Here is a 72,089-nt window from a genome sequence, read left to right as displayed (position 1 = left end):
GGTGAAAATTGAAAAAAAATATATTTATTTTTTAAATATCTCAAGCTAATAATATACAATATAATATTTACTTGGGAAGTACACTCCTGTTAAAAAGTCGGAAATTTGAAGCTCGGTCCAGCTGGATTCCGGAAACCTTCTTTTTTTGAATGTTATTAAACTCCATTCCCAAAAATTGATTCCTCTAACCTTCAAATTGTCGTCGCTCATCCAGTTAGTCGGTATGGAAAAAAGACGGTCATGGGAACCACGAGCACTTGCTGTATGAATAGGACTGTTGACTATCAAAAAGAGTAGAGGGTCTTTGACATTCCCAGTGCCGTCTACGTTATAATATTTTCCTTCCCAGCGCACCATTTTTGAATTCTGCAACTACTTGTAAAAGGCTTTTTAGGTTCGTTTACAGTACACAAATCATATTTATCATATCATCTATTATATAAATAAAATTAAGTGGAGATCATTATAAAATTCAATGCAGTACTCAAATCGTTTGTTTGGTGCAGTATTAAATCGTTTACGCAAATAATACTACAACGATGCATGTGTCACTCAGCGGGAGGGAAAACAACTAATACTTCCCTGCTGTGTGTACACTCATGAGTGACTGCATGAGTGCATTAGTCGTGTAGTCTGCTGCTGTCAATTGATTTTGGTAATTTGGAATATTGTGGACGAAAAAAGTAATTAATCGGACATCTGATAGACCTAACTGGGATAGCATGGATACCATTGTACGTCATTTGGCCACATTGTAAACCAGAAAAACGTGTTTGAAATAGGCTATCCTTTTAATAACCTGTGACATCATTCAATACAAAGACATTTGCATTTCAATAGCAATCTTTTTTTCTTATTAGTTTTACAAAGAATTAATTCAGAAAATTAAAATATAATCGCAAAATTAGTCCTGACAACTGATTTAAAAAAACGGCCTGAAACCTTAATTTGCCCCACGACTACCATAAAGTTTCCATCTCGTTAACTAGTTATGATTATGACTAGAATATGCTTGGTATCAAATATTGGCAATTTTCAATAATTCAGAAGATATCAAAGGGGAATTGCTTACCTTATAAATAGGATGATGGTTGATACGCGGCCAGTTTACTGTAATTAATTTGTTCTTTAGATAGATTCTGAGAAAGTACTGAAGCCTAGCTGACATAGGCTAATAGCCCAGCTAGGCTTAATCACAACAAAATTTAGCAGGTGCATAAAAAAATTTAAAATTACCTCATAGAGGGTAGCACATTGTCACCATAATCAATTTGAGCAATCAATAGGAGCGGATAGAAGCATTATTCTTTATGTTTACAATTAATTACAAATATATTTATCGGACCTTATTTGACTTTTGACTATCAAGTAAATTCCGAACAGTTCAATTTGTAACCTAATATTACGGTGAATATTTGACAGATCTAAAAACATTCCGTATTGTTTCTACGTTATTCTCAGTTTATTTGGTATTAATTGTAAATAAAATTGTGTCTTACGAAATATATCTTTATTTTAACTTTTTCTACGGTTACAGGTTATTTAGAAGTAAATTATAGCTAAACAAACAAGCTTCCACTGTGACAGGAACTTACTAACCGTTATAATTTAACTTAAGTTATAAATATGCCTCTTCTCTCTTTTCAAGCTTCTTGATGAAGAGGTCAACGCAATTTTGATTGCTAGTGGAAATAATAAGCGTCATCGAAAACGGAAACTCAGTAGCTTGATGCCTAATTATGAAACGAAAAAAGTTTACTAGGCCAATGGCGTGAAAATGGCGTTTCTCAACTCCAATGGGAGGTACTTATGGTTGAATGCCCATCACTACTCAGTAGTTACAACATCTCTATTCGTGTCAACAACAATGAAGCCTGTACATCACCATTAATTGAAACAGAAAATACCGAAGACATTTTCCAGCTAGAGCCAATTTCGGACGATGAACTAATGGATTTTGATATGCCGCTTGGAGACGATGACGAAGAGCTGATTGCAATGCAAGAGAACACAGAACAGAAATTGTCTTTGCTTACAATTCTTCGTCATTTTGCCACATACACCAATCAAAAACACAGTCATTTGACATATTTATTCAAATTACTGAAATATTACAAACCACCAGCAAATTATGATTGTCTGCCACGTACTGGACAAGAACTGTTGAAAATTGATGGTCGGGACTGGTTGAATGGCAGTAATAATACTAGAAGTTTGCCTAAACCTACGGAGTCGGAAGAAGGAGGAAAGTACATCCATTTTGGATTAGAAAGTGCATTAAACTGTGATTCTCCGGGTGTTTTGCACATATTTGGGACGAAAATCTCTTTCAGTTTGTCAGCATTTTCAGAGAAAATCCATCATTGTTACCGATTCCAGTCCGAGAAAAGGTATAAGCTAATATAAAAATCCATAAATACTGTATACGTCTGATGAAATAGTCTACACATTCTTATATTTTAGATTGAATCATATGACGACGATCTGAAGCTACAAACATGACTAAATATTCTTTCAGGTAGCAACCCAAAAGAACCGATTAGTTCTGCAATTCCGCATTTTCAGATTGATGTGTTCATTGATCCCGTGAAGGTATTTAAATCGTCTGAAGTTCCGTCTGTAACCCCCATCTTGGGTAGACTGTATTCTGTCCAACCATGTTCAAAATCTAAAGAAGGCATGTTTTGTTTTGAGAGACCAACACCATTTATTATTGGGTTCTATCATGGGCGGGACAAACCACCAAATGTACATTCTTTTTTGCAACCAATAATGAATGAATTTGACAGACTCTGCCCTGACATTGACGATGTTATTCCTCTACGTTCTTTCACTGCCAGCCTAAGATGCGTTATAGCCGACAGCCCAATGAGAAGCTATTTAAAAGGTACCAAAGGCCATAGTGGTTATTGGACTTGTGACAGGTGCATCCAAAGGGGAGAAATGGTTAAAAAAATTATTATAATGGCATATATAGATGCTCCTCTTCGTACTGATGATGATTTCCTAAGTTATCACACCAATGAATTTTCTATTGATGAACACGTCAAAGATGTAGAGAATCCAAGCCCTTTTGTCAAAATGGGATTTAATATGGTAACGGGCTTTGTAATTGATAGTATGCACACTATGATATCTGGGGCATTTTTCAGAAAACTTGATGGTTTCGCATCGAATCCTCTTGAGGGGAAATTGAGTTCAACTCAATTAGCACAAGTAGAAAAGCGATTGAAATTCTATCGCCATTGCCACCCGTACGAGTTTGATCGTTACGTTGGTTCATTTTCTCAATGCGGAAAGTATAAAGACATGTCCTACGTCAATTTCTTTATTACTTATTGTACCCTGTTTTTGATGGGATTGTTGAAGAAGACGAACTAGAGCATATAATGCTTCTTCAATATGCAATGATGTTACTTGGTGCTTACAAAACTTCCACAAAAATAAACCCTTCTGATATAAAAAAGGCAGAACTTATTTTGAAGAGATATTCTTCGGAATTGACTGACCTGGGTATTCCTTGCAGATTTGTAAGTCACCAAATTATTCATTTACATGAAGATGTGACACATTTTCAGAACCCAGTAGAAGACAATAGTGCATTTGAGTTTGAATCATTTTTGAGTTTCTTTCGTAGAATAATTCGAAATGGATTTTTACTACCCGAACAAATTAGAAATAGACTAGTTGAGAAATCCAAATATCAGTTGGCAACTACTTCTTGTGGTCTTATTATCGACAACAAAATAAAACTTGATCTTGAAGCCTCAAAAAGGTTTTCCAGCAGTGATGATGACAGTCCAAAGTAATGGAATCATGGTGACAAATGGCCCAAAAGATTAATTTTCAAAAACTATTCTCTTTCTAATATATTTCCGAACAATGTTTGTTTGATCAAAAATAGATCAGCGGTTGTTTGTACCGACTTCGAGTTTCAAAACAATACGCTATTAGTAGTTGGACGGAAATGTATGAATCTGGATTGTGCTTTTCGCAAACCGTATGTTAGCACAGATTATTTCATTTATCGTGCTTCTGAGTTAAGTAAACAAAAAAAAGTTTGGCTGGTAAGTGATATTTCGGCAAAGTACTATGCTCTTCCATTAAATCCCATAGAATTCCCTAATATTTTTAATCCCAAACAACACTGGTATCTCAGTTCCCTTCTTCACACAATGAAAGTTTGATATTGGTTTTTGGTTTACAATAATACACAACATATAAAGTTAAATTTTGAGAGCGTTTTTCTTTAGTGACGCATTGCATTGGTAGAGGTTAATAATTTAGATAGCGCAATTAAGCTTCAAAATAAAATTAATAATCGGAATCACTATTCTAGATTATAGGACAGCACCGGTTTATTCCTGAAATAATATAAAAAATTAATGTTTCTTGATGGCAGTATGGTTAAGAAGCTTGAGTATAAAATAATTTTCTTGGGCTCGATACTCGGTTCGGTTTCTAGTGGCAGGACACCATCACACCAGACCACCATAGCAAAATAGCGTGGACCCTATTGACACGATAATTTTTCTTGTCAATAACACCATTTTCCAATGTCCACTTGGCGGTGCTACTTGTTGCGACTCATACAATTCAAACCGATTTTCATTATACTGTCTTGGCTTTTTATTATTATTTGACAGGTTCACAGATGGCGTTGATAACATAAACAATAGCGTGAAAAGCAAGCAAGCAAGCTAGAGTCTGGCAATAATTTAAGCAAACAAGGCGTTACATGCCATTTCATCATACTATTAGATACAGTGATTCAATTCGCTGTTCAACTTACTTTCATTCTCATCCATCTTCTACCCTTAACAGAACGAAGGGAATTCTTCTAATGCTCTTCATCAAAGCCCACTATTTAATTGTCAAGTAAACGTGATGTTGAAACGACTTACTAATCGAAATTTGATTCTTTTAAATGAGGCATGCATATGTATTTATTATATGTGGATACCTGCGTCCGTGTGCGCCAATATGACGTTACCTTGATCTGCTTGTGTTGTCGAGTCTCCCTACTTCCCCGGTGACTGCGGGAAAATATAGGCTAGAGATATTGAAAAGTCACTGTAAGAGAATCCAGTTGGAATTCAACGTATGGCTGGCAGGCGAATTACAACGCTGTGAAGGTATGTAACGTGGATATTCATTTGTCTTCCTAGAGTCTCCATGAAGTTGTTTATTTTATCTTCTCTGAACTTACATTTATTCCTACTAATGGCACATTGCTAGATTTCCGTGATGGCCGGTGGTTCCTGAAGCTATAACCCGCTAGTGTTGCCGAATCGGTCAGCAATTTTTTTATTTTTGGTGAATGCGATTTTGTTTTCAGGTTAAAGACGTCAACTGGCGCCCTTCATGCTGCAGTATAAACTGACTGGAGTCTGGCAAAAGTTTCTTCATCAAATGTCATTTCTCTTGGTTCTCAGGTTTACGACGGAGTAAAATTTCCACTGAAATCCAATCCGAAATGGGCACCACGGAAACCAAACTGAATAATCCTAATAATTCTATACAATTTTGCGCTATTCTAGATCAACAACCACAAATGAATGGAGTCCAGCCACAAGCAACAAGACGCCACTCATCCCTAACATCCCCCCCCCCAAAAAAAAAAAAAAAAAAAAAATTAGGATTCCCTGATAACAAGAGGATTAGTTTGCATTTGAAATGGTCACTGACATCATGGGACTTTCGACCTCTGCTAAGAAAAGCGGGTCACTACTAGATCTTTGAACCCAACAGTACAAAATGACATCACACAACAGAATAATGAAATAATGTTATCCACTTATAAAAAGGAAAAATGGATGTACAGTACGCAATATGGTAATTTCACGTCACAGCTAATTTATTCGAGGCAAATATGGCAGGCTGCCTCGTTCAATTGATTTGAGAAGTTCGAGCTACGAAATTCGTTTGGAAATCTCAAATTTAAAATGTGTAGAAAGAGTTGATGATGTAACTTCATGGCTCGTTTATGTACCCCTTCATTTATCAACTTCAATATTTGAAGATGCGCTGATCGTTCCTGCCACAAAATACTCAAGAAATATCTTTCGTTCTAGCCAAAACCGTTAGAGAGAAAAATCAAGTCTAAGAGTATTCTCAGTGTTTTTTTCTTAATGGCCTACAGTAATTATTCATTCGAAAAAATTTGATGCACCGATGGACAAGTTTAATAAAGTTACATTTTTAAGTTCGAACGCATGTATAAGTTTTTATTTTCATTCTGCCACATTGGTCATATTGCAGCTGTATGGCTATCGGCTTGAAGCCCGGAATCTCTAGAGACTAGGATTCGCCCCAAGAGACTAGGGAGCGGTTATTAACAGGGAAATTGAGAGCATGGGTATATTCCATGTCCCTACTTTTTCAACAGAAAAATTACCAGTCCTCGTAATTTAGTTCATGGTGCTGCATGGTCTTGGGATGCTTTAGGACAATAAAGTTATTTTTTTTATTCTTCCTCGTGGAACGAGTTGCATCATTTTGATTATGGCAGAAGCAAACATGGATCGTGGTGGAGTTCGAGTATTGAGGGTACCCTGAACTCGTAAGAATTCTTTCCGATACAACACAGAGTGTGGTCATATCTTCTATGAAAAAGACTTGAGGTTAGTTTTACATAGTTTAGTAGTTTACAGTTTGTTCAATCAACTTACATATTATGTCCACCAGAGGTGAAACACTTCAATTGGAGTGTGTCAACAGGACACGCGAAAATGATGGGTGTCCCTACAAGATTTACTTCGTATATGATGTGTACACACAGACAGGCTTGCACAACCACGAACCGATGTTTGACGAAAAAAATTGGGCAGCAGTTGTTCACGAATGTGTCACGATTGCAGAGACACCGGGACAAGGCTGACAAGGGCAAAAGCGAATTTCGGAGCAGTCTCGTCGTGAAAAAAGATCCACCCAGCCACCAACGCCTAATTCGGTTGAAGACATCGTGCAGTCAATTGAAACGCCCCCTGAATTCAAATACGGGAAAAATTCTTGTTTAGTTAGTACTTCTTTTTAACTTTAAATCAAAATTATTTACAGGGAAAGTGTAAGACGAGACCAATTTTTCTTTGGAACTGCACAATCGGATGAGGACGATTGCTTCTGCTTGGTCAGCTGGGAGTAGCAATGTCAATGTATTTTGATGCATCCTTTAGGACAGTTCCCCTTCTCTTCCAGTAGTTGATAACGATCCACGTAGTCATACACAACAGGATAACTAACTAAATATATAATAAGCTTTTTGCTTTGCGAATCGTTCTATTTTTTAATAAGTTCGTTTCATCTAGGTCTTCCCTGTGGCGTTTGCGTTGATGACGCGAAAAACGAGGAATTAATACCATGCGGTAATGCAGATAATTTCTAAAACATTTCGGGAACGCTTTCCGGACACACCAATGACAATCCGAGATATTTTATCAGATTTCAAACTTTTGATGATGGCCATGCCAGACGTGATACTAGAAGCGGAAGCAAGAGGTTGGTGGTTTACTATGGACAGGCTATTTTAAAACGGCAGGACAACTCCATCTTACCCTACGTTTCCGTAATGGCAGTGTGGTTAACAGCATAGCAGAGTTAATTGCCCTTACTCTCCTTCCACCTGATCAAATCCACGAAGGATTTGAAGTATGTGAACTAATGTTATTATAATGGATGCAAAATACTAATAAACTATTTAATTACCTATTCCAGAACATACGGCAAGCTCATGCACGCCTTTTGCTACGCCAATCAAGAGTTACGCCACCGATGATTGGCAAACTTCACCGGTGTTGGACTGGCTATTAATTGGGCGTGGTAACGCCTCTGCGATTTAGCTGCAACGGGCAACAAAATCGAACCAACAATTTTGTGAAATCGTGGCACAGATGGTTCAATAAGCGTTATTTGCATTCCCACCTAAATGTTTGGAATTTTATAGGTATAATAAGATCTTTTTATTGTGTTTAATTAAAATAAGTTACCTGGTAAACTATTGATTTAACAGATCACATAAAGGACGCCAAAGACTCGAAAACCCGCGACTTTGAGGCAACTGAAGCCGGATTGTCAATTGGCCCTCGGAAAAAATTCAATGTCGCACCACGTCAAGAGCTAAAAAAGAAGACGAAAACAATGAAGAATCGGACGTAAGAGTTGAGGTAGAAGGCTACCAAGCCGAAATTGGAGCTCTAATGGTCTTTTATTATGTTGGGCTGGCGAGGACCATGGCCTTAGGCCTGGTGTCTCGTGGTTCAATAACCGCATTCCCAGCCCAACAAGCAGAGTGTCCAGCCCAGCAAGAGGAGAGTCCAGACCTGCAAACGGAGAGTCCAGGCAACCAAGCCGAAATGCTGGAAGCCTTACTTAGGCAAGAAACGCAACGAGAAGGAAATTACGATGAAACACGCAATCGATCTACACCGTCATTACCTACAATCCAATTACATTTCAACAGACCCTTTTTAACTCAGTTCTGTTGGAGTGTCCCATCTTTACAAAGAAATAATTTGTCGGAAGACATATTTATTACCGCCACAGAAAAATATCCAGACGTTCGATACTCACAAACGTCACCTAACGAAATTGAAACTTGTTAACTAATAATGTAACGTCTTTATAACACGTGTAACTTCATGTATACTCATCCATCGGTGCGATATAGATATTAGAATAAAACAAGATTGATACGAATCCATAAGATTAATTACGATTATGTTGCCAAAAGAGCTTTTGATAAAAAGCTCGAGGTTTCTTGAGTATTTACTGACAAGAACGAATCAACATCGTTTTTTATTCAACGAATTCAGCGCATGTTCTTGATGTAGCAAACTTTCACCACCAAACTTGACAACATTGTGGCTAGCTTTTTCCTGAACTCGAAAAAAGGGGACTCGTCCGCTGATTCCCTGATACTCGGAGTCGCTTACTGAATAAAAATACAAACTTCATTTATTCAAGTCATTGGCTTAATTGTTGACAATCAGAAAGATATACAGACTAATATGATGAAGTGTCGATTGCAGTTTTCCCAAATTGCTATCATCACTGACCACAGGTTTCTTGTCCTTGTCCTTGTCCTTGTGCTAGTGGACCATTTTGAAACTGACCTTAGCCCCCAAAATGGCCTCATCGGTTTCATCAGTAAGATAGTCAGGGAAACATTTGGAGAGGTAGTAACCACAGGAAGTTGCATTTGCGTGTTTTAATAAATAAATTAGTGGTTGCAACAAAAAAATAAATTGAGAACTTAAACTGACCTGAGCCAACACAAATTTCCTAAACGATGTCAGGAGAGGAAGCCAGTGAAGCATTAACAGAGTAGACTGTCCATTTTAAACGCCTTTGATGTAGGGTCTATCTTTTAGAATGCATTACACCAATTAATCAGTGAAGCTATTAGTTCAAAAGAGAAATAGGCATGCCGAGAAATATTATAAGAATGTAAAAACTGACCTGAGCTGCAAAAAATTTCTTCATCGAATAGACGGCGAAGTTTTCACTTGTGTTTTGAACGATGGGGGCTACTGTCACGTCAAAGCGACTCAACACTCCCAGACACTTTTACTAAATAACAAAAGTTAAGGGCAAACAGTAAACTTGTTTTATAATTGATGTTTTCTTTGATTGAAAAATAAGAATTAGGTGTAACAATTTATTTTTTCTTTTATTTAAAAACCAGAAAAAGTATTTAGCAGACATAATTCTTAATTGTTTAGATTGTTGTGAGATATACGCATGTCAACACTCATTGATTTATTGGAGTAGTCAAGCATTTCATCATGAAATCGTATTCCCCTTTCGCTGGCTGAGATGATATTTTTGAATTGATTTATCAACATTGTTGATATGCATATTGTATTCCAAAACCCTTCGACCATCTTTTCCATTTGTTCGATAGCGTTATTGCGATCGTACATTATTCGTTGTAAAAGTTGCTTTGCTTTAGTTGTGCGCAAATCAATTAGCTGATGATGCATTTTTGCTACAAGAAATCTTGGCTTTTCTCCTTGCACAACTAGAACGGCTGCCTTCGGCGATTCTTGGATTTTTTGCATCAATTTCCACATATTGTACGTCACGATTCTTGCAGATTTTTGGCAAGCCACGTACTCTGAAATCATATTCATCTAGTTTATAGGTTTTTCATTAATGCGTAAACTGTTGTACAAGTATAAACAAATAAATATTTGTTTACCTCTTCTTCGCTTCGCGGTGTTGGATCTTCCAGTCGGGAGTCGTTGCTTGAATCCATGCTGATGCTGTTATTTTCGCTTGCGGTATCTTCATCACTTTCATTGTATTTGTTGATGACCAATTCTGCTTGTGGAATAAGATTGAAATCTTGCTCAGGCATTACGTTTTGAACGGGACCAGCTATTTCAGAACATTTTTCCTCAATATTCAAGTGATCTCTTTCGATGTGAAGTGCTATAACAATTTGATCGAGATTATCAGAATGGTTCAGTACATTTTGGCCAGTTAAAACTCCATTGAGTTGCTCTACAATTATATTCATTCTGTTTAAATGAGAATCTTGCTCTTCGTAAATATTCAACGGAGACATTTTCAAATCAGTTTCCAAATATATGCGTACGCTTGATTGATAATCATGAATTATAGAGACGCACGCTGCTTATTCATTGGCTGGAAGATCAAAATGTACAGTCATACATAAACTTTGACAATCCAAAGGTGAAGTTTTTGTTCCAAACATTCCAATTTCATTATCGTTTTCTTCGTAAACGTTCTCTGGGGACTATCGTTGGCCAATGCTTTTTTTTGTAGAATCATTATAGAAATTTTTTTTCGAGAGTACGGCTTGAGTAGGTTCATTATCTTTTTCAAAGTTGGCGTATTTTTAATTAGTCTAAGTTCTCTAGTCGGGTTAGGGTAAGAATTTTTTGGGGGTGGATTTCATTTTTAAACACGCAAAAAAAGCATTTAAGGAATGGGTTGGAAATAAAGTTTGTTGTTTGTAGCCAAATGTATTTTTTATGAAAATGTTGGCTACAGAAAAATGTTTCGTTACTTGCCAAAAGTCTCTTGTGACGTAAACGTCCAGATGCCTTCTTGTGTTGATCAGTTCGTAGAAGCAGGACTTTGGGGAAGGGAAGTCATTTTTTTAAGAAGACTACAAACCAACAGTTAATTCGAAAATATTGAGGTAAAATGTTTTATTTCAAATTTCTAAAACAAAATATAGCTAAATGTGTTATAATTTAGTGTGTTCTCAGAAATTGTGGTGGGGTTTAAAATGATGAAATCAAACCAAAACGGAAAAACCCTCCATTTAATAGGAACTGGCCCATTGGTAGATGGGAGACAGTTGAAAGCGTTGCGTGCTCAGAATATTTATTTATCGCCGTTGCAAAAAAATATTTCAATAGTGGAGAAAGATCTCGAAAGCGAAGAATGGGATGGACAAGAAATGGATGAGTTGTATTTGGAATCCTGTGCTAAGTGTGTCACCTCAATATCATTAATATTGAGGTGATTGAAGAGCATACAAGGAAATTACAAATAAATTAAATATAAATAAAATAAATTTAGTTAAATTACAAATACAAGGGAAACATTCTAGTTTCGAGACAGAAAAGGTTGATCATCAAGAACAATTGCCTGCTTTGTTGAACGCAAATGATGGTCTCAAGAAAATGCATACAAATAGATCCAAATTTTTTACTGCCATCGATGAAATGACTTTTGTAAATAGGGAGGAATTTCGTGAGACATTGACGATGCGATCCGTTTGTCAAAACGTCTCTTCTTCGTGTAAGTTTTTTTTGCTAATCTTCTCTACGTGTGTTTTAGCAATTTGAAAATAATATTTTCAGATCCAAAGTGAAAAGACCTCTCATCGTTTCTTTCAGTGGAGAAGTTGGGGTGGACGGTTGTGGTCTTAGAAGGAACATCCTTTCGACTATTGTGGGTTATGGTGTTCGTGTCTTTGAAAGAGTCGTTACGGAAGTTGGATTGTATACAGCAGATGTAGACGACATAAATTTAATGCTTGGGGTTTTTCTAGGCAAGTTCTTAAAATGTTTATGCGTTAATATTTTAATATATCTTTATCTTATGATAGGGCTAGCCATAATTCAAGAGTGTATTTGCTCGAAGTACATCATTAAAGCCTAGAACGCCTGTTGAGGCAATTAAAATCGTCATCATCCGTTTATTCGTGGCTTACAGATGCCCGAATTAGATAATGTAATATGATAAATAATTTCAGTAAAAATTTCATGGTAATTTACTTAAGCAATCTTATAGCTATTTCTTGATCCTGATGTTTTGGCAGTTTTCATCTGTATTCCCGTAACCGTTGCAGTGTTCGTTGAATCGTTGGATGTGTCCAATATTTTATCTGCACAAAGCCCAGAAGCTACCATGTGCCAGTCTATATTTTAAAATTTCTTTATTCAGTTTTTGAATTCTGTTGCTAATGGCGATGTGTTAATGCCAACTGGCATTAAAGTTAATCTTTCTTATGTCTATCTCTTCTACACGGGATCGAAACATGTGTCAATAAGCTATGATTTCTCTAAGTATGTACTTGAATTCAAATTAAATGACTCTCGGAACCGATTTAGCCCATCCTGCAAAACTCGTGGTGGTTGCGGAAAGCTCGGAATCCCAATAGTAGAACGGTATGAGGACATGGTGAAGAGATTGATGCCATTTGTAATCTCGTTTCAGGTTTTGCTGTATGGATCTTGGATAACGGAACACGTAAAAAAACTTAATTTAAAGGGGGAATACGCATTTTAATGTTTTCAGCGGGTTGGTGGTGTTGACTGGTTGGTTGTATGCAGCTAAGTAACATCAACAGTTGCTGTGCACTGCAAACGTGTTTTTCATGTTTTCTCCCAAACTCAGAATATTTGTAAACCATCGTTTTCATTTTGAACTCTTAAATTAAGCTAAATAACAGGTTCGTTACAGTTCAAAATACAAAGAAGGAATCAATTTTAATGGCTACTAAATTTTTTTTGCTTTTATTATGCTTTTGAAGTAGAGAAACGTTTTTTTGGGGTTCATTTTTCTGGCCTTTGATCATTTCCGCATTATGTTTAATAATAAATATATGATCGAACTTCAGCATTTCCTTCTTTTGTCTATTTTCAGTCTTATTTTGATTGACGCTTAACTGCTGCTGGCGTAGCCGGAGTTGGGTTGTCAAGGAAGAGTGGCCGGTTTCCATACTTCCATTTCACCGTCTGTAGAAGAAATTAAAAGAAAATCTTATAAAAACAAACATCGTTATGAGCTTATGAGTCATGACTTAAGGGAATCAAATAAATGGATCATATGATTATATACCGGTGCTAGCCCGGGACACTCGTAAACAACAATGTAGACGCCTTCTTCGTTATCCTTGTCGCTTTCTCCGTCCTAATTGGAGACGCGTCTTTCGAATTCGGAATGACCTCTGAGACGTTAAAAAATTTCAAACAAATATGTGGGTTTTTTTTTATCATGCCCATCTGATTTATGCCACAAGATACGTGAGTCGTATAACTATATAAGTAAGTAAAAGATAACGAACCTTTCGAGTGCTAGGACTTGTTGTTTTTTGTGTTGGAAGTGAAAATGTGCGCAGTGAGAGCCAGATTCTTGTCACGACTGATGTTTTTTTTTTCCAAAGTCCATCTTCCGATCCCTCTACCGGGAGTCTTAGAAGACGGCGATGATTTGAATGACGACTTACCACTCGGCGATGGACCCGAACCAGTGATACCGTATGCTGGTTATCTTGTGCCGCCTTGGCTCTTCTCTGCTGCTGTAAAAAATAAAGAAGCCAATCAAAGATTAAAAAGGACTACGTGGGCTGTTGTACTCGACCAGGTTTTGCATTTTGCAAAAGGGCTTCTTTTCTCCAAATGAAAAACCAAAAAGAAAGAGAGAAAAGATTCCTACCAGTTGGCTAGGTTAGAGGATAAATGGCATTAATTTGTCGAACCGGTTCGACTGGTGCTGTTATTACGAAATCGGTCGTCGTGAGGTAGATTTGCATAATTCTTTTGCTCTTGATGCTGCTGAAATGGTTGCTCAATCCTTGGCTGGAACAAGACCTTGTCATCTTGTACAGAAAAATGGTCTTCTTCCAATAATCAAATGTCCGTCAATTGTGGGTGCTGGAGTGGACGAAAATACGTACCTGGCTGATGTTGCTTCTGAACGTCTTTCCATTTCAAACTATGCACCAGTTTGTCCAAAAAAAGATCCTCTGGTCCGCTTATCTAATATTGTTTTTACTTCCAAAGTTATCCCACTACGCTGTAATCAGAGCGATTAAGGATTCGAGGGAGATAAAGACTGAATCCTCGCTTTTCGTTTCATCACCTGCAGGCTGATTATCCCCTTTTTACGTTTTCCTGCAGCGGCTTCTTTTAAGCCGTTCATTGTGATACCAAACCTTCGTTCATTGTCGATTGAAGAGCTTTACAATCTATTAAGATGGGATATAGATTAGATAGATATAGATAGATATAGATTGTTTCGGAAAAAATTAGATATGTGAAAAGAGAAGATACAAAGCATATCATATTTCACATTATATCATTTTCAAGTTGGTTGGTTTGCTGTTGAAGTTCATCGACCGACAAGTGTAAGGGACCTTTCAAGCCTTTTTTGCTGTAATTTCTTCTCTTGCGATTGAGTTTAGAAAGTTTGACTTCCCATGAACTTGATACCGTCTCTTGCTTTTAGATGTGTTAAATTACAATCATGTTTAATAAAATGCTATGAATTTGCATATCTTGAAAAACATTACCTCTTTCAATTACCATTATTTTCGCAATCAAAATTCAATTGAAGCTTATCATTTTAATCTTAAATTGTTAGTAACAATTTAAGATGAACGTAACGTAACAATTTGTTACGACAATAAGTGCTACAGCGGTTAGTTGTAGGATAACTGTAACACTTGTATTAGGATCCATGCATATAATACATCAGAGATAATACAGGTATAACAGATATGCATTAAATTACCATAGGGAATCCAAAGGAGATGTGAGCCAGTTGGTAGATATGGGTATTACAAATGATATAATCCTAGGGTCGTCTGCTAAAACAAAGTGTAGGGTAGGGAATCATAGTAGGGTTATGCAACCACCAACTGTAGGAGTTGTTTATGCTCCAAAATAAATAATATATAAAATGTAAAATAGATTCAACATTTTTTTAATTTAAACAACATAATTCTACCGCAGTCAGCACTGTGACATTAGATTTGGGCACAGATTTATTACAAATTTACCAGCCCTGTTAAAAATAGTTTAGTTTTAAATTTGGTGTCTGAAACTTACCAGTTTGTAACGTGTTTTTTGAGGATAGAAAGTTCTATAGATGCCCCACACGTGAGGCATTTTTCAAATTTAACTGACATTTTAACTATGAACTCGCTGACAGGAAGAACTGTTCCACGCACGGCTTGTTAAAATTCACGCAGCATGTGGCGCTTCTGGTGTCAAACTCAAGGGGAAAAAAAGAGATGCCCGTCTCTAATGTTTGTAGGAATATCCATTATATTGGCCGCTAGATGGCACTAAAAATAGACAGGTCAAGGTGAAGGATTGAGGTGAAGGGTTGAGGTGACGGGTGGAGGTGATGGGTTGAGGTGACGGGTTGAGGTAAAAAAGGTGGCACTTCAAACTTGCCATACTCAACAACTAGGACAAACGTCCCAAAGCCAACTTTCCTTCCAAGGTAGAAAGAAAACCGCAATGAGAGTTGAGGTATGAAGTGGGCAGTCCTCTGCAAGACAGACTGAGTGACAAAGAAATAGACGGAAAAACTAGGACAGTATAGGCTTCACCCAACATTGCTTATGTGGATTAGTCACACAATTTCCCCGTAAACAAACGCTTCAACCGACACAGAACACGGGGAAAATTGAGCCGGAAACGAAAAGGGAGTATTACGAACTCTGCAACAATTCCTCCATAGGAATGAAGAGCGGATTCTGACGGACATTCACTGTAGCGGTTAAGCAGGTAAACTATAGCAAGAGATACAAAAAAGCAAAGTAACAATACAAAAAAATGTCCTGATTAAGTAGAATTGGGAAAACCATTTAACAGAGAGGAAAGAATATGAAGACCACTCGACAAATCAAAGCTCATCCCAAGGTGACGTGAGTCATACTTGCGATCCGTTTTTCTGCATAACTTTCACGACCTCCAGCCCCAAGACGGTAAATGCAGAGTCTGGTGCCGATTTGTAGAGTGAATGGACCTTGACGAAGTCAATATGTTGTTCAAGGCTAAAGGGATTCAGGTTAGTGCTAAAGGAAACGTAAAAATACTGAAGACGAAAACGTTTTACCCAATTTCTTGTGCTTCCTCTTCTTGGATGATCTCCACGGCTTGTACGCTGCTAGTCAATGGTTCATCCTAGCCGTGTATCTGTTTCTGGTTACAACCACGACGTCAGCCTTGTAGTCGTCGTCCACCATCGCCAGTGTGTTAACCTTCGCCTTCGCCACGACCCAGGTCTCCGAATTCGTTCCAAAGCTGTCTCCGAATACGAATCCACAACGGCCACAAACGCCGAGTTCATGTCCGCGGCATTGTCCAAGTTCAAAGCTAAGGCGGGCTCAGTCTTCAAGTCAACAGCCAGGAGGGGCTCAGTCTTCAAGTCAACATGCAGGACGGGCTCAGTCTTCGAGTCAACATCCAGGACGGACTCAGTCTCCGCCTGAAAATCTGAATCAAGAAAAGCTTCGCTGCGTTTCAGAATCCACTGTGGTCACTTTTCCTCAAATTCGGTGGTCCAACTCCTAAGCTCCGTTAAGAATAGCGTCCCTAACATATCTGCGTTATTCTTCTCGGAGAAAATCGACCCCAATCGTCGACGAAACGCCTACTCAACTTTATTTGTAAATTAGTGAAGACACGCGGAAGACGTAGAAATTTTTCCTGCAGCAGATCCTAAATCTGTCTTACCAGATTGCAGCCTAATTAACGACTTCAACAGCCTCCTCACCAAAGGGTCGTAGTTGAAACGGAAAATTTTTCCTTTTGCTAGTCTTTCAGTGGCGTCGGGTAGTCCACACTAAAGAGTTGGGTATGTTCCCCAAAACAGGGAGTAAAAGAAATGAGGAAAAAAGGCACAATGAATGCAAAGAACACAACGAAAACATCGAACATTTATCACCATCAAAATTTTGATCGCGTTGTAGATGACGAAAGCACCGCAATCTTGAGTTCCCGAATTCTGCTTCGGTGCAGTGGCATCGATAAACTTAACGGTTCCTCCACGGTATTCGCCTGTTGTGCCATCAGCTTTACAAAATGCCTTCTGTATGTAACTCATCACAGTGACAATAACATTCCTCCGTGTCTCTGTTTTCGAATAATTGCAAAAATCCGTGTTTTGGAAGTGGGGCCTGCCATAAATGACGTCACGCGTTTTTTCCAGTTTTTTAGACCCCCCTCCCCTTCTGTCACGGACTGTCACGAAAACGTGTCTCCCCCCTCAAAATGACGTTACAAATCGCTTTACTCCCTAAAAATTTATAGGCTAAAATTAATTAAAGAAAAAAGCATTATATTTTAAATCTTCTTGGTTTTATTGAATTCGAACTCGAAATCCAATAGCAAATTCTTTATAGTTGACAAAAAAATAAGAAATAGACAAAAACATTTGTTTCGGTCCGGATCCTTCTTCGTTTTCCCAAGGCGACGATAAATTCTTTGGCACTTGAATTCCAGCCAAATCTAATTCATCTTCGTCCATCCAGTTAACTTGCTCTCCGTTTTCTTCTCTCGCAAATCGCAATGATTGCCATCATCTCGCGTTGACGGACACCGGCAATTCGAACAGGCCTAGTTCTTGCAATAGTCAAAGCTTCTCGTACCGCATCGTTTTTGTGAACTTTTTGATGTTTCTTCAACATGACTTTGGACGCAAAGTAAAGTTACACTTCTTGCAAATCCTTTCCAGTAGTACAGACTGAATTGATAGACAGTAAAGATCGTATGGGAGTTGTTTTAAGGCTTTCGTTGACCACGGCAGTATTTCTTCAATCTGTAACATTTTTGAAACAAATAAACTGGGAAAAACGTGATTTTCTTGATATGTCCTCTCTGGAGCCTTAAGACCATCGGACATTTGAATAAGAGGAATAGGAGGAGGAATAAATCTGCTTGGATTTAAAACGAAAAATGAACTTCTTGGTGACGAACAGCAGGTGCTGTCCAAACACTTGACAATTTGACTCATATACTTACTTGTTCGGACATTTTTTATCCTTAGTTAGCATATCATCAATTTTCAGCTGTGATGCGTCAGGTTTAATATATTCAGCCACTGTAGGGAACTCATCAACCACAACTTTTGACCGGATCTCGGCGAGAGTTGACCCAGAAAATGCAAAAATTCATTTTTCTAGATCAAGGTCCATGGTTCGACGTTGGTTATCGAGATGCGTTCCATAATGATCGTAAGGTAATATAAGACCAGATAGTTCACGACTAAGAGGGGCCATTTTTCTTTCCACACGGTTGAATGCGCTTCGACTGGGAGCATTGGTGGCTACAAAAAATCCATTCAAATCGTGAATAAAAAAAAGATGAACTGCAACATCAATCACATTTTGATAACGAGGATTCTAGTCAGGGCCTCCATCTACAGCGAGGAAAATTACTGGTTTGACGGACTTCTCAGGGCCAGATTTCACGATTTTCTCAAATTCTGGAACGCTCAATAACCGCTCAAAGTCGAGCCCATGCGCAAATGCCGTAGACGAGCAATGTTTTCCGGAACGGCGAGCTATGTATGTGCGCCCGGATTACCCGACAGCTTCTGGTTTTCCTAATCCATTCGGTTGAATCTCAATACAAGCATGTACGGATTGGATTAGTTTATGCTGCTCGGCCACAACCCAATCATGGTCAGGCAGGCTAACTCGGTACTCAACATGCATTATCATGGGCGATTGTTTGTTAGTGGCGGTGATTCCTATCAGACGCACGCTTTGTCGTTTTGACTTAAAAAACATGCTTCTTGTTGGCCCAAAAGAGAAGCCAGTGACTCCATGGATCGAATAGATGCCGTACAAAATGGTCCGTCTACGTGCTTTGAATGCAAATCGTTTTGAGCGCGAATTACCTTGACAGGGATGGTGACGACCTGTCGCTTCCCTTCAAGAGAGGAACTACGCCAAGGTAGAAATCGGAGATAAACTCCACTTTGACTGATTTGAAAGCCATCCTTCTTTAATTGTTCGGTCAGTTCATCCAAAGTAGCAATACTTCTATAGACTTCGCTTCTTCTTTTCTCGTAGGCAGCTGAGCCGTGCATGGCAAGATTGATGATGGCTTGAAGAAGCAAAGGTTGTTTGACTTCTAATCAGGGTCTTCCTACCTTTATTTGGCCACCCAAGGAGTCCTTCAGTGCAGGGTTTTCTTCCAAAACTTTTACCAATTTCTTCTTTTTATTTTCTCTAGACTTTTTTGTCTTATCTGATCATCGACTATTTTTTTCAACTCCTTTTCAGGATCCACTTTTTGTTTCTTTTTTTTCTTAAATTCGCTTTCTTGTTCTTCACTCAACCTATCATAATCTTTTCGTTTCTGTAAGGCTAGCAAGTCAGAATTGACAAGGATTAATTTGTCTTTTAATTCGTCTTGAGCCTTCGTTTTCGATGTAGTTGTTACCTGTGCTTCTTTTGAAGTAGAAAGATGCTCGTCTGATTGGGATTCTTCCTGGGGCTCATCAAATTGAGACCAATCTGGTAAAAATTAAATCGGAATTTTGGACGAGGAACCGTTTGATGACGTCAGTGATTTGTCTTGAGACTTTTTTTTCGGATTTTTGGGACAAATTTCCCCAAAATGAAAACATATTTCCTTTTCTCTTCATGGCAATAGATTTTAATTTTTTCATCATATCATCCAGTTTTTCGTCTTTGTCTTTTTCATCCTTCAGGCTTCTCCAAATCTGAGTGACCTCAGCTTGACAAACTTGTTTTGTCTTAGAAGGATATGCCTCATTATAAGCAAAACATATAAAAAATCTGCGATTTTTTTTATTTCGTTTAAAATTTTTTTTTTGTTACATCAAATTTTAGGAATCTCCCCCCTCCCCTTCCGTCACAGACCATCACAAAATCATGAACCCCTCCCTTCTCTGGCGCGTGCCGTCATTTATGGACGGCCTCAGTGGCGTCCCACGAAAGCCAAAAAGTAATCGACGAGACTTTCACACTCAAACTAATAGAAATAAAAACAAAAACAAAATTTAAGTTGGTTCAGAGGTGAAACCGTATAGATTCTAATATGAAACTAATTACTACCCTCCTCCCAGCAGAACATGGGGCCCAACATCCCTTTTTGACGTGCATATCGAGAAATCATGAGTGCATTCCTGGAATATTCTTATGTCTACATCTATTAAGCTACATTTATTATCCGTTTTTAGATTATATTTTTATTGGTGTTGTGTCTATGCAAATCTAATATTCTGAGAATTTGAAATTTAAGTAGAAATGAAATATACATATACCAAAGGATCGTGGAGATTCCAGTCAGTATTCCACAGTTAGTAAATTTTCCACTTAAGAGCTGTTTATCAATATGTTTTTTTATATAGTAAGGTTAGAATAGAATACACTCTTCGGGTGCTTACAACTTCAATTTAATTAGTAACGCTTAAAATATTATTCCTTTCTTAAAGTTGACCGAAATTCTGGGGTTTTTTTATGTAAAAAAAAAAAAAAAAAAAACATTTTTATGTAAATTTATGTATTATTTTTATATGTAAAAAAAAAAAAAAAAAAAAACATAAAAAAATCAGAAATTTAATTCTGATTACTTTTTGTTTGAAGTGTTTTTCAAAAATATTGCAAATAACCCCTGCTATTTAACAAAATCATCGGCGGGTAGTCAGCTGTTCCACGCAAGCTTATGGGGAAACGGCTGAAAACTTACCCACTACCTCATTGTGCTGCCAACTGGTGGCGGTTTCCACTCCCCGGACTCCTATGTCTAAGACTCCCCTCTCAGAGGGATAGCAAAGTGCTTTCTCCTCTATACTCCTCCCTGATCTCTTCGATCATTTGGTAATATAAGAGGTCGGATAGGGATTTTATGGTTTTACCTAAACGTTTGAAACTATCCACTACTAACACAGCTGAAACAGTAGATTGATATAATAAAAAACCGAACGGAGAAATAATAATCAATAAACAGACAATTCATGACGACTTGATGTAACTTTGAAGAAGTGGAATGTGTGGCAGTCCCTTAAGACCTCCCTTATTGCGGATCAGAAATATTGTAAATATACAGTAACTTTGATCAAGATACAAGAAATAATTCTCGCAATACCAAGTTAATCTTATTTCAGACGAGTAATTGCCAAACCTTTTCATTTCTCTAAAATCTTTCGTTTCCTAAACGTGATAATAAGACAAATAGATTTAAATATTTTATACTTTAAACAATTTGAATTGTGGATGGTTTGCATTGCAGTATTGGAAGCAATGACATAATTCTATCCGACATAATTCTAACCTATTTTTTTTATTAAAAAAAAATTTACTAGGTTTACTTACGAGTTAGACATAAGGGCATATGTGCAACTCGTCTTTTAAGTAGTCAGAAGACATTGAAACTGATGAAGGGCTTATGAGTATAGAGCTATCTGTTTTTGTGAAGCCTCATTCCTATCCCTTTTGTAATTTTATAATTTTCTGAAAGGGGATTGAATTCGATAATTCACCAAAAAATCTTTTTTTATAGTTTCCGTTTCCGTTGCCGTCAAGCGAGATTCAAAAAATTCAACAAGTAATGGATAGTTTGATTGAACAAATACCAACAATTAGTCGATTGAAATTGCATTGCGAAATGATTTCGGAATGCAGAATCGCCACACCAGTGCGCCGGCCAATGAAACGCGCGCGAATGATGCCAACGGCAATAGTCACCGGATAAAACGGAACAGCAATATGATAACGAAAACGGAAGGCGAGGTACATCGGTGGGATCAATCTGTTGAACATGTAGTCGATTGAAATGGCATTGCGAAATGATGCCGGAAGGCGGAATCGCCACACCAGTGTACCGACCAATGAAACGCGCGCGAATGATGTCAACGGCAACAGCCACCGGATAAAACGGAACGGCGAAATGATGAAATGAGACTCACCCGAACGGTGAAAGAGACAATGGCGTTAAATGTTCGCTAGGAAACATTTGCACGAAATATTTACACCATACCGTGCTGCAGCGGGGTTGGAATCCCGCATAGTACACGTGAATAGCCATCTGATCCGGGCAAGTTGAGTGCAATGGGAAAATAGGCCGCATGGTGATGTGTTGATGATAGTTTATGCGGGAAGACGAAGGTGGGTGGAGAGAGCAGCACTGCAACACACACGAAAAATTTATGAGCACATCATAATTTTAAGTCATTTACATAAAATCAACAACAACAAGATTCCGCCCCCGTAATCAATTGCGTATCACTAGAGTTGCCAAGCATGTTTAACTGCGGGCATCACAGCCTCATCTGTATTATCTACCACCGATATCGATACGGAAGTTTAAGAATTACCAGACAATTGCGAATGCAGGATGTAGGGCCATGTGCGTGTGATCCAGGATGGGATAAATTTGTTTAGCTGTAAGTGACGACGGTTAAGTGTCACCGACCATCAGCAGAGATTTGATGTTTTTCAGTAAACTCTGCGGAATCGTTTGAGAATGGAAGACGAACGTGACGGACGTCAATTCCGCGTAATAGCACCTAGGTGTGATTGAAGTCCCGCAAAATCCCCTGCTCCATCTGGTGGCGCCACTTCTGGTTGCACCTTTTCACAGTCTCTGCTTTTAGTCACAGTTTTTAAAGTTTTTCTTCATCTTTCGTTTTTGTGTTTGTGTGGACTTGAACGAACTTGTTGTCGTGCATTCGCTGAACCAAGTTTCATTTTTTTGTGTGCTGTGTGAGTTGTTCTATGGGTGAAAATCTTTCTCCCTGTAGCTGCCATGTCCACTGTTTACAGTCGGTCTGAGATACTTGCTTGTCGCCCGAGGCAATGCCCTAAGTTATCTCTATCTCTTCACAGCTATCGACTTCTTAGGCTTCGTTGTCTCCTGACTCGACTTCGTACGTCTCGTTCAAGGAAACGTAAGCGTCGAGTTGGCACTCGGTTCTGTCTAATCAATACTGGCTCTGTGGTCAACAAACTCGAGTCGTTCACCACCGTTTTCAGTGATCATTCTCCTGATGTCGTTGCACTTACGGAAACCTTGCTCACTCATGTCAATGGGGACCAGATTCTTTCAACGATGGTTCCTAGTGGATTTTCGTTCATCCAAGTGCCTCGACCTAGCTCACGGCGCGGTGGTGGCGTCGCTGTCGTCTTCAAGTCAACTATTGCTGCCACTCTTGTTGCCGACTCGCAAGCTTACGATTCGTTTGAGTACATGGACGTTCGTCTCAAGTTTGGCACTCGAACCCTACGCCTTTTAGTTGTCTACCGTCCGCCTAAGTGCTCGGAAAGTGATTTCCTCCGCGATTTCTCCTGTGTTCTAGAGATACTTTTAGTTACCCGTGATGACGTGCTGATTGTTGGCGATTTCAATCTTCACGTCGATGACGAACACGACCAGTATGGTCGTTCGTTCATGTCTCTCATTGACTCATGTGGTCTGCAACAGCACGTTGTTGGCCCCACCCATGAGCGTAGTGCCACGCACAAGCGCCACACTCTTGATCTCGTCCTGTCTCGTCAGCGCAATCATCTCGTCTTCAAAGTGTGTGTCGGTCCCCGCGTTATCAGCGATCACCATCCAGTGTTGTGTGTTCTCGACCTTCATCCTCCTCGGTGGCTCACCAAGAAGCTCCTGACTCGCTCGCTGAAATCTATCGATTGGGATAAATTTGCTACTGCGATCGCCAACCTGCCTCTTCTCTCTGCGCCTTCCGACAACCTCGACGGACTTGTTGAGCAATACAACAATGGTTTACGTGCAGTGCTTGATCTTCATGCTCCTGTCCGGACCCGAACTGTAACTCTTCGGCCTGTCAACCGCTGGATGACGACTGAGATTCTCGACACTAAGACGAAGCTTCGTCATTTCGAGCGCTGTTGGCGTTCTCGGCAACTAGCGATTGATTTTGAAATTTTCCAGACTCATCTGCTCGCCTACTCGGAGATGCTCAAGGCTGCTCGAACTCTTTTTTTCTCCACCGAAGTCCGTCAGTGTCGAGGTGACATGCGCGCATTATATCGTCTCGTCGGCGACCTCATGGGTTCAACGACCAAGCCATCACTTCCCACTCGCTCGAGTGACCAAGAAGTTGCAGACGACCTGAACCAGTTTTTCTGCTCCAAGGTCTCCGCTCTCACATCGCGCTTTCACTCCGACACTGATTCTCCTCGCTACTCACCGCGACCAGCTACCAGCTCCTTCGTCTCCACTCATGGATACGACATGCAGTTGCTCCGCTTTGTCCCGGTTTCGAGCGACGATGTTACCAAACTCATCAACTCTTCCAAATCGACGTCCTGCAGCCTTGATCCTCTTCCCACACAACTGGTGAAAAAATTTGTCCACCTTCTCGCCGGTCCGATTTCTCTCATCATCAACTTATCCATCACTACTGGCTGCTTTCCTTCCACCTTAAAGCATGCTGTCATCACACCCCTCATCAAGAAGCCTGGACTTGACCCTGAGGATCTCGCCAACCATCGACCGATTGCTGGACTCTCCTTTCTTTCGAAGTTGATTGAACGTGTAGTCCACCGCCAGCTCTCTACTCATCTTGGGGCTTTCAACCTTCTTCCTGATCGTCAGTCGGCCTATCGCACAAATTACTCCACTGAGACTGCGCTTCTTGGACTCTACAATGACCTTCTCTGCACTGTCGATGCCGGTCAGGCCACTACCGTCTGCTTCCTTGATCTGACAGCTGCCTTTGATACTATCGATCACACCATTCTACTCGACTCTCTTTCAACTCGTTGTGGCGTTGCTGCTGATGCCCTACTCTGGTTTGCATCTTACCTTTCCGGTCGCACCCAGTGTGTTCGTGTGGGTGACTGCTTCTCCTCGAGTGTTCCAGTTCCTTATGGTGTTCCTCAAGGCTCCGTCAATGGTGCAATCCTTTTTATTCTACTGGTTTCTGCCCTTCCCGAACAAACCGCAACCGATGGCATCATTATTGATCAGTATTCTGATGACACAAATGGCCGAATCACCTTCCAACTACACTCTAAAACCAACCACTCTGACCAACGGGCTGCTATCGCAAACCTTAGTCACTGGACTCGTCGCACTGATCGATGGCTTTTTGATCAACTTGTCATCCTCAACCTTTCTAAGTGTCTTTTCTTCTACGCCGTCTCACCTCATCAAGACCACAAACTTGCCCCTCTACCGCTGGAAATGGGCTCCGGCATTCTTCAACCGTCTGCTGAAGTCAAACACCTTGGCGTCACTTTTGATTCTCATCTTTCGATGTCCTCCCACATTCGCAATATTTGTCGGTCCTCTTTCTTTCACTTGTGGCGTATTGGCAAAGTTCGGCGCTTTCTTGATCCTCTTACTACTAAATGCCTTGTTCAGTCTCTTGTCCTCTCTCGAATTGACTATGCCTGTTCTCTCTTCGCTGGTCTTCCTGGCACTTTGCTCTCTAAGCTGCAGCGCGTGATAAATGCTTCCGCTCGTCTCATTCTTCGTGTGAGGAAGAGAGACAGCATCGTTCCCATCTGCGCTCCCTTAATTGGCTCTGTGTCAACGACAGAATCACCTTTCGTATTGCCACCCTGACCTATCGCTGTTTAAATGGCTCCGCACCTACTTACCTGACTCGTCTAATCATTCCTCTTGAAAACTCACGCAGCCTACGCTCATCTTCATCTGCTCTACTTCGCGTTCCTCGCACTCGCCATGTCAATCTTGGTGATCGATCTTTTGCAAAGGTCGCTCCTTCCATCTGGAACCGACTCCCTCTTGTTGTTCGTAATGCCACCACACTCCCCAAGTTTCGTTCTCTTTTATTCAAGCACCTTTTCGATTGATGTGTCTTATGCTTTTTCTGTGACTTTTTTTAGCCTGACTGTACTTTCCGCGTCATTAGAACTTTATTTGGATAATGCGCGTTATAAATAAATCAAATCAAAATTAAAAAAAATCAAATCAAAATGAGCCCGGCACTATTTGCTTATTGGTTTCAGTGTCGCTGTATGTTATTCAACTACAATTTGGTGGTGTGGCACGTGCTGGTGGCAAATAATTCCATTGAGCAAACAGCAAAGGCGAGAAGGATGTAACAACAACAAGCCACTGACGGTTATTTCCTCCTAAACGTCTACTTCACATCAACAGCAACAACACCGAACAAAATAATTTTAATGCCTAAGGGTTGTGTAGTCATCGCTACAGCAGGTGACAGTAATGTTTCTTGAAAGGAGTTGTAGCCTACACAACCCACCACCCGCGATTAAAAATCACATCTTCACTCCTTATTCATCTTTTTCATCCAATCCTAATCGGTGGAAAATCCTAAAATCAAACTCTGACCCATGCGCGATTCTCTCCTCCTGTACAGTAGAGGAGGAGGAGGGGCAAACAAAAATGTCTTCTAAAAAATTTCCTTTCCTCTCCTCTTCTGTACTATTCTAGAATAGCGGGAAAAAAGAAGAAAGGGCAGGGACAGGGACTCTTTCCCCCCCTCCCCTTACAACCCCCACCATCAGTTTTACAGACGAATTTAAAATACTTTGCACATGAGCAGTAGGTTGTTAAATGTTGTCTTTAGATATTTAAATAGCGTCGTGTGCGTTCGTTTATCGTTTCCTTTATCCCCCCCCCTTCTTGTTTGCCTAAAAATAGGAGAATATTATCGACATGTGATCTACCCTCTTCACGCGAACCGTACCACGTTGAAACCGCTGTTCTAATCAGTCGCGTTTCGGCGGTTCTTGAGGCAGGAGCTTCTGCCGGTGTTACATGGAATTTTTATTTTGGCATTCTTTTAACAATGAAACTTAAGTTATCCAAATCAACGAAACCAGCCCTAGGTAGATATTTAGCATCTGTCCCATAACATACACTTATTTAATTATTTTTTTTACAGTTCCCAAACCATGGAGACAAATTCTTGGTTTGCCAGATGGTTACATGGAAGCCCTTAAAGTAGGGATAATCGATACAGGATCGTTTATAAAATGTAAGTCAAGCCCATTTTCCTTCACTGTCTTTTCCTTTCCTTGACTCTAAGCAAAAGTTTCCATCGAATAAAATCAGTTATTCCGCCCGGATTAAATGCTTTACTTTCGCCTTCCACTATAGTCACTGCAGCTCTCACTCTCTCTCGCTCTCTTTGTATTACAGTGTCAATTCCTTTGATTAGTTGTACGTTCTGAGACATAAATATTCTTTTGCTCATCTATTTACTGGCTTATCCCCTCCCAACTTTATCCAATTTGCGCATTCTAAAAAAATGTACGGGGTTCCGATGCCAGACTAACTGTTTTAGGTACTATTTACACACGTCACACTGTGTAAAAGAAATATCCCAGAAACTGGGATATTTCTCTCTCAATATTGCTGCGTGTATGTATGTGTTTCTGTGTTTTGTCTTTACTTTCCAGTCCAAATGCTCACTAGTTTGTGCTTCTCATGTCCCTTTTATTTCCAATGCATGATGAGCAGCGTTCGCCGACGACATCCGTTTCCTCGCAACTGGTGGGCGAAACTTGATCCTCAGTCACGACAACTTTTGATTGCGCTCCAGGCAATTTTTAGCGTCTATGTGGTGGCCGGAATGATCCCACCGATGTACTCTTCCTTTCCGTTTCATTTCAATTTTTTTCATTCCGTTAAATATGGTGACTATTGCCGTTGGCATCACTTGCGCGTGTGTCGCCGGCTGGAACACTGGTGTGGGGTTCCTGCTAGTTCAATAATAACACCTTCATCAATATAATTATTTTTATTTTTTATCCTTTATAGGATAAGTGGAAACGTAAAAGTACTGCGGTCGCTAACGGATGTGCAGGCTCACTTGCGGCAACACCCGGATCCTCGCGTTGACTTTTCAAAATTCAATTTTCTGGAAAAGTATTTCCAAGCAACACCACTGCATGAGGCTCTCGCTCTTGAAGGGAAAGCGGCGGATACAGCAGAGCCTCTTGTTCATGATTCGTTGGCGAAAGATGTTGTTCAAGAGTCCATTCCTGACCTACTCTGCGGCTGGGGCTCCATATTCACGGAAGGTGAAAGGATTTCGGAAAACCACTATCTCAACCTGGGACGCAAAATGGAGATTGACGTTTCAAACAGTGACGTAGGAAAGGTAAGAAAAAACTTTTGTTGCATGAATGTCTCGCATCTGCTTTCATCGTTACCCTTTCAGAATGCAGCAAGTGAAGCGGCTTCGACAAATACAATCACCGCTACTCACGAAACAATCGCGGCTACTCAAGCAAAGTTCGAGAACTGGTTCAATGGTCGTGACTCTTACTCACAGTCCCTAATCGGTAAAACCTATATATAGTTACTGGTTTTTCGTTGAGTCACACGTAACTAAACTGGTTTATTTTTTGTTGGTTTGCTTTGCGTTTACCGTGTCTTGCATAACTGTTTTTCTTTCACCAGAAAACTGGTAGAATGCGATCGGCACAATCTTCAACTTCTGTAAATGAAATAAAAGTCTACAAATTTAATTTGTCTAACACTTAAAAACGAATTAAATTACCACCAAAATGCAACTTCCTCTTATTGGTAGCGCGAAAGACATCCACGAGGGATGAGATGGTGAAATTTGTCGAAGAATGAGACAAAATTGATTTTCTAATATCACAAACATGTTCTATAACATCAACTTCGTCATATCTGAACTAAATTAAAATTCAACAAATTAGAATTTTAATTTAACAACACAATAATTATACATACATCCGAGCCGCAAATATCGCAACAGGCTGGCAAATTACGAACACAGGTGATGGGTGTTTCGTCAGGGAAACTTGCAATTTGGACATTCCGGCAAACAGTGCAGTTTTCACAAAATAAAACCATGTCTTCAATTAAGTGCTGATTTCTCCATTGCCTGAACGTAATCGAGATTTTTTCCATCGGAATCTGATGTGTAAATTTCCATGATTACTACAATTACTTCATCCAATTGCAGTAATTTTTAGTTTCCATAATAAATGAGCTTCTGATGGGCATGTGAATCTGCATATTTGTAAAACAGGATGCAGTGGGCCAACTGTCCATCCAGGCCATCTCTGCCGCATTCCTGATAGTAAGATTCTATCGATTTCGGCATCGAAAGGTGAAAAACAAATCGAACATCTAAAAAATAAAGGAATTAATATTGGATATGACATTGAATTTAACAGCATGTATACCTGGCTACTTATTAATACCCAAACCAAAGGCAACCGTTGCGCACATAATCTAAAAAAAATAAAAAATGGGAACGGTAAACGATGCAATTTTCCGAGAGCACAGCCAGAGAAACATGGTCGATATCCGAACCAGGGACGATTATTAAATCATAACCCATACCCTTCTGCTCCATTTTTTTTATGGTGGAACCAGATAAATGTCCAAGGCGTTGATGCCATACACTCATTGAATGAATCTCTGATTTGGCCAACTGGGCTACCGATGAAACAGCACCTGGTTCAGGTCTCCTAGTAGATTGAATGTCAAGACGATATAGGTTGGAGGACTGGCAGACACCAACAGCTAAAACCTTTTCTTCTTTGGCAAAAGTAAGCATCTCTCCGGAAAACGTGCACACCGCTCCAAGTTTAGTGGCGCATCGAATGGAAAAAAGATTTGCCCCCAATCCTGGGACATAGAAGACATTCTGAATTACAGCGTTGAACCAGTTGCCATCGACTTGACATCGAATTGGAATATCGCTAACGCCATGGACCTGTAGTGGATCGTTATCCAAACCGATGCTCTTCACCGGCCAGCTGCCAGGCTTGACTAAATTGTAGTTCTGGAACTGCCATAACTGATCACTCATGTGCTGCGAAGCTCCAGAATCCGCATACCAATCAGTTTGGTTACATTTCTTGACGTTGGAAAGGCAAAGAGAGGTAAAGGCGAAGCCGGGTGGCCAATCATGATTGCTGGAGGCGATGTTGGATCTGGTGTCTTCTTGTTGTCTAATATCTTTCTTCTTCTTCCAGCATCTCGACTCTTCGTGATTGCTTCTTCTTCCAATTATTTCCAATAGTTACAGACAGGCATCGGTTTGCTGGGTTCTTGCTTACCGGAAAGAGATGCCTCTCCAGTTGATCGATCAAATCTCTTAGCAAAGAAAGCAGCATCAGCAGTGTCTACTTCACCGTATTGTTGATTCATGGCTTCCTGCTTCATGAGTCTGGCTCGCAAGAGATTGATTGTCTTTTTGCTGTCGTCCAGATTCTCCCAGGCTGCAATGACGTGGCGGTAAGAGGGAGGAAGAGTTGAAACAACTTTAGTGATAACCTGAACGTCCGAGACTGGAGATCCCACATCCTGTAGCTGGCTTGCCATTAATTCAATGGCCGTGACGTGACTGGAGATGTCGTGCCCCTCCTTATACTGGTAATTCAGGAATTGTTGAAATAGGAACATTTTGTTTTCTGAAGCAGATTGTTCGAACTGACTGATGAATCGTTTCCACATTTGTGTGGCAGACGTACAGATAATGAGTGAGCGCTGTTGGTCAGAGCAGATGGTGACCAAAATGAGCAGCTGTGCTGTGTTGTGTTTGTGATCCCAACTGTTGATAGCCGCTTGATTGGTGGTGACACCTGAGGCCACAATTGGATCTGGTTTAGCTTCTGTTCCAAGCACCAGGTCCATCTAGCTGTGATTACAAAGCATCAGGCAGGTCTGAAATTTCCAAACTTGGAAGTTGGCTTCATTGAGCTTGTCAATGTGGGCAACATCCTTCGCAGTGAAAACTGACACGTTGGCCATGGAAAGCAACAGGGTTGTTCTAGAAATAATAGATATGCGGTAAATAATATAGCACTGTGCCCATAACCTGTTGATCTATATTCAATATGAACAAATAGCAGAGGTTGCTGTGTCCATCCTAGAAGAAAAAAAATCGCGTCAAACCAGCGAAACAAATTAAACTGAAATAAGAATCAACAGAAAATATTACCTGGCACCACAGATCTTTAGAGCTGAGACATTAGAACATTATATTTGCATTCAACGCTTTCAGACAAAGAGGCCACGAGACCCGTTTATGTCACATTTCAGCCTCTCCGTCGTCCGTCTCATCTGGAGAAAACAACAGGTGTAATGGCCGAGGGCTCGCTTGGGCTTGGGCGGAAAGTGACGTTTGAACTGTGGCAGTTATAAACAGTTGCGGAGTCGCCCATGGTTGAAACAGTTTGATAAAGTTAGTTATTGAAAAGGAAGTGTCCGTTTTACTAGGGGGTGTGGGGAACACAGTTACGCGACGTCGGGATTGAATTTCCTCAGGCGAAGAAGTGGTGGGCGTCTCTTTAACGCTCTCTCTCACCGTCTTCTTCAACCTGCTGAACTGGGCTGATTTCGACGGATAATCAAGATTTCAGTTAGAAAGATTTACACAAACAGATCTTTAAACTGCAGTGTGGAAATGAATTTGCGTTGAGTCCTGGAACTGGCTGTTCCAATCAGCGCAATTATTGGCAAAGAAAGAAACACATATCGTAGCATAGAAAGATTGCCATACTCCTTTCTAATTGAAATCAAAATTAATAAATGATCAAAATTTTATTTTGGAAAACAAAAATCTAAAGTCTAATCCCCAAGTGGTAATGAAATGAGCCTCATCTATGGCTACCCGTGACAGTTCACCCTTTTTATAGAGAGTTGTCAAAAACTTTTTTAGCATGTTGTGTTGGTTATAATCTTTAAGTGCATTGCACAATTTTTCAGGAGTAAAATACAAAAATTTAAAACCTATAAAAAGGTATTGCAATACGAATTCCATATTAAAATTCACGTAACAATAACTAGTCTGGAAAATTACCACAATCGTGAAGGAAGTTGTTCATAAACGATTCAATCGCAATTCCATCAGTTTCGAAAGGATCGCATGTTGTTTTAACCTTGAAAATAAAATGATGAATTAGAAACTGCATAAATTGAAAATAAAACACTACTTCAATTACTCCACGTGAGACCAGATAAGTTATTTTATTGGCTATTAAAGTATTCAAGGGTGAAAAAAACTATAGTAACTCAAGTTTCCAGTGGCCAAAGAATGATATAGCTCGCTTATTACGCCCTCCGGTAGGCATGACTGCCAGACGATCTTTTCCAGCCAAAACAGTGTCAATTATTTCGGCCTGTTGTTGCTTCAAATCACAACATCAATAATAAGACATGTTAATCAAATTTCCTAATTAAATTACCGATATTCAAAAACCTCAAGTAATGTGGGTATAGGATGTTGTGGTGCTTGTACCTTGGTTGAATTTGCTTTATAGTACGACAAGCATTCCTCTATTGACATCAACATAAATACTCTAATTAAATCAATGAAATATTTCAATTTGAGTTATTTTAAAGTTTATGTCATGTAATAGCAATAGTACTAGGAATAAACTCACCCACTGTCATCGTTTTGAATTTTCAAGGTAACATTACTTACATTCATACGCTTTTGAATTAACTCGTTCAGTAAAATTGAGGCTGGTTCACGTTTATCCAATTTTGAAGGACAAATTGGATAAACTGAATGGAAAACTGCAGCAATGCTTCTGTAAATTTCCACAACAATTTCTACAACAATTTCAACAACTTTCTGTCCTGTAATTGCAACAAAACGACAAATTATGTCGTGTATACTGTAAATATTTTACATTATCCATTTGAAGAAATAACTATTTTTGAATTATATGCTCTGTAGAAAGGTTGTCACTATTGACATTGTTCAACCAGGAATATAACACATCGTACAACTCCAACTTCTTCATTAAACTTCTTAGTGACTGCAATAGATAAGAAAATTGACATTATACCACACATCAAACACACAATTATCTCACAAAACTCATAAATTTCGAAAAACGATTCCAAAACCAACACAATTTTGATTTCCAACTACACAATCAGCATTTCCCACACAGATTTCGACAAACAACATGAGAAGACACTGGAGAAAATTCAAAATCATCTGCTTCCATGTTTATGTTAGCGAACACCAAGAAATAACACACTCTTTCACCAAAATTTCCTGTCTCATAAACAGAACTAGTCAAACTTTTAACTCCTGGTTCAACGAAAGCATTCGAACTTGAAAAACACTTCAAAACAACAGAAGACTCAGTGATAGTGCAACGATTCCAAATTGAAGAAATTATTTCATGATAAACCAAACATTTATTTCGAGGCCATTTCCATTGCACAAGTCACTCGTTACATCAATTAGACTTGAGGACATTCTCATTTGAGAAAATTCTTTTATTTTCCAAAATGTAAGTTTATTGTTCAAAAGTAAAAGACTCGTTGTGTTTACGAAATTAAAGAAAGGATAGATAAAAAAAATGAATAGTACTTGTTTGCAAGTTGGAAAGGATATTAATTGCCACTCATTTTTGCAGTTCAATACAAGCAATCATTTTCGACTGTACATGTAAATATAATTGATTTTACTTTTCAACCGATTAATTAAAATAATTTTACCTTTGCCTCGGGAGTTTTCTTTTGTATGGTAATAAAATGTGACATCTGCATAACGCAATTGGTGTTATTAATTTGACATATACTGGCCAACACCTTAACAAATGCCTCAGCAGCAGAACGTTTCACGGCGAGCTCAACAAACACTGTTTTTTCTTCTCTTTGGACACTTCAGTTTGTATATGATTCACTGGTCCACATTGAGAACAAAAGTAAGCTAAATGAACAAAGTTTACCTTCTCACTGACACTATAAAATCTGAAGACAGAAGTCGGCGTCTATAAAAAAAATTACAATTAATTACTACGATAATTTCAATTTCAATATTTCACAATATTACAGGTGTTTTTGCAACAGTCCCATTTTGCCAGAAGGAAACAACTGCAGACTGCATTATGGTAGAGGAGAGATTTCCGTTTGTAACATTCTTCGATGACGTGGATGGCAAGGAACTTGCTGATTTCAAATTATTAGCTTGGAAATTTTAAATCACCTACGAATTAAAGAAATATTTCAATTATTAATTGAGTTAATTGAGATATTTCTAGAAAAAATTACTAGTGCAGAGGTAGATGGATAGGGCATTGTTACACATACATCAACTTTTTCAGGACATTTCTTTGGAGTTCTTTCCATTGCGATTGTGAGGTTATGGAGTTTCTCCAACGACCCGACAAAGACTCGATTGACCAACAAGATGTCTTATTCTTTAAACTGATGTTCACTTTGCGCATTCATGTAACTGAAAAGCTTCTTCAGATCAATATGAAGAGCAATTAAGCAACGTTCATGTCCGGATATGTTAAGCTCAATAAACTTGACTTCCCTACCATCAATAAAGGCAGCCAATCTAATTGGAAAAATTATTTGTTAAATGAGAATAGTAAGAGAAATTGAAAAATGTATCGTTCTTTGTTTGTCAATTTGACAACACAGTTGCTGACATCGCCGAGCATGCCGAGCAACATTTGGAATTCGTAATTCAATGCCAATTTATCTTCTAGTGATACATCTAGTAAAGTAAAACATATATATCATTTCCACGAAATACTAAATAATAAAGTCAACTACGGTTCTTCAACGGCGTTAATGGAAGACCGGTTGTGTACTGTAGATTGATCAAGAGTTCCCAATTTTTCCAAGATAGATATTTCAACAGATCATAAATCGGGTTCCCAATCGTCCTAAACATTTGATCTGTTGGGAGAAATTTATTGTTTTGGAATAAATAATAAATTTGATGTTTACACTACTCTTCATAACTGGTGACGTTCGATGCACTGGATTCCTCAATTGCTTTGTCCATTGACAAGACTACATTTTGTACCAATAACGGAATTTCTTTGGTTCTGAAAATAAAATATTTATTATTTATAAATAACAAATAGCAAATGTTGTAATTAGTTTACGGTCCGGCCAAAGTGCAAGAATAGAATAAGGATCTACAATCTCCATATCCAGAACCAGTGGTTACAATAACAATTGAGTTATGCAGCATGTTGGAAAACACTAATTGGTGAAACCTCCAACGATCTCGTAACTGTTGATTTAATTGATGTAACTTTTTATATTTCCTTTTCAAATTTTCGAAAGCATCAGCTACACCACTAGCCGTGAAATTCTAATTGCAATTCATGACAAATAGTTACAATTATTAAAAATCAACATTTCTAAAAAAATTTACACATACCTCATTGCTATTTGGACGTAATTTATCCATTTTAATAGTGTTTAAACTCAAATGTTACATATTGCATGTACATATTACATGTGACATTACGATGTATATTGTAGTTTTTTGCCACTAATGGTTTAGAAGATTTCGTACAGATATCCGTTTTAAAATATCCTCAACTTTCTAGAAACCGCAAACAGTTTAAAGGGACTTGCCGCCGATTACGTCGGTTTTTACCTCCAATCAACACTCGTGCATGATTTCATTCACATGATTGATTAACTAAGTGCTGCCTTTAGCATTTTTTTAATTTCTATGCTAATTGGGGGGTTAACCATAGCAACGCAATACATTTAGTTTTCATATTGCTTTTATTTTAGAGCATCAATGGAAGTGACATTTTTTTTACAAAGTTGAAATTCCTTTTTAAATTTAAGCTAGCAGTTAACAAAGACAACAGTGGTGAGCCGATGTGGAGAAGCAATATCGGGAAGCTTCCAATTTTCCGTGTGTTACCACTGCGCTTTTGCGCCGGTTTTGTACCCATTTCTATGGTAACCACTAATGCGTACCTAGACGTAGAGAAAATGACAAAAAGATAATGACTTGTGACTATTGGTTTCCTGATAAATGAACTATCGCGATCGAGAGACAATTCATAAATGCCAAATCTATTCTTTAGAGGATTTTCGTGCTCAAAATCGGTTTCTTCCTAGTGTTTGGACGCCACTGACGTTCATAATGACTGAAATCTATACGATTATTTGGTCATTGCCATTCAGGGGGAACTTATTTCCCTTTCTTACTTTAGCTTACTCGCGCCTTCCATGAACTGTTTTGACAAAAAAAATAAATAGGGTCAATCGTCCTTCTGCTGTCCTCCTTTTGATGTGTGTTTTGTGCTGCAGACCTTTTCCATTTTATATAGTGGTAAATATTGTTCTGAATAAGGGTTGGAATAACCTATTCTACAAATATGCAATTACCACTATTTTTTCATAGTTTGCCTTAGTTTGAGAAATAAAAAAAAACACCACAAGTATCAAAAGTAAGAAAAAGTATACTTATAATTTAGACAAAGTTAAAATGAGAAATACGACTCAAATTAAAAGTTTGGAATAATTTTTTACTGCACCTTTTATAAGCTTTTTTCAATTCCGGAATTCACATTTTCTTGGGGACGTACTTCAGCACTCACATGGAAGGCCACGCTGCACCAATGAGGAAACCCAGAGGATGAGGGAGTGAGTTCGTGAGTTGGAGGAAAAATTTCTATTGGGAGGATTGAAAATGATGATATTTTTAATGCAAACTCATTTTTTATGAATTAGAGGGAAAGAAATATAAAACGGCATTATTTCATGTCCATGTAGCATTGCAAGACGATCAATGTTGTATTCTGAATCCTATGAGCAAAAAGGCATGACTTCTTAGGAACCCTTCAACCTAAATTTTTGGTCAAAGTAAAACTAAATACTTTTCATCTGGTATCATTATTTTGATTTGTTCTTAGTTGCTTCATTGAAAATTCATTCAATTGTGACTTATCCATATTTCATTGGTAAAATGTATGCGTTGTCAAAGCCAAAAAGTAATCGACGAGACTGTCACACCAAAACCAATAGAAATGAAAACAAAACAAAAATAAAGTTTGTTCAGATGTGAAACCGTATAGCTTCTAATATGAAACTAATTACTATCATCCTCCCAACAGAACATCTGGCCCAAAATCCCACTTTTACGTGCACATCACAACTGGAGTTCTACTAAAGGCTTCTTTCTTCATTTGGTTTTGGTTGACCACTTTCCTCACAATTCTTTCATACCTTTCCATATCTCTTACTGACAAATCTTCAGAGTTCTGGATTCTGTTTCTTATGGTTTGAATGCTTTCCTCACTTTCATTATCTTCATCTGCACATTTTTGCCGATATTGTTGGCTAAGTACAGAATATAAAGTTGGTTTTTTTGGGAGTTTGGTTTCGAAAGTATGTATTTCAATCAATGCTTGATAGAACCTGAATTTTTTTACCAGGGGGTCACAAGAATCTTCATTTTATGTTCTGCAATTAGATAGATTAGAACAAGATGTTTCAGTGTCTGTAGTGGATTCCACAACAGAAATGTGTTGCTTTTTTCCATTTTTCCTATCCCTTACAGTTTGAAATTTACAGAGTAATTCAGACCAGGTAGGATTATCTCCAGATGAAGAATATCTAAAGGGTAAAGGGCTAGGATTTTCACACTGTTTTCCTTCGATCGGAGAAGACGTAACTATCAACATAGCGCCATCTTGGAGTTACCTTCATACTTAGTTTCGTTTTCAGTCGCAGCCAGGTCTAGCCAACGTTTGTCTAAAGTTGTTGTGATTTTTTATTTCTTTTCATAAGATAAATTTACATAAAGTACATAAAGTAAACTATTAAAAGAAGGGAAAAGAAAAGAACAATTGTAAGTTTGGAAAATGTCGCCATTTCCCAAAGATAACTTTAAGAGAGTTTTTATTTTTGAACAACCATGTAAATTGTCTCCCGTCGTTTGATTTCAAAAGGCAATTGAAAGGAGCCGCCAAGACTTCTTGTCTCTAGAGCGAAGAAATCGATAATTTGTGTTGTCGTCCGCTCCGTCATCTTGTGCATCCTCCTGCTTCCTGGTGTGTTATATATTTGCCTTTTTTTCTTTCGCCGCGTGAACCATGGATAAACGAAAAAGATATCCTGTTAAGAAAATTATTGGCGTTGGGTAAGTTTGTTTTAATTTTTGTAATTATTTAGATAATGTAATTCTTTATTTTTATGTTTTAGAATAAGTCCAGTTGGGGATACTTGGTACAAAGTAAAATGGGAGGGTTATAAACAAGCAACCTGGGTATACGATGGTGATTGTGATGGGTGTCCCGATCGTATCAAAGAATTTTTTGATGGGTAAGTTGCTTTGGAAAAATGTAGAAATTCGTTATTTTAATTTATAGTTTAATTTTACAGGTATAATGGGGAACCCGTGCCACTTTTAGTGACAAAGCCATTTAAAAATCCCCTCTCCCTCAAACACAGGAATCAGTGGAGCGAGTCGTTATTATACAGTAGATCTATATGAATATTATCAAGATCCTGCAGGCATTGTACCTGCATGAGATCTGCCCAAATAGGTAAAAAAAAAAAAAGAAAATTGAGATTTCTTTGTGGTCGAATCAATATCTCAGCTCCAATGATCCTTACGACAAAACCCCTCATCAATCCAAACTATTTTTCAGATCCCCTCAAAGAGGATATCAATACCAGATTAATAATTTTTTTTTAAAACAGAAGTTCAATTTCCACATGAACCAGCTGGCCTCAGCGGAGCTGATGGACGGATTTGCGTCATTGATTTTCATAATCTTGGCGTTCAATAATCATCTGACCAGCATGGGGATGGCAATAAACACGAGCCTCCTGGTGGCCACGATCTTCAAAATTTTGAATGCCTGCTGGGTCCTCAAAGTTAACTCAGACAAGAAAGAGACAAGAAAGGACCATGCTCAAATGGCAGTGCCTCTTCTCACCAATCATCGCTGGCCTAGTAAGTTGCTTTGCTATTGGGGTGGCAAAAATGACCAAAGACGGAGATTTATTCCAAAATGCCACTCGAGTGGAGAGCGGGCAAGATGATGCAAGCTGCCAACGAATTCGACGGGATGGCTAATTACTTGTATGAGAAGAGCAGCGGAGCTCATCCGGGAAGCATTCCAGCATCCCGCAGTTCCATTACGACCAATTGCGGGATTGCAACCGCCGGCTCCACCTCAACAGGAGAATCTTGTGGCCTTATCTGCGATGACTATGTCATTGGGAACTAACTGTTGAGAAATAACGGATCTGTTTCAGTCTTTGTATTAATTTTTGTAATTATTTAGATAATGTAATTCTTTATTTTTATGTTTTAGAATAAGTCCAGTCGGGGATACTTGTTACAAAGTAAAATGGGAGGGTTATAAACAAGCAACTTGGGTATACGATGGTGATTGTGATGGGTGTCCCGATCGTATCAAAGAATTTTTGGATGGGTAAGTTGCTTTGGAAAAATGTAGAAATTCGTTATTTTAATTTATAGTTTAATTTTACAGGTATAATGGGGAACCCGTGCCACTTTTAGTGACAAAGCCATTTAAAAATCCCCTCTCCCTCAAACACAGGAATCAGTGGAGCGAGTCGTTATTATACAGTAGATCTATATGAATATTTTCAAGATCCTGCAGGCATTGTACCTGCATGAGATCTGCCCAAATAGGTAAAAAAAAAACAAGAAAGTTGAGATTTCTTTGTGGTCGAATCAATATCTCAGCTCCAATGATCCTTACGACAAAACCCCTCATCAATCCAAACTATTTTTCAGATCCCCTCAAAGAGGATATCAATACCAGATTAATAATTTTTTTTTTAAACAGAAGTTCAATTTCCACATGAACCAGCTGGCCTCAGCGGAGCTGATGGACGGATTTGCGTCATTGATTTTCATAATCTTGGCGTTCAATAATCATCTGACCAGCATGGGGATGGCAATAAACACGAGCCTCCTGGTGGCCACGATCTTCAAAATTTTGAATGCCTGCTGGGTCCTCAAAGTTAACTCAGACAAGAAAGAGACAAGAAAGGACCATGCTCAAATGGCAGTGCCTCTTCTCACCAATCATCGCTGGCCTAGTAAGTTGCTTTGCTATTGGGGTGGCAAAAATGACCAAAGACGGAGATTTATTCCAAAATGCCACTCGAGTGGAGAGCGGGCAAGATGATGCAAGCTGCCAACGAATTCGACGGGATGGCTAATTACTTGTATGAGAAGAGCAGCGGAGCTCATCCGGGAAGCATTCCAGCATCCCGCAGTTCCATTACGACCAATTGCGGGATTGCAACCGCCGGCTCCACCTCAACAGGAGAATCTTGTGGCCTTATCTGCGATGACTATGTCATTGGGAACTAACTGTTGAGAAATAACGGATCTGTTTCAGTCTTTGTATTATAAAGACGGAATACAGATTGAATTACGTTTGGGAGAATTAAATGGGAAATAAAGAGAGAGAAAGACAGCGTCCTGACGATGGGAGAGCGGGACGTTTTCTGCCGTTTCAAGAACAAAGAAAAGGGTTCGTTGAAATTGTGGGGGTGAGAAAGGGTTGCAAAAAATGAGGGGGGGGTGCAACATTGCAACATAAATTTGGGAGGGAAATAATATTTCTGACACTAACCAATGACGACTTCAGCAGCGTGAACAACAGTAAGCCACATCTTCAAGTTAATTGTTTTCAACCTTATAATTTTATGTATTTTATTATAAGTGATAGTTGCCATATTTTAAAAAAATTCCAGATTAAGGAGGAGGAAAATGAGGACACTATCATTCATCAAGAAGGAATGCAGCTGATTCAATAAAAAAATTTATGTTTCGTATAAGTGATGTTTTTGTCCTTAATTCTGTATTATTTAAAAATACAATATAGAGTTGTTGGACATCCTGCGTTGCCACTTCTCAAAATCCCATTTGTGTCCAAAATGGTTAAGCAGCGTACATCGTTCTAGAGAGGTTGTGCGCCGATTGGCCATTTCTGTCGATTCAATATTCATTTATATTCATCCATATATTATATTCGTCCTTACGATTAACGGGTTTATTATTTTTTTTTATGATTAAAGATGAAAGTGCTATCTTTTTTTTGTGCAAAAAGAATTATAAAGTGACATGTAATAAAGTGTAGGGCAGTTAGTTTATAAAATTTCATGTGAGAATGAATACATTTGATGAAATTAAACTATTTGGAATTCATTTCGAAAGATTGAATTGGAATTTTGGAGAGCTCTAGAAAAACACATCTGCTAGCTGACAAGACCAGATGGCTGCAATATATGATATAGTATAATATATGACCACTTAACTAGGTATATGCAAAATGTAATACTTCTTTGCCATTTACCAGGAATTTCTTTAAAATTTAAATCTGTAATTATAAGCAGAACTTGCAGGATTTTGAAAGACATATTAACTCAGCCCCCCGTTTCTACTTTAATTCAAGGTTAATTGGATATTTTTACTATATTATCCTTATTAATTTTTTTTAAATCCTTAGATTCGTGCTAACTAAAAAGACGAAATTTTTTAAGTTTAAATCGTCACTATTCCTCCGTTAATTTACGATTCACCTCTATCCTCTGAAACTTCCGAAATGGAACAATCAAAATTTTCTTGGAAAACATCCATTGTAGATGGGAATCAAGATTTGATGTAAGTTGAAAATTCTTGGATATCAGAAACAGAAAACGACCAGGTTTTGGTTGCAATAAGACTCTCTGTCACCCCTACTTGGTACGTGGTATTGTAATGCTGTGATGCTTATAATCGAAATGTTTGTTTAAGTATGTGGCACTGGGTGAAACGGTCTCTCCCATGTACCAACAGGAACAAAGAAATGTTTTTGGGATACCTGTCAACCTTTATGCTTTAAGAGAAAGTGGAAGCGATGTGACGGTTTCGTTTTGTTTATGAGATATGCAGCCAAAGTGAGCCTAACGCTGCCTTAATCCTGTTTTTTAGGCAAACGTTTCTTAACCTCAAAAAGGATTTTGAAATAAATACAGACTTAACAAATGTGACCAATTGTTCTTGTATTGAAAGGCCACAATAACGTAATGCATCAAAATACATGGGGTCATGGCTGTTTAAAAAGATAATATTTGAAAGCTAATTTGCCACGTTGCCAACACGCTTGTTGGAAAGGAATGTTGCAAGCGTGCTGCGGATACAGCGATGGAACTCCCACTGGCAATCCTTTTTTGTGGCAAATAGAAGCGGGAGCCACTTCCACGCCAAATATACGATAAATCTAACCAGGAACAAAGGGCAAAAGTCGCATTTCAAGTATCATCGAAAGTTATATCAAATTTAATCACATATGACTTTATGAACGTCGTCGGGCTCCAAAGCCGTTTTCAAATTTCGCCCTTGCTTGGCCACTTGGTTTGTCAATTTCTTCCCATTCAAGTAAGGGGCATCAAATCCATTCGCCATGACTTCAGAGATTAAGGCGCTGATTGTGTACACCTGGTTTTGTTTCACCCATTCACGAGGGATGCGGCTACGTTGATTTTTCTTTATCCAAGCTTTTTTGTTAGCAATGATCTTCGGTACCTCCTCCTCAGCCTTCTCCTCCCATTCTTTGATGAAATCCCAATCTGGTTTGAAATGACTATTAGCCTAAAGAATACAAATGTTAAAAATGTCAATGGGCAGTCACCAAGGCAATAATATTGTAATAATAATCACCTTGTCTCTTATGGGCACATATTCATCCTCACACAGAGAGGACTCTTCGCTGTCTGAAGCAATAAAGCTGGCAGAAGACTGGTTAGCAGATCTACCACTACCAAGTTGTTGTCTTCCGTGCCAACTGGCTCACTTCAATCACACTCACTTCATCAATGACTGATGTTGTTGCTAAAAATGTACACAAATCTAGATTTTTATATGAGTGTTAGTTTTGATTGCTAAAGTAGAAATCTTATTACGAAATTTGATTCTTAAGAAAATGTGAGTTGTAATGTTATTGTAGAAGCTAAATTTTAATTTAAATTCGGTGGTCACTTCAGGATGTATAACCTATCTGTTCAGCGTTCAAGGCTTCATCTTTCATTACCTAGAGTTTAATTTACAAAAAATGATTCATCTGAATGTCTTTTGACTCAAATGATCTATGTGGTTAAAGCTCGTTTGTCATTTTGGCACATGGATGGAAATAACAGCTTAAAATAGTAGTTCATTTAAGGCCTGACATTTTTTAATTGTTGCCACTGTCTAGAAATTGTTTAGTACATATGTAACAAAAGGGCCTATTTTTGTATTGGTTTACTACACCACACATTTTATTTGGTGTAAAAAAAAAACGAAAATTTTTAATATTTTTAGGTATAGATTTGTGATTCACGGATGTTGTGATAGGTATTTGGGTTTTGTAACGTATCTTACAAATTCTATTAACAATCGTGGCACTACACGAATAAAGAAATGGAAAATGTAGAAGTTGGTGTTACATGTGTAATGATTCACAATAGTTAAGAATGAATAAGAATGAGAGGAAGGCAGAGTTTTTTTGCAGTGTTTGTATTACAGTGTTGTCGGGATACAATTCCTGGTACGACTCTGCTGGATGAACAGATTGTCGGGCTTTATGTAAGCGATAATCAAGGTTGGGAGGATTGCACCATCACTGCAGAGTGGGGCGCAATCCCGGATGTAGTTGCAGCATTTACAGGTGAGGTGGTGCAATGGAAAAATGCTTAAAGGTACTGCATAGTACAGTGACCTTCAGGTACTGCGTAGTAGATTGCCCTATACTGCAAGCAGTAGGCAAAATGCTACACAGAATCTTTACACATGCTAGATGGGCAGATTTCTTACTGGACGATCAATGCATAATCAAAGAATTGAGGACGCTTTTGAAAAATGCATTCCATCTCACAGATTTATATTTTTAGAAAATAGGAAGAGGTTAGCATTCTTGAACCAGGAGATGAATTTGATGCCTACTACTTGCATTTCGTGTGCATGGAAGTTATAACTACTGCTCTTGAGGACTTTACGCTTTAGTGGAACAATCACAAAATGACGACTCATAATTACAAGACCTCTAGACAAATCTTTATCGGTGATTGGTTTGGTTGGGACAGGAACAAGGTTACCACCCCGAGCTTATTCAGGTAAATCACTAAATTTACGTAGAAAAATGTAATTGTATTTGAAGTATTCCAACTTGATTTTCTTCTTGCTTTGAATAGGCTGATGAATTTGAAAGTCAGTTTGCAGAATGTGAGGCTACAATTTTAGGAAAAATTCGAAATGATCGCAACGAAAGAAGAGGGATCCTTTTATGGACAATCTAACACAAGAAGAATCTGTGTACCTTAGACAACAGCAGGTTATTCAGATTTGCAACATAAATTTAGACAACATGGGGATGTCTTATCGTTTTGTTAAAGAACAAATAATTTCAATAAATTAGGACCCTTGCACTTCATTAATTGCTTGAAAACAGAAATCAAAGAAATCTGAACTGTAATGACTGGGGTTTTCCATCTTCTTAAATGACAGTTACATATAGTTTAAACGCTATATTTTCTTTTTATAAAAGATTATTTATAAAAGCTGATAAAAATAGCCAGAAAAATTCAACTTCGAAATTGTTTTCCCAATTACAAGGTTCCAGCTTACAACTTCTAAATCCAATTATGTGGTTGTTCCAGAGAAAAAGAATGCTTAATTTAGATGTATATTTAATTCATGTCCCCATTCTAGTTTAATTCTGAAGTATCGATTAATTTAAGTAGTCCGCCAGGTGGGCCACTTGTCGATGCAGAAGAGAACAGCTGATGTTTCAATTAAGTGTCTTGGCCGAAACAGAAAGTCGCCATTGTTCATTTAGGGCGTGTATAGCCATTGACAACTCGTTTCTTACTGTGCTTTATTGGTGTGAATTCTCACCTTGTGATTCCCTGTTTCTCATTTGAACCTCTAAGGTAATTTTGTATATATATTTTATGTGTTTATTGGCTAACAATATTTCGTGTACATAGATTAGGCCGGATTAGGCCCTAGATTTGATTTCGTGTCATTTGTGTCTACGATTGCCTTATTGACCGGCTCCTAATTGTGGATGCTAGGTGAGAGCTAGGTTTTATTTCAATCAAAGTCTGTGTTTGCTAATTCTGTCTTAATTTAGGCAATTTGTGCTCTGTGCATTTATATTGACGAATAAACCCGTGCATCGATTAGAAGCAATTGATAGGCCTACGCCCCCTCCTCTACTGTCTCATTCTCTCGCGGAAACATTGGTGATCGTAGCAGGACTTTCTTGGCCTGCAAGTTTGGAGAATTGAAATGGCAAGAGGCAGGAAGTCAAAGGTAGCCACGGCTTCTCAAAACGACAACACGGTTGCGTCCAGACTTCGTTCTCGAACAGTACCAGCAAATGGTGAAGATGAATCGACACCCCCTGCTGATCCCACTCAACAAGTCAAGAACATTTCACGAGTTTCTCAACCTGAGGCGATTGAACGTGATGCCACACGTAAGCAGATCCAGATGACCTGTAGCTATATTGAAAAGCTCATCAAGGAAAGAGGATCAAGAAGAGCCTGTCTAGGCCTACTCAACAAACTCGACGACATGTTGGCCACTGTCGAAAGACTCAATTTATTGGTGGTAGACCCGTCCGACGCTGATGAATTCGCGAAGCAAGCTCAAATTCAAATCGATCTGTTCACACTTATCGAGTCGAAGAAAGAAGACGTTGACGCTTATGTCACTCTAAGAGCTGATGACGAATCTTCAGTCGGGTCCTGCATGCAGTCAATCAAAGGCGTACCACTGGCGACTCACCCCTCTGCCTCGACAGTTGGAGAGTGGATGTGCAAGAGAGCTGCAGCATATCAAAATGCTTATAGTCTGGCAGCGGAGAAAATTTTGCCGTCTGGTGAGAACAAGTTTCCTCGTGGCCCCTCTGCACCCGACAATGAGAAGTCGAAGAAATTGCTTGCTGAAGCGCAGAAAAGAGCAGCGGAGGCCCAACAGGAAGCTGCCCAGCTGCAAAAACGACTTGAAGAAGTAAACAAGAAAGCTGATTTGGCAAATAAGGAAGCAAGCAAACTATCCGATGCTGCCATGCGACGCGGTTCAGCACCAACCATCATCAGCAACCCATTCCACGGTTGGGGAGACGGAGCGTTCGACGATTGGCACCGCCGTTCTACTCACGAACCAACCAAAGAGGATGGAGATGAAGAAGCACCAGACGACTGGATCGACCGGTACTGCAACGGCCTAGAAGAAGCCAATTGGTCATATTCTAGCAAATCGGCAGCACGCGGGGAGCTTCCCATCTACTCCGGAAGGGCAACCGATTGGTTTTGGTGGTCGGATTTGCTACGTTCAATGGTTCATGATCAACGAATCGCACCTGGAGAAAAGCTTGCTGTCTTGAAGAGCCGACTACGGGGAGATCAATTCGAAATCGTGCAGGGCCTTGGCGGAGGAGAATCTGCTTATAAGGCCGCTTTATTCCGACTGAAGCAGTCGGCTGGACGTCGCGACGTAATGCGTATAGCACTACTCGGTGAACTCGACCGTATGGAGCTGGGCAGAGAAAATTCATCATTCCGTCGCTTTGCCGAAAGAGCTCGAACCATCTTCTTTGATTTAACCCGAATTTGGGAGAAATTTAATGCCGACCTCATCGAACGACTGAGCCGTAAATTGCATCCGGCGGATCGACTCGAATGGAATTCCGGACGACGTACTGGATTAGAACGGCGCCCTCTGAAGGAATTTGGAGAGTGGATGTGCGAGAGAGCTGCAGCATACCAAAATGCTTACAGTCTGGCAGCGGAGCAAATTTTGCCGTCTGGTGAAAACAAGTTTTCCTCGCCGCCAACAATTGCCAACAACAGGACGCGCCAATCACGTTAGCTGGGAGCCCGGCACTACCGACAAACCGAAGAGCCGCTGCTTTTGCTGTGAGGGGGAGCACCGGTTGATGGCTTGCCCAACATTCAAAGAAATGCCTACGAAAGAGAAGGTACGATTTTGCGTCAAGCGCCGCTTATGCATGAAATGTTTCGGGACGAGACACTCCGCAGCTGATTGCAAATTCGGAAAAGGTTGGGGATTCAGCGGATGCCCTTTTATTCATCACCCATTGCTTCATGACGCCGAAGAGAAGCACGACAAAGGTAGCAGCCATCACACATCACTCTCAGCCCAGGTGGATCGCGTCAAGGTGGCGCTAGGCGTTATCCGGATGGAAGCTTACACAGCCGAAGGCCAGCTCATCCCAGTTTCGGTGCTGATAGACGAGGGCAGCGACACGACGTTGTTTCGAGAGGACTTTCTTCAACGGCTTAAGATCATCGGGAAAGGTACTACTCTAGACCTCGTAGGAGTTACTGGCGCAGAAAGCTACAAGTCGCAGAAGGCCCCGGTTCGATTTCTTTTACCGGACGGAGAGGAAGCCCTCATCAAAGGAACTACGATCCCGCAGATATCTAGGCCGACTCCGGTAATCGACTGGAGAAAATTGAAAAATCGATGGCCACGTTTAGCTGACGTCCCAGTGCAAGAGAGTGGCGGAAAAATCGACGTCTTGGTGGGACTCGATCACTCAAATCTACTTGCAGTATTGGAATCGCGCGTTGGAGGCGAACACGAACCTTTCGCATCTCGCACTAGACTCGGTTGGGTCGTCCGTGGCCTGCTTGGGAGTGACATCGGTCCGATGACAACGGCCCACATCCATCACATCTCAGCAGCATCCGAGTCCTCGCTCGATGAAGAGTTCCAGAAATTTTGTACAACCGAAAATTTCGGTACTGAATTCAAAGGAAACGGCCTCTCAGAATCAGACATAATCGCCGAAAAGATCGTGGATGAAGGCCTGAAGAAACTAGACATTGGGTATGAAACCCCACTCACGTGGCTCGAAGGAGAGCCGACATTTGAAAATAACAGGACGCTGGCGGAGCATCGTTGGCGAGACCTGAAGGAACGATTCAAGAGAGATCCAGAATTTGAGGCGGATCACAGAGCCGCGATCAAGAAATACGTCGACGAAGGCTACGCATCGCGAGTAAAAGAGGAAGATTTACACTCGAACAACCAGTACTACTTGCCACATCACGGTGTCTACAAGAAAGTGTATGGTAAGAAGAAGAAGAAGCTTCGAGTCGTCTTTGATGCAGCTGCCAAATGGAAGAAGAAATGCCTCAACGACGGAATGCGACAGGGTCAAAAATTGCAGAACGACTTAGCCAAGGTCCTCATTCGATTCCAGCTGGGGGAGATTGCCTTTGCAGCAGACGTGACCGCCATGTACAGCAGGATTCGACTTCGACCACAAGATGCCCGCTTTCATCGTTTTCTCTGGGAAGAGAAAGATTCTGACGTCATCATTACGTACCAAATGGATCGCTTGCCATTTGGATCTAACTGTGCCCCATTTCTCGCCCTAAAAACCATCCACAGAGCCGCTTCAGATGCCACTAGAGGGAGAGAAGAATGTATGGAAGCAGTAGAGAAGAATATGTACATGGATGACCTATTGAAAGCAGTCGACAATGAAGAACAAGCAATTATGAAAGCGAAACTCATCCGCGATGGACTAGCAGAAGGAGATTTTCATCTAACAAATTGGATCTCGAACTCCCCGGAATTCATCAAAGCGTTGCAACCAGAGCAGGCAGTAGCAGCAGCACATCATGATTTAGCGTCGGATGACGTCGAAAAGCTACTGGGAGCCTTCTACGAGCCAACGACAGACGAGATGACGTACCGAGTGACTGGAGTCGAAGATCTTAAATGGACGCGCGCTGGATTGCTGAGCAAGTTGGCGAGTATCTACGACCCCCTAGGACGAGCAGCACCAGCACTGGTAAAAGCAAAAATTAAATTGCGTGAGCTAGGTACCAGAGGACTAAACTGGAACGAAGCCATCAGCGGTGACGACAAGGAGTGGTGGCAAACCTGGTTCAAGACGCTGGAGAGACTCAACGACCTTTCGATGCCACGAAATTTGCAGCCAGACAAAGAAAAAATCATCCAGAGCGATCTTCTAACCTTTGGAGATGCATCTGAAGAGGCCTATGCAGCAGCCGTATATCTACGCAGTGTCTACCAGGATGGCACATCAATATGCAGATTGGTGATGGCCAAAACCAAATTGGCCCCTCGGCAGACACAGTCAATTCCAAAATTGGAGCTGAACGCAGCAGTGCTAGGCGCTCGACTGGCCACATACGTTGCAGACGCGCTACAAATTACTGGACTCAACAGGATTTTCTTCACTGCATTACATGCCGTTCGTCAGCCACAGAATCGGAGAGATTCAATCTCTCACCAACGCTAACGAGTGGCGCTTCATTCCCGGGAAAATGAACATAGCAGATGCTGCGACGCGGTCCTTATTGACAGACGGAGAGCCGATTCCACCAAGATGGCTAGAAGGACCATCTCTCATCGCCTTACCAATGGAGCAATGGCCGAAGGATTTGCCTTGGGTGGCAGTAGCAGCAGAGAAAAGAACTGCCCACATCCACCACGGAATTTCTGAGCCCCCTCTTCAAGATTGGACAAAGGTGATCATCGATTCGAAGAACATCTCAACATTCCTGAAGGTGGAAGGAGATGCCAAGGAGATTATTTTAAAGTGCCAAAAGGAAGGATTCCGTGAAGAAATCAGTTTATTGTCAAAGGGCAAGCAAATCTCAAAGAAGTCAAGCCTCATTCAATTAACTCCTTTCTTAGACAAAAATGGAATTCTCCGACTGGGTGGACGGATCCACCGCGCAAAGCTACCATATGAGATTCTACACCCTCCAATTCTGCCCGGAAAGCACCCACTTGCAGAAAAGATAGTGACAGCAGTGCATCAAGAGTCGCATCACGCAGGCACTGACTTTCTCCATGCCAAAATTCGGCAACATTTTTGGATCCTGCAAGGACGAGAGCTGGCAAAGAAGATCCGCTTCAACTGTGCCGTCTGTGTGAAATCGCGTGCCAAACTCGCCACGCAAAAGATGGGTGATTTGCCATCTGCTCGTCTCGATTCTTACACGGCACCATTCACGCACATAGCTCTGGATTATTTCGGACCGATCGAAACGTCAGCTTACAGGAACCGAGTAATCAAACGGTATGGCCTGTTAATCACCTGTCTCGTCACCCGCAATGTTTATGTAGAAATGGTGCAGTCGATGTCAACAGCGGATTTTCTCTACGGTCTACGGCGTTTCATCGGAGAATTCACGAAGCCAACTGAAATCTTCTGTGATAACGGGACAAATTTTGTGGGAGCTGAGAAGGAGCTGGCCACAGCATTTCGTGAGTTGCAAAAGGACGAAAAGTTGAAGGAGTTTGCGCGAGAGCGCTCACTCATCTGGAAATTCCAGCCACCTAGTGCTCCGCATTTCGGCGGATCACACGAATCAATGGTCAAATCAACAAAGAGGGCGCTCTACCGGGCGCTGGATACGGAAAAAGCCGGATTGCGCTATCCGACGGATGAAATGCTCAGAACGCTACTGAAGGAAGTGGCGGGCATGCTGAACGGGAGACCTCTGACGCTGGCCAGCAACGACCCAGAAGACTTCAGACCGATCACACCAAAGGATTTCTTGAATCTGCCACCAACGTCGGATCTTCCGGCCGGAGACATCCGTCGCGCTCTGCCCCGCGACCATATTCGTTACGTGAAGAAGATGGCCAATTTATTTTGGGACCTGTGGACCAAGATTTTCCTCCCCACGCTGGTTCCAAGAAGGAAGTGGGTCGCGGAAGAAAGAAATTTTGAAGTTGGAGATTCGATCATGCTATCGGACAACAATTTGCTGCCAAATCAGTGGAAGACGGGCCGAATCATCGAAGTTTATCCCGGTTCCGACGGCTTTGTTCGAGTCGTAAAGGTGAAAACGGACTGCGGAGAATATTTGAGACCAATCCATCGTCTAGTTCTACTGGAACCTTACTCGGCCGTCCTTCCGTCGGCCTCGGGGGAGAATGTTCCAGAGAAAAAGAATGCTTAATTTAGATGTATATTTAATTCATGTCCCCATTCTAGTTTAATGCTGAAGTATCGATTAATTTAAGTAGTCCGCCAGGTGGGCCACTTGTCGATGCAGAAGAGAACAGCTGATGTTTCAATTAAGTGTCTTGGCCGAAACAGAAAGTCGCCATTGTTCATTTAGGGCGTGTATAGCCATTGACAACTCGTTTCTTACTGTGCTTTATTGGTGTGAATTCTCACCTTGTGATTCCCTGTTTCTCATTTGAACCTCTAAGGTAATTTTGTATATATATTTTATGTGTTTATTGGCTAACAATATTTCGTGTACATAGATTAGGCCGGATTAGGCCCTAGATTTGATTTCGTGTCATTTGTGTCTACGATTGTCTTATTGACCGGCTCCTAATTGTGGATGCTAGGTGAGAGCTAGGTTTTATTTCAATCAAAGTCTGTGTTTGCTAATTCTGTCTTAATTTAGGCAATTTGTGCTCTGTGCATTTATATTGACGAATAAACCCGTGCATCGATTAGAAGCAATTGATTGGCCTACGCCCCCTCCTCTACTGTCTCATTCTCTCGCGGAAACAGTGGTTTAATGCAATTGGCCACGATTCCTTAAACTTCAATTTGCTGATTAAAGGTAAAGAGATTTTAGGGTTACACGTTGCGGCAGACGCAGTTAGTGGAACTTCGAAAACCGTTCCAGTAACAAAAGCAACATTCGATTCTGTATCTGGCTGACCCTTCCCAGTCACTCTTCAATGTGTCGAGAGGAATAATGCGAGAACCAGTGCAAAACTGGTACATGTCGTTAACTGTTGCCTTAATGGACCCATACACGTGATCCATCAGTACTCGTCCCTCTAAATTGAAATTTTATTAGCCTGGCCTAAAATGTCCGAATACATTTTTTTCTCAAGTGTAATATCTTACCTTCCAGGGACGACAGGAAACTTTCAAATTGCTCAATCACTGTAAAAAAGATTTTTAGGGTGTTTAAATGCCGAAAATTTTGTAACCTACCGAATGTTTCGTAACTCTTGCGAAATATTCGTTGTGAATACGGAATACTTGGCGTTAAGCTAACCATTTTCTTGCAACACGTAATTTAAAAAGTTTAAACCCCCAAATTAACGTTTTAAATATTAATTATCATGGTTTTATCTTTGTAGTGGTGGTAAGCTACTTAATTTTGGACTATAGATACTTAAAACCAGATTTCAGTCATTAATTTTGAACTAAGATTTAAAAAACGATTTTCCGTGATTTTACCTTTTGAAGTATGAAATCGGCTTTTTAAGAATGTTTTTCAAAAGATTAAGTACTCCACCGACGCTGTGTGTAGAATTCATATTTTGTGAAATGCAATATTTGGTGAAAAATCCCTGAAATTTCTGGGCATGGGGCACGGTTTAAGTTTTCAGCAGCAGCAGCAGCAGAGCCCACTCATAAAATATTGGTTAAAAAATACCAAAATGAATCGTTGCAATTGCAGATACAAGCCAAGCAGCTTTGAGGCACCAGGTGGTTTCAAAATCAAACGCTTACTCGTAGTAATTAATGAGCAATTTTTTTTTATATCCAAGTAAACTACTTCATTTGTTACACCGATGCTGTCGATCGGAGGTTCACCAGCAATAAAAAAAACTGCCGAATACCTTATACGTAAACTTAAAAGCATTGAATTCTATTATGCTGATTAAAGATTAAAATACAAATTTTATATGCTGAGATTTCAGAACTACAGGGCCCTTGACAACCGTAACAAATTCGTCCAGCTAATAATTTAGTTTCAATGGCAAGAACACGTTTCCTTGCAGGTAAGGTTCACAATATTCCTCCTCTTTGGTAGCTTTCATGATATCTTCGCTGAAACTAGTCATCAACGCGATGCCATAGTCTTTTCTTCTTCTGTTTTGACGACGGAAATCGTATCACCTTCTTCAATCCCTTGATAGGAGCTAATAATATAAACCATACGGTTACATTTAGTATGCATTAAGATTTCGATGGGGAAACTGCAGCAAGTTCAGAACGCTGCTTCTAGGCTAGTTGTCGGTACGCAAATATGTGATCGAGTCTCTGATCATATCAAGAACCTCCATCGGTTGCCGGTCGAGCAGCGGGTGATTTTCAAGACGGTGGTTTTGACATTTTGTTGCCTGATTGATTCTTTCCCAGTTTATTTGTCTAATTTCGTCGTACTGTACAAGCCCACACGTGAACTTAGGTTCAAAAATTTACGTAACATTGTTTCCCCACCCTATCGTCTTGCGAAGTCTGGGGGGGAGGTCATTTACAAGTGCTGCTCCATCCATTTGGAATGCGCTTCCTCTTTCAGTGAGATCTGAGACTGACCAGGTACTATTCAAGTCTCGTCTGAACACACACTTATTTATCTTTTATCACTTATTTTCTCTGGCTTTTGCTCGCTGAAAAAATCTGATAATTTGTGTGTCTATACTTAAAAGCGTCATTAGATCTTTCATTATGGATAGTGCGTTAAATAAATGTTACAATACAATACAATACAATAAATTATTTCAAAGACAAATAATATTGTGTTGCTACCATTCATGCCCTTTCTCGCTGGACCCAACGGCATATTCAAGGCCACAGTCGGGACAGGTGAGTGATTGCTTTTCATTTAGTCCTCCTTCGTTTTCCCTTTCGGCAAAACTTTGTCGCCAAAAATTAATTTCAAATCGCCCATATAATTTTCCGTCTATAATTACTATCCATTCGACTCGCATCACGAGTCGAATTCACTGAACGGAAAAATTCTTTACAGGTACTATTATAACCGGACGCTCTATGGACGTCCTATGGATTATGTGTGGAAGTAGGGTTCATCTATCAACATAATTATGGGTTCCACAATTGGTTCTAATGGAAGAGCAATTGGTTTTATCTGTGGACGGACGACAGGCAAGTCCAAAATAACCAAGTTAAAATGTTCTGATCCGCCTTCATTCTTGGCGTCTGGCATTACGTATATTATACCCGAAATTTGCTATTGGAGGGAGAAGGGTGGTTTAGAAACGAGAATAAAAATTTTAGATGTGTTTAATATGTATATTGTGGCTATGTTGCACAATCGGTTAGATTTGGTGAAATTGATAGATAAACTCACTTTTAGAATTATCCTTCTGGAAACACCCATTTCAGAGCAACCAGTGGACTTCTCTTTCCGGGGGATTTTTCTACCCACATACGAAGGGGAATATCATAATTGTAAAATAAAAAAACGGTGGGTGCCTAGAAAGTTTCAAAATCAATTAAAACATTGTTATTACTAAAATAAAAAAAATAACATACTGCTTCACAGCAAGGTAGTTATCTACTGAACTCTTGTTAACATCAAATTTGATTATCGAGCGACAAAATATCTTTTTAGTCTTGTTCAATTGGCTTAGTTTATGAACCATTTGCTGATCGTACGGAACGATCGTTCTCATGAAATTACTTGGAGGTTCTAAAAATGATAACATCCTCAGTATATCGTTCTTCAATAAATCATTTCTGTAAAATACTTAATTTACCCTCTTTAGGTGTTGGATCATATAGGGTAAATAAATCTCAAAGGGGTTTTTATTCGTTACATCCGCGATGCGTTCACATTTTGAAGTGGTGTAACTGGTGTCTCGAGAGCACGTTGAACAACACGTGCATTAAACTATGATTCTACAGTAGCTACACAAAGTTTCCGCACAGCTGAGAGAAGCTTATGGGAAAACAGGTATTTTGAAAATTCGCCAAAAATCGAGTTTTCGTCCGACGAAAACTCGATTTTTCGATTTTTCGATTTGGAAAAACCGGCAACTACGGGAGGGGGGATCACAGGGAAAATAACTGAGAAATGAAAACTTTTCCTTTTCACATCGAAATTAAAGTATTTTCTCAAATGGCATGGGGGTCAACATTTCAGATGAGGTTATAGAGCTAACGATGCCCTTTTTTTTAAACCCTAAAGAACTCTTCTAGCCCTATTTTCCGTCCAGTACAAGAGAGCCATTGAAGTAGTACGATTTACTACTGGCCCTCTCGACTGTGCGGAAACTTTTACTTCCAATTTAAAAGGGACGTTCGCGTGAACGAAAAAATCCCCAAAAAATATATGCTATAAACCTTAAGTCTAAGAACCCCCTGTCCAAAAATCGTTTTCGTCCGACGAAAACTCGATTTTTGGCGAATTTTCAAAATACCCGTTTTCCCATAAGCTTCTCTCAGCTGTGCGGAAACTTTGTGTAGCTACTGTATATCATTTAACTATTAATTCTTTTTCCATTTTTGAAAAAATTAGAAGCACACTGTTGGATGAAAGATGATGTCCGTTAGTGACGGCTGACGAGGGAAGGTTGGCGAACGACGTGGTATTCTGACAAATAGATCAAAGATGTCCAGCAGATGAGACTCTGTCGGAAACTTAAATAATGATAAATTAAAATTAAATATTTTAGTTTTTTCCGAATTAATTCCCGTGAATTCCCAAAAGACGATACCTCCCCCCTTCATCTTGTTTAAAGTTTAAAGGTTGACGCCGGTGTTACGGGAGTGATTCACCCTTAACTTTACGCTCAGAGTGAATCATGGAAAAAAGCAAACCTCGAAGAAAATCAGGCATTCTACCGGTAAATAATGCCGATGCACTGCGGGAAACTGCGGGTTTTCTTGCTTGCAATTGAGCAAAGTTTTTAACTTTTAATATAAATTTGTTTTTCAGAAGTGTTAAATGCAGCTGCCAAAGCCTTCCTTGGATTTGCAGCTCGAAGTGTTGGAGCGAAAAATGCAAAATTAAAGTATTTTTAGGTAACACGATCGAAATCGAAAAGGGAAAAAGAAAACGTGACGACGAAGGGGCGGAAGGGCCCATATAAAAAAGGTTTAGAGTATCGGTTTCCTTTTTTCTTTTAATATAAATTAAAGTGTAATTGTTTGGAAAAAAAGAAATAAAATGTTATGATGCATTTTAATCATTCACTAAAAAAATAAGAAAGAAATGTAGAAAAGCACCCAAATTTTGAAAATTGGGAATGTATAATCAAACACAAATAAAACCAGGAAGATTCAGTCCCCTGGGTATTTAGTTGGGGTAAAGTTGAAGATGAAATGAAAAGTTGAAGATGAAATGAAAATTTTTTGCAAATCTTTTGCATCTCCCTCGACAATTACAGCACGGTAAACATTTTGGCTGATTACAAGAACAGTTCCTTGAAGTGGATATTCAGGGGAATCATGGTCCTTTTCATGACTCAGAACCAACATGTTGTTGTCCGTTTGAAGGAATTGGATGCCGAGGAATAACTTAAAAAGCGCAATCTGAAGAAGAGGTAGTGGAAGAACCACCAGTCATGAGTGAAAGTGGAATGAGCTTAGAAGTAAAGAAGACTTTCCAGGAAATATTGAAAACAGTCAAGTTGAGTGAAAATTCCATTTTATCGGACCGAATTCTGGAACCGATCGAAGAAGTCTACCAAGTAAATAATTCCTAAATACAAATCTGATCGTCAACTCACGGGTCGTTTTGGGTACCCTTTGTTCAAGGGACATTGTTTTTCGTTAAGGCAATTACAATATTGTATTTGCAATAATGTATAACATTTTATTGGATAAATAAGTCAGAAATTGTGTTTTGTTGTTTGATTTACAATTAGGTCGTGCCGAAATAGCTCAAATGGGATAGCGTTAAACTGGAGATCTAAAGGTTCCGAAGCATGACCTTCTTAATGGTTAAGGTCAGTAAACTTCAATCTTCCCTATGGAGGCGAGAGGATTTGCTACCAAAGCCAATCAGAATCCTTTCTGATCACGTGCTGATTAGGGCCAATCAGCAGAGGGAGGATACGCCATCCAGCGCTCGATAGTGTGACTTATTAAAAATTAATTTCGGCAACATCTAAATAAAAAAAAATCTGCACACGGCCTTCCTTACAGTGAAGCAGTTAACATGAGTATTTTAGAACAGTTTTGGAACAGATTGTTTCAACCAACTTAATCACAGCAGGCGGAATAAGAGGAAGACGACTTCAACCCCAACCTTTCTGATTTGGAGGTATGAAGTGAGGTTGGCTTTTTTTCGAAGAACGAAGCACCTCTACCTAAGCCCACGCAACCATCGTTACCTCGGAGGTTGGTGTGAATGAGGAACGTAAAAAAAATAAGACACTCTGCATTGGTCTAGCCCAACTCTTTCGTCCAGAACCGAAAGACCGGATCGTTCGTCGTCAATAATTCGCTGCTTCATATATTTCACTGTTACCTCGCTCATCGTTTCATTTCCCTTTTAATTACGGATTTTGTACAACATATTGAAACAATAAATTCTGTCTGACTTATAAGCATGTTTTTCTTTTTTATATATGATTTTCACTAAAATAATAATGGTAAATCACTTTTTAATTAAATTTTCAGTGGGATCATCTTCATGGTGTTAAGTTGTTCCTCGTTTTCTAAGATCTTTATTCTTTCAATATTTAATTTTGAGTTATCTAAACTTGAAAATTTTTAAACTATGAAGCTTTTTGGATTTTTCCATGTGTTGATGGCTTCTTCTGATTTTTCTTGATCTTCCGATTTTTTATATTTATTTGAGATCATTTCTTTGTTCTTCGGACTCATTCTTCATTTCCTTTTTATAATTGTCATTCCTCTTCAGAGTCTATTTTTTCCTCATCCATATCCAACATTGTAACTTTTTCTAAATTTTCCTCTATATAATATCTTTTTATTTCTCAAATGTTAAATTACATGCAGAGCTGCCCCCTTTTGGCTGACTGTATGATTTTTTCCTGCCTTCCAGTCTATGGCTTTATGTCCCTCATTTAGACAAAATGGGAACAAGCTTTTGTCTGGCTTGAATATGAGATAAAATTTATTTTTTCCTTATCCGTGATAAATGATGGAATGCTTTTATAAGTATAATTTCTTGACAAATTTTTTCTCTTTTTGTTTTGAGTAATTCAAACATTGGTAAAATTGAAACCTTTTTATTTCCTATATTTCTCTAGAGCCGATCGAATTTCTGTAATACCAGTTTCGTCTTGCACGTATTTTACTTGAAATTTCTTCCAAAAACTAGCAGCAATTCATTCTGGTATGATTTAATTTCCACATTCATATGATTTTTCCATGGATAATTCTATATGGAATACCACTTGAGAAAAATTTCAAACTGTTAATGATCTTTTAATTTTGTAACTACATTTCTCTATGGCAATGAAAGTAAATACTGGTAAGGTTGGTTTTCAACAATTCCTTGCTTCACAAGCCATCTACGTAATTCAAATTTCAAGAATTGTGAAATCCTAATCTTTGAAACGGAATAAAAGAGTTTCTTTTTTCTCTTCCTTTTTTTCTCCATTTTCAATTTGATTTGAACAAATTGTAAAATGTCTGTTTTCGAATTTTTCGTGTGCAAAGGAATGAATTTGTGTATGTGGATTGCCCATCCCTTCTACGTTATGGAGTTTCCCCGGAATTGGCCAATTTTATAAATTAAAAGAAATGAAATGCTGATCCCACCGAACGACACGAAATTGTATTACCAAAGTTCAATTTGAAACTGTCTGGATTTCGGAATTGGTCTTGGCACATATTTGGATAACTGCGTGGCGTAGACCTATCGCTAGTGAATTTTCCATTTAGTGTCAACACATTAATATTTTAAGTTTGCAACATTTTGACAGCGAGTGATGATTTGTAGCATCGGACTTTTTTCAAAGTATAGTGTTGAATGTTAGTCGAATAATCCCCCTCTATTTTCTTCGCCCGAGACTTCTTCTATTTCACTAAACTCGTTTTGCACCATTTCCTGTGTTACTATTACAATCATGCACTATAACAACCAAGGCAGATAGTTAACAGAAGAACAATAAATAATTTTATTTCCAGGGATAGAGGAACGATGAGTTTTCAAAAAAAAAATTGTAAATGGGATAAAAAAGAAAAATGCATACAAGAAAACTATTCAAAAAATTTCGGCTCTATTCGGCAAACGATTTTCAATTGTTTTTCAAGCAGACATTAATTATTTTTTGGCTAGATAAAGACCTAGTGGCCATTTTGGTCAACTGGACATTTGGAAGGGATTTTTGGACGACCAATCTTGTAATCGGTCAAGACGATGATGTAATTGGTGCTACTGCTGTGTTTATTTCATCGACGAAAGAGTTATGAGTGTTTTAGATGAAAGTTGAATTGGAGACTTGTTTGAATGGGGATGACAGATGTTCATTGGCGGATGATGAGAAAAAAGCCTAATTTGTTATGCGATTGGTTCCTTCGCATAATTAGCATCAACTCGGCATCAAGTTGCATCCTTAACAAGGTAATCTGTCATATCGTTAAAAGAAAAGCAAGACAAATGACTAAAAGAATTGATTTTGTATTATAAAGTCTTACTGAGGACCAGATATGTTGAAATCAAATGGACTATATTCATCCGGTATTCTGGAAGACGTTCATCGATGTTTTTCCTTTAAATTACTTCTCATCATGATAAGTGCATCATGATGATTTGTAATGGTGATGGCATCTAACTTATCCCTCAAAACTTTAGAAGCAGAAAAAGCTTTGGAAGGATATGTAATCGAGCTCAGTTCTGCTGTGACGACCTGAAACGGCCCAAGAAGTTGTAGGGCACCGGATAAGCATTTCCACTTCCATTCACAAAACATTAAGTCTGACCTATGGAATAGCAGCAAAGCCTCTTCAACTTGTGTTTTGCGATTTAAAAAAAAAGAAACACAATTTTTGCGGGAAGACCGAAACATGAACAAAGAAGAAGATTTATTCAAAGAATATATTACCTAAAAGAATCTATATCATTGCGTATATCGAATTCCATCTGAAATAATACAATTCCGCACCACCGACTGCCCCTTCTTGTACTTCCTCAAAATCCACTGCTCCTTTTTGTACTGCAACACCATCCACTGCCCACTTCTTGTACTGCCTCACCATCCACTGCCCTGGTTCAACGTAAATGTTGTTTATATCAGAAATGATTCCAGCTTGGTACAGCTTCCATGACATTTCCAAATACACTTTCTTTCTGGCTTTTTTCTTTATTACTTCATAGCATTCCGCTGTGAAACCTAAAAAAATAAAAAAATAAAATTTATTTCTAAAATTTACAAAAAATTAGAAGAAAACTTATCCAGATCCCAAAAACTTGAGATATGCGCTTAACACACAATTTTCATCACTCTTAGTTAACTGGAGATATATTTGACTTATCTGACAACTTAAGCTCGAACATTATGTGTGCTGTAACCCTCCGTTTTGCTGTAGGTTCACACGGATGGGTAAGTTTCAATCCTTGGACCCGGTTCGTGGTTTAGCGTAATTGCTTCAATGCTGAGAAGGTAATCGAAATACAAGGTAGTACAATGAGGCTGGCTTGTATGGTTATTACCTCAGCAGTAATGCGAAACAAACTTGTCACCTAATTCTGAAAAATAATTAAGTTCATTTTATATTAAAACATTTTAAGACGCAAATTTTACCCGCAACACGAACAGGTGAATAATAATTTTGTGAAATGGAACATCCGGCTGCAATTTCGTCTTCGCCATACCACAACAAAAGATGTTAAGTTTTGCGGTAGCATGGGAACTTGAACGAAAAAACGTCACGGTGCTGCAGTATTTTTCGATAACGGCAGAGAACTGTACGTCACCGTGAATTGCTGCTTTGACGGTAATACTCAAGGTGTGAGCGAAACAATGTTTCAGCTTTAAAATTTATTTGGTGGCCTTAATAATGTGCGTTAGTTACAACTTCACAAACATACACGCTTTCGCTTCAGTGTAAAGCTCTGGCAAAATTTGTTTTGTAAGAGATCTGCTACTTCTTCACCATAAACGGTGAAAGTTTCTTAGAAGAAATGCTCGCAACCAATTATAGGAACCAGTCTTTACTTTAGTTTATTCGCACTACCGTTGACATTTGGGCGGTTATTTCCCAATATGCACCGTGCAAAATATGGAAGTGAAATTCTAGCAACATTTGAACACAAACACAGATACCTGTAAATACAAACTTGTGTGTCGAAAAATTGAGAAAAATTTTATATCGTCAAACATCCATCTACAATATGATGTTCAACAAGAAATACCAACTGATGTAATAACCGAAATCCGTGTTCAAAGTTTTAACACAAAACGTATCAGGTAGCACTAACTTATTGCTAGAAATCCGTTTAGTCCCTATAGTCGCTTATTGTGTACATGGGAGAAACGTTCAAAACGTTCGGTTGTGGCCGTCTTTATACGACAGGATGAGAAAACATATAAGTAGAATTTTGGTTGATTTCCTAAAAATGGTCTTATTCCATTACTGAAATGACGGCAGACAACACAAACAGTAAATATCCATAGAGACAACACTGAGCATGGATATAAATTTGAATTGTTTGACATTGGTGGCCTAAATGATATACTGGGACATCGAAAACGGGTGATGGAGTGGCGGGAACGAAGGGCGTATGTGAAAAATGAGACCATGGAAGTCTTTAAAAAATTGCGAGCCCGTCCTCGCTGTGTTAAGGTTCCTTTGATGAAGTCAATGATGCTTCTTGAAAAGTCACCTGCTTATTTTCTGGTAATGAGCCACAACCTAGCAATGGAACTGGTAAGTTCAATTTTACTTGACTATCTACAAAAAAGAGGTGAAACAATTTAGAAAAGAATTTGACTTTCCTTAGTGGTTTCAGACTTTAAGTGACTTTATCACCAATACTTTATCCTACCTAAAAGTTATACAATCAGGGTTTATATTTTTAATTACAACATGAGGCATTTCCCCTTTGGAACATGGTTTGTTCCACCTTGTTTCCACCTTGTCCATAGTTTGGAGCAATGGTAAAAAAAGAATTTAAAAAAGGCTGCAAAAAAGTGTGTGACACAAAGAAAAGCTAACCATTCACGGAAAAAAAAAAAAAAAAATCAAGAAAAAATACAAGAAAAGACTATTGCTCTACAAAATACAATTTTTTATCCAACTTTAACTGTGTATGCATCCCGAAATTCCAGTTTTTCGACAATCACAATCAAACTTCCGTCATCGGATTATGTAAAGTAAACTCTACCGCTTTATTAGGGGGTTGATTCGATTGAATCAAGATTGTTTTTCAATTCTTTTTTCAGGGAAATAATTTTCGGATGAAAAAACGATAATACGGAATTAGCGATAGTCTTTTTGAAGATTCCTTATGGAATCTTCAACATTTTGACTGTTTCGCATTCGACATCGAAATTGATGTCAAACACGATTATGTACCAGGAATACGTTATTATGAACGTTAAATTTCATGGTCCACTGCAGACGAGACAAGTGAGATTTGACGTCAGACGCGCCTCCAGGGAGACGTATCAATGCACACTTTTTCTTGTTCGGTTACTAGATCACATCACGGTAAACCGTTATCAGCATCGGTTGGATTTTGTTGGCAATTTTTGCATGAAATTCGTCTCCGTCGTTGTAGATTGATTCAGGATCTGGATTAGAATATTTTGACAGAGAGTCAGTGCTGCCAAAACCACCAGCACAGAAGCTGTTTTAGTCGACAAAACCAGCTTCTGAAGATCGTTTCTTAGCAAGTGAGAAAATATTAAGTTAAAAAGAAATGAATATTAGAAAACCAAATGTACAAAACTAGTTACATTCATTCCAATAATTCAGGTGAGTCTCGATGAAAGAACTCTGGAAAACGGCTGGAAGGATTTGCTTACATTCGTAATTTAACTTGTGAATAGAAGTAGAAACTACGTCAGGGGTAATAGAGTCTTAGCATGTATAAGGGATCAGGTGGAAATAAATATCATTAGAATCAGTTTTTCATGTTGATTCTTATGGTATTTCAAATTTTTAAATTATTATTTCAAAGCGTAATCTCTCTTCAGAGTTGAGATAGTCTCCTCCCACATTAAAACGGACCCTCAGTCATTTTAATGGGAAATCGATCCATAAATGTCATTAATTTAGCAGACGATTTTGACCTAAACGTAATGTGGGAGGAGCCTATCTCAACTTTGAAGAGAGATTACGCTTCGAAATAATTGTTAGGAAAAGTGATGGGAACCTGTGCTTTACCATACTAAATAAAAGTTCAATGATACACCTTGATTTTTTTTATCAAAATTCTATTGGCGTTGATTTCAGTGATTTAAGGAGTGTATGGATTAAGTAAATATTGTGTGCAAGCATATCTCAAATGAAAAATCTCCTTTTTCTAGCCGTTTGAATTTCGCGCTTTTTTCTTGTCCTTTTAAGAACTTTGATTTCCTTGAATGAAAACCTCTTTCAAAAAATCTTTCCAAAAACAAAGATTTGTTTTCATCTGATAAGCCGCTAACCCAGCATTAGAGATTCCGTGCTACTCTAGGCCACAGCCAATTTGAATTTTAATTCATTTGTAACGCGCATTCAAAGAGTCACCAAATGAAGCAGATATGTACAGTTCAGAATAAGGGGTTTCAGAAAAAAGTTCTAGTACGGATATATCCCAGTTAATAGTTCACTAAATAGGAGAGAAAAGTGCTGAGCATAGGGGCATTTCTTACTGCAGTAAAGAGGGAATTATAAAGTGGGGGTAGCTCGAGGGAAAGCCCTTTTGACGTATTTGCAGTGATGTGAACGTCAACGAAATTTTACTGGCGTATTGAAATACGTATAAGTCATATGTAATTACAAACTTATACGTACTACTTAAAAAAGGCAACATAAGCCACTTTTGCATAAATGTCAAACGTCTAACGTTACGTCATCAACACCATGTTATTTTTATTTTTTTACATTGATATTATACTCTTAAAGCTTTTTTTAAAGGAATAAAAATTTATAGAAAGTTATCAGATAATCCGTTCCGTCTAACTGTAAGTATGAGGGCAGCCTGACTAAAGAGGCGCTCCACAGGATGGTAGTATTGTGTTTAATAAAAATATTCTTGATTTACGGATACCTATTAAGCATCTCCATGCTAATATCTTAACATAATCTACCCCGTATGGCTTCAGTTTTTTATTACCTATCCTTCATTCTTGACAGTATTTTATCACGTACAAACCCAACATTAAAAAAGACTCGTTGATTCAACTGCTTCTTGAGCTTTGTAAGCAAAGACAAAACAACTTATATGCCTAGAAAACAGCCGTTGTCTCCTTGAAAAATATCTAAAATAGCAGCGGTATTTGATCGGCTTGGACGGTTTGGAGACAAGTAGGTTTTTCCGTCTGATCTGAGATCGTGACTAAGTGAATAAGATAAAAAAAGGTAGAAGAGGTAATGCGGGTCAAAGCCATTTAGGTCTTGGTAGGAGAGGCAGGCAACTTTGAATTCCGTTCATTCTTATAAAGGTGGCCACATTGTATTTCAGGTGGTGGTGATACGGGATTGTGCTTGCGGATGTTAAAGATGGTGCAAGCAGCCGCGTTTTGTAGCGTTGCAGGTTTTTGTAGGAGATTCTTCAGGAGTCCGAGATAGAGATACTTAGAAATTGTCGAAACGAGAAAGAACAAGAGCATTGAAAACACATTTAACTATTGCAGGGTCGAAAAAGCGAGGTATCTTGTTTATTCTGCTGAGGTGGAAAGGACAGCCTTTATAGAGGTGCTTTGGAGGTATGACTCCATTCTAAGGTACGAGTCGATAACGACTCCCAGAATGTTTTTTTTTACAAGTTTTTTTTCTTCATTTTTTTTTACAAAGTTTTAAAGGTGTTCTGTTAGAAGGACCCTCGTATACCATTCCTATGCCCCATTTTATCTCTCCGAAGATGAGTGCAGTTGCTGGCTAACTTGGACCACTGTCAAACCTTACCCGGAGATTGACGAAATCATAATGTTAGAATTAAAAGTGGATCCAACTAGAATTCATAATAACAAAGAAATCAAGACTGGGATTTCAGCCCATATCTAACATAAACTCTGGGCCGAACAGGTCTTCATCACTTATCAAGTAGCCTCAGAAAACCTTTCTGGAAACCATGGTTAAGCAAACACTTAATTCTCAACAACGTAATTTACCACAAACTTTCGTAAACCGGATTAGATAAGAAATACGGGACTTAGGACACGATCTTCAATCAAGAACAAGATCACGTTCTCCCAATCGACAACGTCCTCTAACATCACCAAATTATCCATCCAAAAACATCTTTCCAATCACATGATAAAGAGAAAATAAGTCCTTTCTCAACTCCTGATGCCTCAAAAATCCCCAACAACAAATACAGCAATTCATTCCTCCTTTGCAATGGAAAAATGGAATACCATAGGATAATCAACAAGCCCAAGTTAATTTTCAGCGATTCCCATACTGCAACTTCGTTACAAACGTTCATTTGACTTACAAACAAATTATCTTCAAACTTTCAAACTCGGTATCACCTTCACTTTCAGAAGATGTCACGCATTTTCAAATAAATTAACATCCCCTCTTTTTCTTTAAACCCACACTTTCCTTTACCAGAGAGATTGGCTTTCACACTTCATTAAAAATACTTGGACCCTCAAACACAAATCCTTGGTTCATGATGTTAATCCCTATCCCAACTCTTAACCCTGATAAAGTCCCATCTTCTCTGTTCAATAATGAAATAATTTCTGAATTGGAGAAACGAACACCACACACTGAATCCATATCTTGAAGGCTGATAAAGGCTTTAACACTGTTATCTGTAATGTTGAAGTAAATGATAGGGAAGCCAAAAGACAGTTATCTGATCAATCAACGTATAGAGAACTCTCTCAAAAGGAATTCACTGAAAAATCAACAAACATAAAGCAAACAAGTTGTAGTATCTCTGAAAATTTATTCTTCCCTTCACCTCATTACCCCTCTTGAAGACGAATCCATCTGCGACCGTCACCCCAACGATTCCATGATCTTTTTTTTACCAAAAATCCATAAAAACATGGAAGCGGCATTAAGAATTTTCCCGGTAGACCCAACGTGGCCACTTTCACATCCATTACTAACCTTTGGAATAAATATAAAACAGAATTAACAAGCCATCCTCTCAAACTAATCCCTGGCTCTCTTATAGACACTGAGAATTTTTTTCAACAACTGCCATCTATACCCTCACCGCTGCATTCCTTACTAGTTACGGCCGACGTAAATAGCATCTATTCCAATATCCCGTGAAAGCTAACATTGAACCTGCATATGCCAAGAAGATCCTTTCCAGCGCTGAATACACGTTCACTAGAAGCGCTGCTTGCACTGATGGCCAGGTATTCCCGTGCTATGAAGGAGAGACGAGGGTAGCAGGTCATGTGTGCTTTACAATATGACAGGTTGTCATAACTTGCATTTGAGGGCTCGCGAGGTCCAGCAAGGAAGTCCTCAAGTTCGTCTTCAAGGCGAGTTCGTTTCTTCACAGAATTTAGGTCAGAAAGGTAATCTTTTAGTTCTGTTTAGTTCTGTTTTCGGTGCCATGAGAAGTCGAAGATAGTCCACTGGTGATATTAAGCATATAGGAGAAGGGTTGTTTCTGTACTTTCCCCAGTATTTCTCCAGACTGAATTGAAAAAAGTTATTAAAAATTATACTCGGAAATAATTGAAAATGTACAGCACTAAACCTACGCTGGCAGGACAAAGGTTTTAACCATGTCAATATCTGAAGAATCACTATCGCCAGCTTTCCATCTTAAGACTGTACTGAAGTATTCAACCTTCACACACGTAATACTGATCAAAAGGAGGAAATCAAAAGGTTGATTTACCCCATTTACTGTAACCAAAGAAGTTTATAGAAGGCGGTAGTAAGCTATAATATGAAAGGGAAATTAGTTTCTTCTGAATGGCAGCCAGTATGAACATCTTTGGCGTCCACAATCTAGGAAAAAACCTGATTTCGAGCACGAAAAACCTCTGGTCAAAAGAATTTGCATCGATTACTTGTCTCCCGATCGCGATAGTGCGTTTATCAGGAAGCCAAAAGTCACAAATCATTTTCTTTTTGTAAATTTCTCTACGTCTAGGTACGAATAAGTGATTGGTTACCATAGGAGTAGGTAAAAAACAGTCGCAAAAACGCAGTGTGAACACAGGGATAATTGGATGCTTCCCGATGTCACTTCTTCACAACGGCTCAAGGTTGTTGTCTTTGTTAACTTCTAGTTGAAATTCAAAAGGGAATTTAAACTTTGTACAATTTTTTCACTACTATTGGTACTCTGAAATGAAAGAAATATGAAAACTAAATGTATTGTGTCGCTATGGCTCCCCCCATTTAGTGTAGAAATTAAATAATGCTAAAGGCAGCACGCAGTAAATCGGTAAGTCATGTGAACAAAATCATCCCCGAGTATTGATTGGAGGTAAAAACTGACGTAATAGGCGTCAGTGATGTATCGCTGACGTCAAGGACCAAAAACAGAGACAATTCGCTTTAAACTATTTGCGGTGATTTTATGTCCTGGAAGTTGAAGATATTTTTAAACGGATATTGTACAAAATCTTCAAACACATTATTAGCATGACGAACAAGACACAATCTTCACTTCTGCCTCGGCCTGCCTTTTTTCTGTCTACCTAATGCTGTTTAACAGCTTCCTTCTCTCTCATCTGTCAGCCATTACCCGCGTGCAGTCGCTCCGTATCTGTCACTGAATTTTCCGATTCTCACTTTTCTTTTCAATTTGATTTTTCTTTCTTGATTGTTGCATTTTCAACTCTTTCATGCATTCTTCATTCATTTGCGATTTAATGTATTATTCATATTATGCAATTACAAATGTGTTATTCATGTTATTCCTCGAATTTCATATGAGAAGCCTCACCACACAATACAAAATCCTTGTTTCTCAACAATTCCGACGTTTAAGATTTTGTTGGAATGGCCTTGGATTGGATGGAGTCTTACGTCACTGGTCGCCTCCAAGCAGTACTAATAGATGGTTATGTATCTTCCCATGTACTTCTGCGCTATGGTGTTTCCCAGGGTTCTGTACTTGGCCCAATTGTATTTACCCTTTACACCACTACATGACCTAATCTGTACATTTGGTATCATTGCCATTTCTTCTCTGACGACACCCAACTCTACAAAATCTTCCGGTTTTCCCGTCGTCTAGTGTGTCACGGTAGTTCCCAGTAAGAAAAATGTTGTCTTCTTGCGAGCTGCATTGCAGCCATTCAAGGCTGGACTGTAGAGAACAAGCTGTCCCTGAGTGGCGAAGACTGACTCACTGACTGTGTCTACGGAGAAGACTGCAGTTCCGGCATCAATGATTGACTTGGGTAGGAGGTTATCATCTCATCAACGTCAGTTAGAAATCTTGGGGTCATCTTTGATGCTAACCTCAAGATTTAAATATAAATAATCAAAAAAACACCCACCTGAACAAGCAATATAAAAATACTAATTCTCTAAGTTCAATCTTGGAGTAACTTCATCGTTAACATGAACTTTAAGATTTCTATCTTCGTTACATCTCTTGATCCACAGTTCCATTGAACCACCTAACGTGTAGTTCTTGATATTTATTACAATGGCTCGTTCCAATCAAATGTGGTAAATGTGCTGTAGATCAGTCAGCGATCGGTGTCAAGCTGTGTAAGAGATGTATCAAATGCTCCTTGTTAAACATCTTCAGGTGATATATTCTTTCCTGTAAACCTCTTAGACGTAATAGTTAACGAAAACTATAAATGAAAATTAAAATTCTGTTAATAATGTTTATGTATAGATTCAACGAGGCTTTACTGAGATAGCAAGACTTATAGGTGTAGTAGGGTGTGTCGATATCACTCACATAAAAGGACCTATCTTCATGAAGAGATCTATGTAAATATAAGAGGTCACCACTCTATTAATGTACAAGTGACATAAACAAAAAAAACTTTTTATTTGAACACTATACTGACACAGTCATTGTACAATTTTTAGGGGATTTTGGGACACAGATTACAATTTGTTAAGAGTAAGGGCCTCAAAGCCAGCAGTAGTCACGATCCGAATGTTTTTGCACATAGTGTGAAAGTATATGCTTAAAAAACAACGAATTCGGCCAATCGCTTCTCTTAGCTGATAGTGGGTATATTTGTACTCAGTTTCTTCAAAAGTCCTAAAGCCATATAGTGTAATATTTCTTTTTATGAATATATACCCTAGGCCTAATATAACTCTAAAAATTGCCTTGTTATGGTTGATGATATTTGAAACTTTTCTTATCTCTAATTTAAAGAACAAGTTTTGAATTTGAAGGATACGAAAATCATCTAGGTTACCAATTTCCAGAAAATAATAAGAAACAATTACAAATTGTAGCAAAGATGAAACACAAGTGTTTAATATTTTTTCTTAGTTGTTATCATGGTTACACGATATGTCTTTAGGATATAAACAGATTTCTTGGCAATTTATTTGGGACAGAAATGATCTCATTTGCTTTTTAAATGCTAATATAAAGAAAACAATATATTTTTGTTATATCCGCCATATAGAAATGGCTCTTACTCCTTTTCGCCAAAGTTCCTCAATTAAGATCATGACATTGAGAGTTAAATGCCTTAATGTCTTTGGTTAGCAAATCTCGTTATTTTTATGTAAAAGGTTACGCAAACAACAACTTTAATGTTTTTCTTGTGTTTGCAGGCTGCGTAATGTAGCTAACTGCTGTTTCGTAAAGGCCACACTTCAAGCTCTGTTTTCGTTGACGGACGTTTGCTGCGACCTCTAACATTTTTTCCGCCATCAACAACGACCAACAACCAGTCATCAATAACAAATTCGTAAACAAAACCTCTTCAACGACGTGCACAGTTATGTAACATCTTTTTTATGTTTCCACGAGATCAGGGTTGAATTGAAAAAAAAACAAAAAAACAACAAAAAAAACAACCGGAGAAGCCAAGAAATTGAGTGCGTGAAATATAACGGAGGCAGCCTGAATGTCCTCCCCAAAAACTCCATTAAAGTAACTACTTTGACAGAGCTACCCGACTTCCGCTCTTTCGTGTGCTTCAACTTTAGTGTCTCTTTCCGCTCGACCAAACTTCGACTCATCTTGATTTAAAGACCGCCAGAAAAATCACACGCCGATTTCCTCGAAAGGTTTTCTTCTCCCCATGAGTTAATTCAAGTGGTATCATTTAAGTTAGTGGTAACTGCTGGCGCTTTCAACTTACATGTAGACGTACCTAGAGATAACTTCTCCAAAAGTTTCCTGGAAATCATCCACTCCGTGTGGTTTTCAACAACATGTCGACCAGCCTACATAGTGTTCTGACCCGCTCAAATCCGTCTTGAAAAAAAAAACCGGGAAAAACTGGAAATTTTTTTTTGTTCAATGGGTCGGAAATAATAATAATAATAATGTAATGAATATTTAACGTGCACTTCTACAAATATGAAAAATTAAATTTTCCCTGTCATATTGTCGTAACCCACCAACGAATGTTTTTTGAGCGGGGTAATACAAAGGAAGTATACGTTTTTTGTGTTTTCCAAACGGGTTGAATAAGGGGGGTTTATTTTGTATTGTTATTACACAACCTTCTTGGATCGCCAGAAGCTATGCTTGTCGCGGGAATTATATTAAACAAAGCTGCAAAGGGACCACAGACAATGACAGATAACCCGTGAAAAAAAACCCAAAGATAAAAATTTTATCATCCCCAAGAAGAATTTTTCTATACAAGAACAAGCGCGTTTGGTAAAATAGTGAACACATGAATATTTAACTGCTGAGAAATCGTTTCTCTTTTGCGTTTGTCTTTAAGTGAAAAACATGATTCAATTTTGGAAAGTTTAATAGTAATAATAGTGGTGAAAAATACTTTAAAATTCTCCAGCTATTCAATTCTCCTTTCACTTCACAGCAGCGATAACCCAATAAGTCATACTTTTTTAAAAGTGCGGAAACTCAAGTACTGGCATTGGTTTTGGTAGAGGGGGAGACTCGTTAAAGGCTGAACCAATGATCGACCTACGGAGGAAAAAACGCAAAACAAGCACGGAAATTTGTCAATGTTTAACATTTACGATAGTTGTGAAGCGAAAACGACATTTTAAAAAATTAACTTTATTGTTAAGGCCAAGAGGATCATTTTCACTAAAAAATAAAAACGGAAATCGGCTAAGTAACATTTGAATAACGAGACAATAATATGTGAATTTCACTCTTATGGTTTGAGCTTCAGCAAAGTATATAAAGGGTGATTGTGTTAACGTAAAACAAGTTGACTGGTATATTTCAATATTCTGACCAATTCGCTCATTGAGATAACAGGTCAAAATTTTTTAAAACAAAGCTATTTATGGAGCTTTTAAAGTTGTATAGGGGCAATTGTTATTTATTATTCAGGGTATTAGTTGAGAGGAAAAAAATTTGGCAAACGCTAGGGGGCATTTGTTAAATGAGGCAATCGTCGCCAGGGGTGGCAGTTTTGAAAGTGGGCAATCGTCGCTTTACTCGCATATATCGTCAGATATCATCGTTGTAATATAGGGATGCGGTAATTGAACACCATTCCCCAGGCCATACTCCACGCCAGCCCACCATGATACCAGATCCCCAACGTCATTAGACCCAAACTATTTTGAGTGGGGTCTACAATAATACTACAACTACAACTACAATACTACCGGCGTCAGAAGCCCCCAACAGAAAAAGAAGTCGGGGGCCTAAGTCGTTCTAGTGGCAGGACACCAGACCACCATAGCAAAATAGCGTGGAACCTATTGACACGATAATTTTTCTTGTCAATAACACAATTTTCCACTTTTGACACGATGTCCACTTGGCGGTGCTATTTGTTGCGACTCATACAATTCAAAACAATTTCCAATATACTGTCTTGGCATTTTATTACTATTCGACAGGTTCACAGATGGCGTTTATAACATAAACAATAGCATGAAACACAAGCAAGCAAGCTAGAGTCTGGCAATAATTTAAGCAAACACGGAGTTAAATGCCATTTCATCATACTATTAGATACAGTGATTTAATTCGCTGTTCAACTTACTTTCATTCTCATCCATCTTCTACCCTTAACAGACCGAAGGGAATTCTTCTACTGCTCTTCATCAAAGCCCACTATTTAATTGTCAAGTAAACGTGATGTTGAAACGACTTAATAATCAAAATTTGATTCTTTTAAATGACGCATGCATCTGTATTTTATTATATGTGGATACCTGCACCCGTGTGCGCAAATATGACGTCACC

At 38.9% G+C, this 72,089-nt stretch overlaps 2 protein-coding genes and 1 long non-coding RNA gene across 3 annotated transcripts; all 3 read left to right on the top strand.

Annotated features, from left to right (window-relative positions):
* Window positions 1-44,704: 44,704 nt before the first annotated feature.
* LOC124348599 lies at window positions 44,705-45,175 on the top strand. The gene is made up of 3 exons (XR_006920057.1): window positions 44,705-44,870; window positions 44,928-45,014; window positions 45,074-45,175. It is a non-coding gene; the product is annotated as an uncharacterized LOC124348599 (long non-coding RNA).
* Window positions 45,176-46,909: 1,734 nt separating this feature from the next.
* On the top strand, window positions 46,910-49,249 carry LOC124348680. Its single transcript, XM_046798954.1, has one exon. The coding sequence runs from the start codon at window positions 46,910-46,912 to the stop codon at window positions 49,247-49,249; it is 2,340 nt and encodes a 779-aa protein (XP_046654910.1).
* Window positions 49,250-49,274: 25 nt separating this feature from the next.
* On the top strand, window positions 49,275-50,924 carry LOC124348679. The gene has a single exon (XM_046798953.1). The coding sequence runs from the start codon at window positions 49,275-49,277 to the stop codon at window positions 50,922-50,924; it is 1,650 nt and encodes a 549-aa protein (XP_046654909.1).
* The last annotated feature ends 21,165 nt before the right edge of the window (window positions 50,925-72,089 follow it).

This window comes from Daphnia pulicaria, chromosome 7, assembly GCF_021234035.1.
Source record: "Daphnia pulicaria isolate SC F1-1A chromosome 7, SC_F0-13Bv2, whole genome shotgun sequence".
Lineage (NCBI taxonomy): Eukaryota > Metazoa > Arthropoda > Branchiopoda > Diplostraca > Daphniidae > Daphnia > Daphnia pulicaria.
Note: the sequence above shows the minus strand (reverse complement) of the source record. Positions and strands in the feature narration are given on the sequence as shown.

Coding starts and splice junctions, on each gene's coding strand:
- LOC124348680 (XM_046798954.1), top strand. CDS start 46,910: ATGCCTACGAAAGAGAAGGTACGATTTTGCGTCAAGCGCCGCTTATGC.
- LOC124348679 (XM_046798953.1), top strand. CDS start 49,275: ATGAACATAGCAGATGCTGCGACGCGGTCCTTATTGACAGACGGAGAG.